The 72089-nt window shown below is 40.6% G+C and overlaps 1 pseudogene; it reads right to left on the bottom strand.

Moving 5' to 3' along the window:
* Positions 1-13264: 13264 nt before the first annotated feature.
* Positions 13265-20564, bottom strand: LOC148013016 (ubiquitin carboxyl-terminal hydrolase 23-like; annotated as a pseudogene).
* Between the last annotated feature and the right edge of the window lie 51525 nt (positions 20565-72089).

Below are 72089 nucleotides of genomic sequence, written 5' to 3'. Positions count from 1 at the left end.
AAATAAAAACAAGAAAACTACACAAATCAAAATATCCCACTAAAATTCCAATCCACATCTTCTCCGTTATTTTGGTCATGTGTATCATTATTTTTTATTAGTCAAGGTGTTAGTTAGTTTTCGTTTTTTTTCTATCCAACAGGACAACTATTGTTAGTCGACCTTTTGTTTGTTTTTGTGGATTTGCATGGATTGCACATTCCATTTTGGAGGACTTGGTTTCAGACCTTGTGTGTCCACCCACACATTGCCAGGTTCCTTTCTTTTTTCCCTCTCTCACTTGCACCATAACACACCATTAATTGTAAATAAAATCTATTGACCGTTGCACACACCCAATTAACATAATGCACCTCAAAAAATTATAATTAAAACCAACTAGACATTAATTATAAAAGGAACCCCACTGTTGCACATGCACCTTTGCAATCTAACTCATGTAATTCGTAAATTAAACTCCATTCACAAGTGCACCTGCACACGCATTATAGACACATTAAATTGTAATTAAAATAAACCCCCCAAAGTCACGCATGCATGCACTCAAGTGCCACACATCATGTAATTGTAACAATGAATCGCATCAATAGAGACCAAGTCAAGTCTGAGAGGGGCTGGCTATGTTTTCGACTCACAATGCATTAACGGATTAACTTAACAATGAATTGTGTTTAATGGATTATTTAATAAAAAATGAGTTGTTAGTTTCACCCACCCACTTCACCGCACTGTAGGACGCTGAACATTAGGTGGGATTTGACATTATTAATCTGATCTTGGTCCGTATGGTGTTTATTCTATTTTTAGTCGGAATATTTGGTTTAATCATGATTTTTTGAGTTCGTGTCTGGGCTACGGTATGTGTGCCATTTTTGTTTTATTTTTCATTCTTGATATGGGGATATAGGGTGCATATTTGTTGCATAGCATAAAGCTTTCAATTGCATATGTGCGTAGGTCATGTTAAATTTTTCGTAGGATGTGGTTTGTTTGGGGTGGTTTGGTCCAATCAGTCTGGTCCTCAGTCTATTTCCTATCGATGGCCTTAGTTGAGGTTTTGTTTGTGGGTTTTGTAGGTTTTCTCTTTGTCTTCCTAGTTTTGCGTGTGTGGGTTTTTTGCTATAGTCTGAATGGCACCTACTTCTACCCCTCTGATTGTAGTACAGCATGTTCCCCTCGCAATCCATGATTATTCCCTCCTTTTAGAGGTGGATTGCATCCGACGTGCAGGCCTTTGCCCATTTTGTTACCCTCACATTGCCATCTGTGGATGAGAAACTTTGTTACTCCTTCTTGGCTTCTTACAAAAACCAGTATGGTCTCGTTTATAACCGCACCTTTTTTTTATCTGTGGCTAATATCAATGAAGCAATGTGCTTGCCCATTTCTGCTTCATTTGTGCCCAACGATAACTAGTTACTCACTACTGAAGAGATTGTTAGGCTGATGAAGAAGGAAACTTCTACCCCCTTGCTCCTTAACCAGCTCATTAATAGTTTAGGGGTATCTATCTCCCATATCTCTTCTCCCATATGGAAGCAGCTATGTCAGTTCCTTTAAGATTGGTTTATGTCAAGCAAGTCTGTATCCAAGTATCTATCCAAAGAATTGTTCACAACTTCTGTGAAGATTCTAGAGGGTGCTAAGTTCAATTGGGCAGGCCTATTTCCAACCAATACGAAAGGGTCAAAATAGTAAGGTTTCCTATGGTGCCTTATTATAGAGAATCCTTACTTTTGCACCTCCTCATGGTGGTGTTCTAGTGCCCGATCCTACCCCTTTACCAGTGCAACTTGCATCTTCAATTCCTTCTCCTCAGCCTATGCAACCTAATTCAGAAGATGAAGAGTCCCCTATTGTGTTTTCTTGCAAGAAATGCCTTCGCACAAAGGGTCCTTCCAATCTTCCTGTACTAGATTCCCTGGTACACACATCCACTCTTGTTGTTTTTGGCAGTGCCCTTCCTTCATTCCTCTCCTATACCAATCTATTTGTAGCCCAAAAGGAAGGACAGTTAGATTTGTAGATTCCTTCATCTTTACAAACCATATTATCTGGACCTATGCTTCCACAGATGGTTTCAAATGTCCAGTCTACTCTGGAAACCTCCCTCACTTCTTGTCTTTAGACACTGTACACAAGTGTTTACACTTCCATGAAAGACAAGGTGGATTCCTTAACCAGTCAGTTGAGTAAGGCACTGGAGGATTTGTCTTCTGAAAGAGCTACACTCAGTGATATCCATAACCAAATGATTACTGCCACAGCCTTAATGGATTTACAAAAGGGAACTATTCAAGAGCTAGAATCTAAGATTGATAAATTAGAGGAGGAGAATGCATCTCTGATTATTGAGAAAAATTCTACCCTTGAGGAAATGGTCACTTTGGCTAGTAAACTTGCTACTAGTGAGGAACAGTTGTAGCACTCTCAGGAAATTGTAGAGTCCCAAAAGAAACTTATTGAAGAACTTAACCAAAGAGTGGTTGTTCTTTCTGTTTCTCCTCCCACTTATGTATCTTCTGCTTTGTTTTCCAAAGAGGAGCTTCTTTCTTATTCCCTCCTCTCTCTCTCACTCCAGTAGCTCCACGATCCTTCTAGCAAGCTCAAGCAAGATCAAGCAACCTCAATCCCTCTCCGTCAAGCTCCATCCTCCATAGCCATGCGAGACGAGAGGAGAGAAGAAGAGAAGGGAAGATGAAGAGAGAGGATGGGGAGCTTCTTCTCCACGATCCCTCACTCACATAGACTCACTCTCTCACTCCCTCACACTCCCTCAATCCCTCACTCAAACACAAGCAAGAAGGTAAGAAGTAAGAGAAGAAGAAGAAGAAGCTTTAGCCACACCCAAGAATAAGCTTCTCATTCACTTTTGAACTTTATATACATGCCCTACTTTTTGGGCGGTCATCCCCACTTTTTACATGGCCGACCATTAGCCTAGGCCCTCTTTTCCTATTTCCCACCTTTCTAACTTATCTCATTCCCACTAATCAATACAATTGGCATGAGAGTGAGCCCGACGCTCTTTTTACAAGGATTCGAGAGCGCCTTCCTATTTAATGGCGTGCTTTTACTCTTTTCTTTTCTCGAGGTGACACCGTTGTTCGGATTTTCAGAGGCTGACCTCCCTGCAGGACGCCTTTTCCTTTCTTTGTCATGTGCCTTCTTGGTTGTCTCCTTCTTCCATTTCTCCCGCACTTCTACTCCATTTTTCGTTCCTCTGTGCTACGGTAAACATTACCCCCTCCTAGCACAGTGCCAGTCCCATGGCACTAGGGTGGGGAGCAGTAGGGTAGTTGAGATTGGTGCCAAGTGAAGAAGGCGGGTAGATGACCACTTATCAAAAAGGCAGTGCTGTGATGAGAGATGGTGGGGTGTTGGTGCCTGGTGATTTGGAGAGAGTCTGGCTTGCTTTGATTTGCATGAAGATGCTTGGCCTTGTTGGCATAGATGGAATTTGTCATTGACGATGAATGCCAAAATCAAGCTTTGTTATCCGTTGAAGAACACATGTAGCCAATGGCAGCTCGACTGAGTTACGAATAGCCTGCAAGAGAAAATGGTGCACTCCTTAAGGGGGTATGTGTCTCACAGTGAGGTGTAAGTGCATGTGCAGTGGAACTGGGAGGTGGGTCTAACCTTGGGTAAGCCCTTGGTAATGTCTCACACTTACGGACCCAGTTCGTGTGTGGTTGGAGGTGTAGTGCAGTGCAGAGCTTAGGGTGACAGGTCTGAGAGTCCTGCCTTGGATGTGCCCTAAGTGTGGAGTGGGGGGAGGGGCTAGGGGTGATCCCTAGGTGCCAAGAGCAAAGTGTGTGCTTCTCTCTCTTTTTTTTTTGGAAGGCATTTGGATAATGCTGATCACCGTCAATTGAAGCGCGGGGAGGTCGCAGGCATTGGGATAGGAAGGCACGGCTTTGGAGATATTCTTTAATTGCAGCTCGGGCCTTCAAAGGGGTGGATGAAAAAAAAGGGTGGTTACATCTTGTGAATCGGGTGTCATACATGTTTTCTAAGAGCTCCAAGAAAAAGGAGGGGAGGAGGGATGCCCTCATCATTAATCAAGTCATGACTCTACTATCGATGCCTAGGTTGATGTCAAAAAAGAGGGGGGGGAGGTGAGCTTCTTCAACGGTAGGCTTTTGTTGTAATAGGAATTTGAGTAACCTAAGATAGTTGCAGGTGGTTAGGAAGGCAGGATCGGGGCAGGAGGAGAAGTTCATGAGGAAGCGAGTGATAGATGGAAGAATATATTGTTGTCTAAAGACTAAGCATTCCTCGGGAGTTTGGGCATTTACATTATATATTTTAGGAAAGTCAAAATCCCTATGAATGGCACGGTCATAGTCCACTCCATGTCGGCAAGGGTAGGGCATGTGGGAGGGGTCATTTTGCTCCTCGGGGAGTGAGCTGCAAAAGGCTGTCCAAGCGTCAAAATTGGTGTCCCAAATCCTCCGCCACCACTTTGGCTGCGCCTTGTAGCCTTGGACGGATTTGGGAATCCGGTTCACCTTGTCCTGCTAGTAGTCTGCAGGCTCCTGCCTCCACCAGGTCATAATTAGGCTCCTTTCTTCCATGCAACGGTTCGCTAGGTCATTGGCTAGCTCCCTGATTTTGGATAGGACGTTGAGCGGCAGTGCCCTGTCCAGCGATCGTGGGTAGGATAAGGACATCTCAAAAGGCCTCATCTGAAACTCCCGATCATGCCAGATGATCAATTCCTACGGCCAATCAATGGGGTTGGGGTCCCTTCGTAGTGGTATTGGCTCATCAGAGAATTGTCTTGGCAATGATCGGGCTCTGCGTTGTGCATCCTCTGCTAGCACATGTCTCCTTCTTGTGGGGCTGACACAATGCACTCCGGCATGTGTGCCTCTTCAGTGTCGCTTGGTGGATGGTCTGGTAGAGGGGGACTGGTGGTTCTTTCTGTAGTTCTTCGTCCGCCTCTTGGTCCGAATCCGAGCTTTCCTCGGTATCTTGTTCGGCCACGGCTGGGATTGTTTGCGATGGTGGTGCGGGTGGCTTCTGCTCTTCGAATCCTAGGTCCTTGAGCTCAACAATGGAGAGGCCGGCACTGTGCAGGTAGCTGAATTGTTGTTCCTTGGCGAGTCCCATGCTAGCGGGGAGCTCCCGTTCTTGAAGACCGTCCCTGAGCGCCCAGGTAGTCAATTCCAGTTTTCTTTGCACCCTCTCCACTGAGAGCGGAGTTTTGAGCCCGGGATGTGCCTAAAATTTTCCAAAAAATCTAAAATTTAGGGGAAAAATATTCAACATCGAAGGCGGCGGTTACAGCTAGGACGATTTTAAGCACCAAGTGAAAGATGACTTTTAAAAGCCGCTCGAGCGACACTTGTGGATTTTTGATAAATTTTCCGACTGCCGTGCGGGACTTTAGGAGCTGCTAGTCAATGCGGGATGTCAAGCCTGATGCCTAGGATTTTTCAGAGCTTGAATCGGAGTTCGGACGAGGAAGTGGCCACAAATTGGCAAGATATGAAAAGGTGGACATTTGAGAGGACCAAAGGGGGGGTGCCCTTTGGATCCTTGACCCCTCCCCCCCCCCCCCCCTCTAATTTTTTTATGAGGAGGCATGAAAAAATGTGGGATATGGCGGCATCTTCACGAACAGAATGGCGCCATTTTTTTCGCTCCTCCCCTCCCACATCAAGCATGGAGGCTGAATACAACCTATCTAATTGATGATACCCGACATATTCTCTCTCTTGGCTAATCATTTTGCCACCCTTTGCACGTGGAATGGCTGCCCGGATGAAGAGAACAGATTCTAGTCTTTCTCTCTCCTCCCTCTCTCTCTTCCCTATGGGTTGTTCATGTGTACCATCTTGATGGAAGAATCGGGGAAGGAGAATGAAGGAAGTGGTGATGGAAATTGATGGAGATGCTGAAGATTGATGAGCAATATTGGATTGAGAGCAATGGAGGCTCCATTTGCTGGTTATGCAGTCATTCAAGGCGTCTCGGGTTACGTAAAAACACGGTATGACCATTTTTATGAAGAAAATGAAGGATTTTTTATAGTTTATGATGATAATTATGTTCTTATTGGATGAAAATTTGTGAGTGCTGTTTGCATTATGAGTAATTTTGGTTTATCATAAAATCTTGTTTTTGCAATGATTTACATGCTTTATTTAATTTCCATAAATCCAAAATGCGATTTTTAAGTGGTAAAATGGTGGTTTTTCCATTTCGGGTAGGTAAAAAGTGTTCCCACGAGGGGAATATGGAAGATAAATTGAATGGTAGTATGATAAAGTGATTGGAATAAAAAAACCAGAAAATAGTATATTTTATTGCTAAATAAATCAAGAAAATGGGAAAAATAAGGGAAAAAATAGAGATACGTCTTGGAAAAATAAGAAATAATATAATGATTGTTTGTGGATGTATGGTAGTGGCAGAGCATGAGGTTTTCCCGAGGTTTTCCCTATCTCTTTGTCAAAGTTTGTGATTTATTGCTTTTTATACATCAAAATAGGACAAAATGAACCTCTACACCTATGCAACGAAAGCAATACCTAAACCTAGGGGGTTGGGAGGTTTGAATTGTGTGATTTGCATTCTGATTGCTGCTGATTTTTTTATGCACATCATGTCATAGAGTTCATGGCATGTTAGTTAAGAAGATAGTAGCACGAGTGGTATCTCAGTGCTATCATTTCATCGCTGCAACAGGTTAGTGAAATGCATTTTGAAAGCGTGGTTGTACACCACATGTTGCTGATTTGAAAATTATATTTGAGCACTTTAGAATCATTCCACTTTGCATGTGCATGACGATCATGGTATCAGAATTTAAAAAAAACTAGATGCATAGCACCTATTTTCAATGACAATGACCCACACTTGAGTGGGGAAAGGCATTCTAATCCGTAGGATAGACATTCGGTTCTTGGGGGATTTTTTGGTGAGGAAACATGGTATATCTCCTGGATTCGAAATGGAAGAGTGGAGTTTGTTCGTTTGTTTTAAATGTTGAGCAGCGCATCAAGGGGTTAATCCCTACGATGTAGGAGAGCTGCAATGGGGCTGCGGTGATTTCTACTGAGAGGTTGCCTCCCATATATGTGATTATCGTGGTATTTATTGCCAATGTGTAAGGGTTCTCCCTTTGAGGAGTTTATAGAAAGGGAAATGTTGGACTAAAAAACTGTAAAACTATAAACACATAGATTAGGATTTAGGGCAGTTTATCCTTTAGCAGCAGATTGACGTTCCTGGTCCATGAGGCCGTGAGGGTTTGTTTGTCTGTTATGAGCATGAGGTCCGGCTAGTGCCATAGCCAGTGCCGGCCCATTTCAGGTCCCATCATCCACTGAATCATCACCCTGTGCTTGGTTGATGTGTAGCACGGTGCTGAGGAAGGCTTGTTGTTGTGCATGGGTGCATACATTGGCTGCTTCAACTCTAGATTGGGCAAGCACTCTCTCGCACTCTGCGACCGCCAAGCGTTCTGTTAATTGCCTGATTCTGTCAAAGTTATTTTCTTCCCAAGCGTTGGCCCTTTCATCCATCTTTTGTTTTTCCTCTTTCATCGGATGACTGCAGGTCCAACATGAGATCGGGTCCTAGTTTGGTCCTCCAAAGCCTCTGCCTCTTCCTCTGCCCGGCGCCATCACCGGCACTAGTCGATAGTCCATTAGGATCAGATTTCCCTCCTCGTCATAGGAGATGTATGGGTTTATGTAGCTCTCTTCTTCACTAGGTTCCTCCACATAATGAATAGGAGCATCACTCAATGGTTGGGTCACGTAGGGTCCTGATGGTCTCTGGGTATGCCTGTTGGGTTCATCTCTAGCCTAGGGATTGCTAGTCTCGTGTCGTTTGGTGCTGGGAGGGCCAACTGGGCTCCTCTGCCAAGGAAGTTAGATGGCCTATTGCCTAGGCAAGGAGGGTTGTATTGCTGAGCGTATGCAAACCTCTTGGGCAATCTGCAGTGCAACGTGTCATGTCCGAACCTACCACAGTTTGAACACAGTCTAGATCTCGGATCTTGACACTCGGCTAGAAGGTGGTTTCCACCATAGTGTATGCTCTGCACGTGGGCTTGCATAGGCTTCCTTATATGTTCTTGCAAACATGCAAACTCCATTCTCACCTCCGCCAAGTCCTGTCCTTGGTCGACTCCCTTTCCCTTATACCGCACACTAGAGCTCTCTCTCTCACCCAATGTCATTGATGGCCCTGAAGCCCTCTCACCTGCACCATCCCAGACTGGTGTTCCTCATGCTTTGCTCCCTTAGCTGGTCGTCTACTCTTATTGCTTCATCAAAAACCCTTGCCAGCACATCTCTGTGTAGTGTGGAGTTACTAGCCAAGGCCTTGTAGAGTTCCTCGCTATGGATTCCATTTATGAACACTGTAGACATAGCCTTTTCATTAGGTTGCTCATTGGCCAGGATCCTCTTGAAGAGGCTATGTACATGTGTGACGTAGTCTCTTACGTCCTTGATGTTATTATGTTTCTAGTTAAGCTCCTTGTTACTAAAAATTGTCGTTAATCTTATCCACAACTTGTGCTTAGTGCTTTCTAGTGCTCGGTGTGGAAGCAAGATTTTCCTTTCCTTGTAGTGCACCCTAGGTGATGAAATCAGGAGGTGAGGTGAGGATGCACTAAATGCCTAATGCAAGCTCTGCCTCACTGCCTTCAGTTGTGGCCTAATGTGGCTTTAGGTGCAAGTCTTGGCCACTCTAAGCTCTTACAAAAAGACCCTCCTGCATTCCCTATCCTGCTTCAGGGTTGGTTAGTTGGGTGGCTGGTCGCCAAACATTGCATCCAATCCCAATTATGTCAGCTCGGTGTCTAGCTATTTGGGGTGAATCTTTAGTCACCTTGTATGATATCCAACTTCCAAGATCAAATTGGGTTCCTTGGGGGGGGTCAGAGATGTCACCAGGACACCGAGGACTGTAGCCAAGGTGAATCACCTTCTATTTAAGCTCTGGTGCTCTAGTCTGATTCTAGGAATCAGATGGGTTGGTCTGATTCGGGGAATCGGAGGGGATGGTCCGATTTTGGGAATTGGATGGGCTGGTCCGATTCTGGGAATCAGAGGGTCTAGTCCAATTCTGGGAATTGGACATGCAGGTTTAATCTTACTTTGGTTCGGCTTTCGTGAGTGGCGGGGGTGGTCCGACCACTATAATGGGTCGAGTGGCTCAAGTTTGGGACTCGGACACGTGGCCTGACTTGGTGGGCCGGTCCAATTCTGGGAATCGGATTCAATTGGTCCGATTATGGCAATCGGACAGTCCGTCTCTCGCAGTCGGACGGGGTCAGACTCTGGGAATCAGACTGGTCTGACTGCGTGGTCGACGGCCCGCAAGTTGCGCACGGCGCCTTTAGGTTAATGCCTACTCTATCAAATCATGCCGCACTTTCCAAATCAATGCAAGCAACAAAGTGGAACATCTGGCATACCTTATTGCAATGGGGCACTCGATCGGTCAGCACTTCGCGATCTCCCATAGCTCTCTCCCTCTCTCGCTCTCTCCCAGGCTCCTAGTCTCACAGTCGTCTCAAAAAACAGGGTGTCAAATGTGGGCACCCTAGTTTGCTGTGCCCCTTATTATCTCCCACAGTTTGTTGTGGACTCAGTGACTAATCTCATACACTCCACTAGCCAGATGTCTAAATCTGTGCCCCAACTTCCATGTCTCCAATAATAGCAAAACCCTTATGTTCCCTTCTTTTTCCTATCCTACCCTTAACCTATTGCAATAGAAAATAGAAATAGAAATAATGACAGATGGTCCTACTCTACATTCAACAGAAAATCAAAATACTTACTTGCTCCAGGGATTAAAACCTCCTAATCCTCCTAACTATCTCAAGCATCGGTTCAGGCTGCAAACCCTATTGCCATGCTCGATACGATGCGCATGGTGCTCAAGGCTCGATTCTGTCTCTCCCGGCAACAAAACTAAAATGTAGGGCAGCTATGGAACTCTACCCCAAGACCTACGGACCGCTTATTGATCAAGTGTTTCAAGCCGAGCAGCCAAAGCTACCTCTCACATAGCCGACGTGCAATGCCTACCTTGTGGGTGTAGTGAGCTTACCTTGATTCTCGATCAAGTTCCCTCCTCTCTCTCACACTCTGGTAGCTCCACGATCCTTGTAGTAAGCTCAAGCAACCTCAATCCCTCTCCGTCAAGCTCCATCCTCCATAGCCGCACGAGACGAGAGGAGAGAAGAAGAGAAGGGAAGATGAAGAGAGAAGATGGGGAGCTTCTTCTCCATGATCCCTCACTCACACACACTCACTCCCTCACTCCCTCACACTCCCTCAATCCCTCACTCAAACACAATCAAGAAGGTAAGAAGCAAGATAAGAAGAAGAAGAAGCTTTAGCCACACCCAAGAATGAGCTTCTCATTCCCACCATTCTAACTTATCCCGTTCCCACTAATGCATACAATTGGCACGAGAGTGAGCCCGGTGCTCTTTTTACAAGGATTTAGAAGTGCCTTCCTATTTAATGGTGTGCTTTTACTCTTTTCTTTTCTCGAGGCGACACCGTCGTTCGGATTTTCTGAGTAGACCTCCCTCCAGGATGCCTTTTCCTTTCTTTGTCCTATGCCTTCTTGGTTGTCTCCTTCTTCCATTTCTCCCACACTTTTGCTCCAATTTTCGTTCCTCTATGCTGTGGTAAACACCCTTTTATTCCATTGCCCTCTCCATCTGATTACATTAACCTTCCTCCTAAGACAGTGCTGGATACACCAGGGTATGATAGTGACATACTTCGTCGATGACAATGGACACTACATGATTCTATGACATGACCAGTGTTTAACTGGACTTTTATTCCAAGGTCCTAGAATACCTCTACAGCATGTTCAAACTCTTACCTCCATTTTGCTAGATTACATGTTACTTCTGGGGATACCATTGTTCACATTGTAGCTCATTTTTGCTAGTATCTTGCTTTCATGCATCAGCACTCCACCTTGAATACTTGAAAGAGTATCCCACAATTGCTGATTAATCCAAATGAGGATATAGCTGTTGCTCACATGGATGTTCTGTATTACTTTGCACACACCTTCCCTACCAGGTTTATAATTTTACTAGAAAGGATGTGTTGTCTACAGTTCCTCCAAAATGTACCTCATTACTTTGTAGATGAGAACAATGCCTTAGACCGTCTTAGATTTAGTATGCAATTTAAGAAGAAATACCTTCATCCTACTTAGTAGGAGGGTTTTCATGATTGTATCCTCTCTTTCTTAATGGAAACTTCCTCTTTCTCACCAATTTTTTGGAGATTTGTGTCATTCAGACTATATTTATATATGGGTATTTTTTTGTGTTGGTTTTTTTTTAAAAATATTGTGAGAAGATGATGAAGATGAAGCTATGAAGATTGTTGATTATGGTTATAACATGGTTGCAATGAGAATTTGGATACTAAACTCTTATATCCTTTAATAGTTCTAATTATTTTGGTTTTATGGTATTGGAATGGCTTTTTGTGTTATTGGTTTTCCTTTCATATGTGTTTTAGATACAGGTTCTATGAAGATGATATGTTGGGGTTGTGATATAGCTGGTGATTTGAGCAGGATTGAAGATTCTTTTTAGCCAATATTAGACCTTTAATTCTTCTTCTTTTTTTGAGGTCGCGAGGTCTCTTCCCTTTTAAGTGTGGGGATATGTTGAGTGCTAAAATGATATGTTGTTTGGGATGATTTTTTGTTGTTTTTATTGTTGAATGGTTGTTTTTTGTGATGGATTGTTTGAATTTGAAGATGTTTTGAAGTATTTGGAATGGTTTGAGTATGTTTGAAGGGTTTATGATGGTTTTTGATGAGGATATGTTGTTCTGTAGGGTTCTGTATTTTTTTCTATTTGGTTCTGTAAGGTTTGATTTTCTTCTGTTTTCTTCTATTTTCTTTTTGTTTTGGTAGTTGAGATGGTTGAATGAATGTTTTGAGAGATGATTAGGTTGTGTTAAAAGTTTTATGAAAGATTGAATTGGTTTTGGTTTGGTTTTTATGGTTTTTATGGTTTTTATGATCTTTGTTGATCTTCTGTAAGGTTCTATGGTTCTGTTGTTCTGTATTTCTATTGCTCTGTGGTCTGTTCTGTTCATTTCTATTGAGTGTTATGTTGGATGTATGGATTGTAAAGAATGGGATTAGAGGATCTTACATGGGATTAACACGGGGTTAGCACATGCAAATATCCGATTACACTGATGGGGTATTTAAGGTGCACAAGGACCTGATTAGGGTACCATTTGATATACAAATCTGTCTCCTCACCTTCACCTTTAGCTTCCATGGCTTCCTCTCTCTCTCTCCCCTCTTTCTCTCTCTTTCTCTCTCCTCTTCTCTCTCGTAGTTAGATTAGTTAGGTCTCCTTCATTACAGTTGGTATTAGAGCTTAGTTCTTGATCCTTCATTTCTCTCTCCTTTACCTCAAATCTAGTCTCATTTTCCAACAATAAACCCTAATTTTCAGGTACACAGGCAGAGATGCAGCTTTCTTGGAAGACACATAGGAGCTATGGTAGGAGGCTTGGCCAAATTTGGAGGCAAGGTGACAAAAATGGTAGCTCGTTTTCAACTTTGAGGTAAAATTTTAGGGGTTTTTGGGTTAAGGAGGTCACTACAGGACTTAGTAGAGGTCTACATTGGTTATTTTTTAGAAAGTGAGTCTTCTTCTTCCCTCAAGCTGCTTCTTCTTCCCTCAAGCTTCTTCAAGGCTCCATGGAAGAACTTCTCTTCTACCCTCCCTCTCAAGCTCGTATGGCATCACAAAGCATCAGATCTTGCTTCTCTTTGCAACTTCCGGGTTCCAAAGGTTGTTGCTTGATAGCAATAGCTCTTTTTCCATCTAGCACCTTATTTGTGGGTGAGTTTGCCTGCTTTACAGCTCCTTGAGCACTAGCAAGAAGAGCATGTCATCGAGCAGATGGCATATTGTTTAAGAGCTACATAAAGCTTTGATGTGTGCCATTCTGGAATGAGTTAGGAATGCCTTCGGACTTTCCTCCACTTGAAGGTCCTGACAGCTGGCTCGTATCAATTTTGGATACATGAGAACTTTGTTGAGCTCTTCTTGAATGGTTTGGTCAGTGCAACCACTTCAGTGTGCCTGTCATTAGGAGTAGTCTCCTTGGATGCTGGGAGGAGCTTTTGATATTGGTACCTGAGCAGGGAATGCAACTTCTACCTCAGGCGTTGAAGAGGGAGAAGGAGAAATAGAGTGGGCATCAACGTCTGTCTTGGTCTAAAGATCTTCACAAATAAGCTTCTTACAGGACTGTACAATTGTGGAGGAAATATTTGGAGGATCCTCTATTTCAAGTCTACATGTATTATCTATATCTACACGTATATAGAAAATGGCATATGCCTCCTGCCGAAGCATAGTCTTTTCACTCGCCCTTGATACCACAGAATCATTCATGCAATGCCATGTGGCTGGAGATGTCCTAACAAAGCAAAAATAATGGCCAGATGTTGTCGACCATCGGGAATGCACAAGTACATCGTACAAATTATACTTCAGCTTACTCTCCTGAATGTCTTTGGTATTTCCTCCCTTACTCATAAAAATTCTCAGGTCAAGTGAGGACTCATAGTCAATTTTCCTCTCAAATTTACTCAACAAGATTGAAGATGCTTTGAAACGCTTGAGATTGACTGCAAGAACTTGTGGAGCCTTTTCAAAAGTCAGCTGTTTTTTTCTGCTAGATGTATTTTTATAGTGCGAACATGAGACCTTGTTTTCTTCTTCCAAAGCCTCCATTGCTGTAAAATTATGCAGTTCCTCAAGAACAGTGTTGCAAGACTTGACCTCTAACCTGAGGCCCAAAAAAATCTTTGAATGAATAAGATCACTGAGAATACGCTTTGCATTGCACCTGGCTCCTTAGTCGACCAATAAATATGTCTGACACAAAGCTCTTTGGGCTTGTGTTAGCCATAGAACTAGCAGGCATGCAACATTTCTGCAAGACTTTCATGAGAAAGAAGAAATACTCATGTGCATCCTATTGCTCCCCTAAAACAAAGGAATTTGAAATGTAGCTCAAATTAGTGGCCAGATAGGAAGGTGAAACAATGCTACCAGAAGAAGAAAAAACATCTTTGATATTATCTTCCAAGGCACACAATGCACATTTGCAGAAGAAGAAAAAACATCTTTGATATGATCTTCCAAAGCACACATTGCACATTTGCAGAAATAGAGCTTAGCAAAAATACAGTTCTTTGGGATCCCATGGCATTCAGCAAAGCATGGTGTTTGTCATTCTTGTTGGCCATTGTCTTAGCCATTTCACAATGCAATTTGCTTGCCTATATTAACCACTTGTCTATCAAGGTTGACACTCGGTATTTGATCATGTTGGAACAGTTGACTACACAAGGAATGTGTCCGATGTAATGGCAGTCGATTTTTCATTTGTGCTGTTGGAACAATTGCATATTGCAATGTCTTACCAATTGTGTTGTGATTTTGGAACTCCATGGCATTTGTAGCCTCTTGATTTGCTATAAGTTGTTCAATTGTTGATGGTCAAATAGCCCCATATTTTCCAGTTGTAGTGGAGGGCCGGAATGCTACATAATGAGCCCTTGCTTTAGGGCTTGCTCGAAATACTCCACTATAATAGGTTGTAGCAGGAATATGGTGGAAATGAGCCTTGGGAATGCTGACTAGGGCACTTCTAGGATAAGGCCTCTTCAGCTGTCGTCTTTGATGAAATGGTGAGATAGGTGTGGCAGGAGACAAAGGGCCAAAATTAGGAAATTCATGACTTACAGAAGGAACAAAATTTGGATGTGATACTGGCGGTACAGGATTGATCACTAATGCATCCAACAGCAGATGATTGAGAGTTTCGACTCACTTGCAATGGCTAGAAAATTCACTGCAGTGACATCTGCTATGGAGAGCAGTGTTGAACCTTGATAGTCTAACTAGTCCAAAAATCCCAGCATTCGGTTCATGGAAGGAATACTTTTGATTGACAAAGATAATGCTTCTGCTTAACAAAGAGAATGCTTATGCTTGATTGACAGAGATCAACTTTAGTGTTTGTAGCTACATGAGCTTATACTAGCTTGATCTCTTGCTACAGACCAGTAAGCTATCAAACAAAGAAACAAATTGTAGCAATAACTTAGATTTGAAATTGCTCGAGACATACAATTATTGTAATTGGTATATTGATCTATATTAGGAGCCCTGCATTGGCAGAGGAATTGTTTGCTGCTTTAGAAAAACTACAAGTCAACAAGTGTTTAGCTTGGGGAGCTTGTTTGCTGCCACCAACGATGCAGATTTGCAAATGTTAAGTGGAGAAAGCATTGAATGATAAGTTTGATTAATTTTTAACACACAATGAACGGTGTGTTGTATAGAGTGAGCAACATACAATAGCAAACAACAGTGTGCAAATCTGATTTTCAATAGTAACACTAGGGATCTTTTGATGCTCTAATGTGGCAAACAATATAGGTTAGTTGCCGGTGCTAAGCGAAATCACATATGGGCAATTTTGATAACCAAAGTATTGTACAATACGAATTTGGGCAACACCTAGACTATGTACCTTATCATGGGGGTGGATCATACTCCAATGGATTTGATCAGTAGTATGGCTATCATGGGCAACATGATTATGGCCATTATGGACAGCATGATTATGCTTACAAGCACTCGGTTGCTTTTTGCTGCTCCATGTAACTACTGCACTACCAAGAGAAAACATGAATCCACTAGTAGATCTTCTATCTGACATGCTACCAGCCCAATCTGTGTCTGTGTATCCAAAGACCTGTACATCCTTATCTGCCTCATAAAAAAGTCCATAATGTAAAGTGGACTTCACATACCTCAATATACGTCTAACTGCATCCAAATGAGGCTTTCTAGGCATCTGCATAAACTGACTGACAAGGCCAATAGCATAGCTCAAGTTTGACCTTGTGATAATCATGTAAATCAAACTTCCTACTATCCTCTTGAACAAAGTAGGGTCTTATATCTCATCCCCAAAGTTGGCACTCAACTTCACATTTTGCTCCAATGATACTGAAAGAGGACATGCTGTCATACCATACTTGGATAACATATCCAAGCCATACTGCCTTCGGGATAGTCATATACCATCATCACATCTGATCATCTCAATACCAAGAAAGTATCTTAGCTCACCCAAATCTTTCATCTTAAACTTCTTCTTCAAGAAGTCCTTAACTTTAGCAATCCCATTGTCACTGTCACCTGTCATAATCAAGTCATCCACATAGATGACTATGATGACCAAACCTACATCTCCCTTTCTCACATAAAGTGAGATATCAGCATCAGAAATACAAAATCCAATATTGACAAGATACTCTCCAATCTTGTCAGACCATGCTCTAGGTGCTTGCTTCAGCTCATATAGCGCCTTTTTTAACCTGCACTATATGTGAGATGCTCTAAATCCTCATAACCTCTTGGCTTCTCCATATACACTTCTTCTTGCAATTCACCATGCACGAAGGCATTCTTAACATCCATTTGCTACAAACTCCAACCTTTGGTTGCTGCCAAGGCAATCACACATCTAATAGTTGCCATCCTAACAATTGGACTGAATGTATCTTTATAATCTATGCCATATGTTTGAGCATAGCCTTTTGCAACCATCCTAGCTTTATACCTACTAACTAAACCATCTGCATTATGCTTGATTTTGTAAACCAACTTACAGCCAATAGCTTTCTTACCCTTAGGTAAGGGTACCAAATCCCAAGTCTTATTGGCTTGTAATGCAGCCATCTCCTCATCCATTGTTGCATCCCAATGAGCATGACCAACAGCATCCTCAAAACAAGTGGGCTCAACATCCTCAACTAGTTTCACCATATAAGCATAATGGTAAGCTGCATAACCTTCAAAACCAAATCTTTTAACAGGGTATTTGACCCTGCTAGACCTGCATACCACAAGATCACTCAATGGAGCCTTTACATTACTATGAGCTCTTTGTACACCCGGTGTCCTGACTGAAGGAATACCAAGCTCATCATCCAAACTCTCTAAACCACTAGAATCTCCATCAAATCCCAAATGACTAGTAGATGCATCATTACCATCTAGCACTTTCTTATTTCCTTTGTCTTTGCCTACAACACTTATAAATACAGCGGAAGATGTGGGGCTACCCCTTAGTCTTCCAGACCAACGGCTCACTGTAGGTATAGTACTAGATAATGTTTTTGGTCTAGTAAGACTCTCTGATTCTTGTTTTTATTACTGCATATAGATGTCCTGATCATTATTATCATCTAATACATCACCAAGAGATGCATACTAACTGCCCATCTCATCAAAGATAACATCCCTGCTCACTCTGAACTCATCTGTTGACAGGGTTATAACAGCGATACCCTTTTGGCTCTAAAGAGTATCCAATAAAAATACATTTTTCTGCCTTTGGATCAAGCTTCTTCCATAGCGCATCTAGCACATGAACGTATGCAACACATCCAAATACCTTCAAGTGCAATGCATCGGGCTTCTTGCCTGTAAAGCATTCTTCAAGAGTCATCCCATGAACTGCAGTTGTGGGAGTTCTGTTCATAATGTAGATAGCAGTATGGACAGCCTCAGACCCAAAAAATTTTGGGCATATTCTTTTCAGCCATTAATGCACGTGTGACTTCTACAATATGCCTATTTTTTATTTCTGCAATCCCATTTTGCTATCATGTATACCTACAAGTAAATTGCCTCTTTATCCCATGAGTCCTCAAGAAGCCAATAAACTCATTAGAGAGGTACTCTCCCCCTCCATTTGATCTTAAGCACTTCACTTTTAAGCCTGTTTTTGTTTCAACAGTTGCCTTAAAAGATTTGAAGTGCTCAAACATATCACTCTTTTCCTTCATGAAGTATACCCATAACTTCCTTGAACAATCATCAATAAATGTGACAAAGTATTTGTTGCCACCAAGAGATACATTCTGTGTAGGTCCCCAAACATATGTATACACTACATCAAGTATTTTTCTACTCACTTCTCTGTCATGTGAGAAGGGTTGTCTTGCTTGCTTAACAAAATAGCATGCTTCATTGACTTTATGCAATTCTGCAACTCTAAAAGAAGGCAACCCTATAACCAATCCTCTAGACTGCATTAATTTCAGCCTTTGCACATTTGCATGCCCAATACATTTATGCTATATTTCAATATTTGCAACTACTCATTTTTCTTTAGCATACATAGGAGCATCCACTGCAAGAATTCCAACATCTAAAGTGAATATTGGGCCAACTCTACTTCCTTTTGCGACCAACCTGCACTTGTCATTAAAGTCTTCTACAAAATAATTTTTTGCATTGAATTAGACCTACAACCCCTGCTCTACCATTTGGTCAATAGACACTAGATTTTTTGTGATTGATGGCACATATAATACATCTATCAGACTCTTTGCATGGCCATCATACAAGGACAAGGGAACCTTTCCAATGTGTGAAATTGGGTGGTATGAATCATCACCCGTTTGCACATAACCTAGATTTTGTAGGTCCTACATCTCTCCAAACCATTCAACATGACTGGTCATATGATTAGATGCACCTAAATCAGCATAACATACATCATTATGTGTCCCCTTTCCTGTAAATGCATTCATCATATGCTGCATAACAAATGTCTTCCAAGTCAAACAATGCATAACCGACTACAGTAATCAACTGGAGTTATATCTTTGCTAGTTGTAGGTAGGTGTAACAAACTAAATATAATAAGTGATAAGTCAATGGCCATGTGAGTATCATAATGACCACTAATGTGCTAAGTGTACACGTGCGGACTCATCTAGCCAAGCGATCCATCATCAATGTCTACATGTGTTGAGCTTGCCATCTCAACAAGCTAGTGACTATGACAAGCATCATGCCGATACCTATGCTCATGGACTTGCCACTCATCATATTTATGGTCAGTCTAGGATGCAAGGACACCATTGTAGTCATGTTGGACAGACATCATGCAATCTTGGGTAGCATGTTTATGGGCAACATTATGGCCAAAGTTTTGGTAATAGTCAGCAGCAAATAGATGTACATGAGCAACAGGCCTATTATCACCATATGTAGTATGGACAACATGAGTATCATTATGAGCAATAGCCACATTGGTATGACCCTCCATATGGACAACATGAGCACTATGGTCATGGGCAGCCATCTGTTGTACATGAGCAACAAGATGACTATGAGCAGCATGTCAGAACTATTACTAAGCTGACCAATGGTAATGAGCATGTGTGTAGATTGCTATCTAAGGCTAAACGCATTAGACACCTTACTAGTGATATGATACGGAAATTTCATGCAACAAGCTTATGCTATCGATGTGCTAAGCCAATATCTTGTGATCATCTAGACAAATGTAGAACACATAATGCAAAACTCCTATTTATATTCGAATATCATTATGCCAAGGATAGGACAGATCTTGCTGAAGACCATTTTGATGTGGGTCCAAAGTAAGACAAACTTTCATTCAAGAAAGAAGATCATGTAGATCTTAAAGCTCATGCTCCTATTATGGATCAGGAAAACATGTTCTTTCAGGATACCCTTCAATCTGTACACATGTCACATATAAGGATTGATGGAGTACACTTTTTAGCTTATGCAATCCCATGTGTTATTGACAGCATCCAAGTGAATACCGAGCTTAATCATATGATGCTTACAGCAAACTCGATGCAATAGCTAGTGGTACTGATCATTCTAGCTTTACTTGTGGATGGTAACCCAATGCATGGAAAGGATAACCGCTTTCCATTTAACCCCAGTGGTAGTGCAGAGACCCACGCTTGCATGGATGACCTCTATGCTGGTGATACTTACCATGCAGGTTATCCATTTGATCCTGGGGGTTGAAAAAAGCTCTATCTACATCAGGACTCCCCCAGTGCAGTCCCCTTACCTTGAGGCAGCAACCTTAGTTGAAGGACAACTAAATTTGGGTTTGTTTTGTAGTAGTCAACTATATGTTTTCAAATATTTTGGGCTTGCATTAATTGCACCCATGCATGACCTACCTGGGCTGAAAGTATGCCCAACAAGCTCCATTTTGACATGCAAAACATCTCATTTGGAGTTGCCCATGGCAAGTTATGATTAGTTTTCCACTACATGCCTGTTCGGGACAGCATGCTATCCAGTGTTGTCCAGCCCTTCTTGTTTGGAATTAGTGTCTATCTTTGTACTAAGTTACCTTCTTCCCTCATGCTCACACTGCATACATGCTCATAGGCCACCATTTCACAAGATTTCACCCCCCACCTCCCCCCACCTAGCCATACCAATACGTTCTCTTTTTGTTTTTGAGGGCAAAAACCTTCCGATTTGGGATGGAATGTAAAGAATGGGATTAGAGGGTCTTACACGAGGTTAGCACATGCGAATACCTAGTTACACTAATGGGGTATTTAAGGTGTACAAGGACCTGATTAGGGTACCGTTTGATATACAAATCTGTCTCCTCACCTTCACCTTCAGTTCCCATGGCTTCCTCTCTCTCTCTCCCCTCTTTCTCTCTCTTTCTCTCTCTCTTCCTATATTTCTCTCTCTTCCCCTAGTATTTCTCTCTCCTCTACTCTCTTCTTCCCTCTTCTTTTGCAATCTTTCTCTCTCTTAGTTAGATTAGTTAGGTCTCCTTCATTACATGGATGTTTTGGGAAGTGTTTTTGTTTCAGGAAAGGATGAATGGAAGCTCTATTCAAGCTAATTGAAATGAAGAAGTATGTAATATCTCCCCCCTGTACCTACCCCCATGAGAACCCCCCTATTTTTTAAAATTTTTAATTTTAATTCAATTTTTTTCACCTCTCCCTCTCTCTCCCAGCCAACAACATGTCAGGGAGAGAGAGAGGGAGAGGGAGTTAAGAGAGTGAGAGGGGGCCGTGCAGGCCCCTAGGTGGAGGGGTGGCGGCCATTAAATGGCAGTCTCCCCCCCTCCCCACTATAAAGGAGAGCCCCCCCTCGTGGGGTTGAAACGCAGTGCACCTCCCCCCCTGCCTGACATCAAACCCCCTCTCCGGCTGGAACGCAACGACCCCCCCTCGTCGTCAGGAAACGTCGCCCCCTGCCAGAAAAAAAAACGGTTAAAGAAGCTTCTTCAAAGTGCCTTCTTAAGGGTGCTTCACCCGCGAATCGTGTAAAGGCGCACAGTTGTCTGTGAAGGGAGTCCCTTGCGGGAAGGGAAAGCTGCCAAGTTGTAGGGAATTTCAGAACACCCTCCACTTGCCCTAGCCTCGATTGCAATGGCCCCAAAGCGCCACACGAGAAGAGCACACGCGGGAGTAGGAGGGACACATGTAGGAATACCCACCTGAAGCACGAAAGTAGATAATACCCCTCCTACGGAAGTTCCGGTTCCATCCAATTCACCTTCTTCATTTTCGCATGATATGGGTGCAATAAGTATAAACTTGCATAGGGTAGTCTTATTCATATTGAAAATTTACTATGATTGAATGCTTTGTTTTAAAAAGATCAAAGGAATGTTCAGGAAAGTTTTAAATGGCATCACATGGTACTTATAATTCCCGCACCCTCTATGTGAAAGGTTGTGTATTTAGAAATAGTTTGATGGCACGAGTATTGATGGTTGTAGGAGAGGGTTTGAAAATGATAAACCCCTCCCTATTTGGCTAAATCACATAGAGTACATCTACATTGGTTGCTCTCACTTTTTTAAAAAATATTTTTAAAATTGAAATGGACTTTATACCTCCCCCTTCTTTGTGGATAGATATGAAATCAATTCCCCCATATAAACTTGATTACTAGGCTTGAGATAAGCCTTTGATTTTATGAATGTAAAGGATGTTTGTTTGTCTTGGGAAGAGGGGTGCAATCCCGAGTTAAATATGTGAGAGAAGTTTGAACCACAAAGTGAGGGATAAATACTTGAATTGGTAGATAAAAGAAGGAATTTTTTGTGATGATGATTATTATGCATGTATGGAACCCATGGACTAATAAAGATGACTCCACTAAAATTAAACCTCTACTCTAATATCAATGTTGTTGAATAGATCCTTAAACCACAAATTGATGACCCAATTGCACAAATTAAAATTGCACACAAGAGGAGAATAGAGAGGAGAGAGGAGAGGAGAAGAGTGAAGTAGTAGACTAGTTGTTGTTCACACTGAAGGAGGAAAATAAGACCTAGGAGAAGTCAATAACTAATTGAAGGGAGTTCATCTCTTCTGGGTACACAACCAACATGTATGCTCTCATATGATCTCTATTCTTCCTTATCCATATTTTTTTGGGACTATCTTGAAGGCACACTTTTCTTTTTGTAGTTCTTCTCACCATGTAGGCCTCTCGACTTGAAAGAAACTCCTCAATCAAGTAGGACACTATGGATTGTTTGCCCTTAGCTTAGACTACTTGAGATCTTGAACTACCTACAAACCCTAACCCAAAGAAAAAGGGGAACCAAGCAACCTAGCTTGCCAAGCCCTTGGAATCTCGCCAAGTTGCGAACGATCTAGGATCGAATGCTGGGAGCATTTGGGAAGAAGGAATCACACCTTAGCAATTGGTCGTACGAACGACCTCTGAAATGATCGTGATTGTACACATAGGTACATTGTTTAAACTTCTTTGCTCAAGGAACTAATTCAAGGCAAAACACTTAATGCTTTAGGTTAAAAGCCTAGAGGGAGAGGCAAGTTCACTTACCTCCAACTTCTTGCCTGGCCCTATCCAAGGGGGTTGATTAGCCGCGCCGAGTACATGGACCAAACCTGCTAGGAGAGGTCTCTCCATGGGTGCTGCTTGGACGCTTGGGTGCCAAGAGAGGCTCTGGCTGTAAATTCCTTGCCTCCGGATCCCGAACAAGAGGTCGACGTGACTCGAGATGGAATCTCAAGGCCTGTGTACTAGTCTATGAGTGAAACTTGGAGCAGTAATCATGTTGATTGCTAGGTTAGCCTTCGGGCATGATACTTGATGGATTCTGGGACTATGATAAATAAAGATCAGATATTTGAAAAAGGAACTTGCTTGATATTGTTTTTTTGTCAGTGCCTAAGTTACGTGAAGGAACTTGTGTTTAAATTGATTAACTAAGGAAGTTACCTTTGCATGTCAAACATAATGTGGTAGGTAATTAGATAACCAAGCAACTCGAGGAAAGTGCGGTGGATGTGACTTGGGTCCGTCCTACGTAAGGGTGGTCCCAGTTAGTTGGGAACTTTTCTCAAGAGACGTGATAATGAGACTGCGAAGACCTAGAGTCAGTAGAGTTATAATCCTGATTTATGTTGTTTTAGGGGAGTAGAATGGGAATATGCCTTATGGGGAGAGAGGTTGAGCTTCGCATCCCTCTCGTTTCCCATTCTCCATGAACCAAGTGTAGCATAAATCCACTTCAACTCTGTTGTTCCTACACAAAGTGGTTCATCTAGAGCTCGACACTAGCTACTACCTAAAGACTTGGCTGATAGGAAAGAAACCCTGACTTCAGGTCCTAAGTGGGAACAACAGGATGCTTCCGCTTTGAGGCAGACTCAAGAAGACCTAGATCGCAAACCCTATGACATTCCTTGTGAGTGCCAGGTGGCACTTTCTAGACTCCCCTCCCACTGGGCTGCTAAGATGTGTCCCACAAGTGGTCAAATGGACATGTTACAGTTGGGAACCAACGAGATCTAAAGATTACAAGGGAACTTAATGGAGGAAAATAAAGGGAATAAGGGGATAAATAGGGGAGGGTGAGTATAATAGAGTAGTGTTTTCTATTGAAAACATTTCTTTACTCACTTATGGATGTTGGGTTGCAGAGTCACGAAGCATGGAGCAAGTTCTTGGTGTTCTAGGTCATGTTCATGACTGCAATGCATGCTTTGAATTATCGTCAGAGGCTTGGCATGATGAATATTTTGGACCACATCTATAATAATTCGCCCCTGTATACGGAGTGGAGATGGACGAGAGACTCAGGAATATACTACATATCAGCCCACCGAATCAGGTACCTTTAGACCAACTTGAAGAGAATCAAGTGGATGGAGGATTTAAAGATCATGCAGCTGTTCATCTTTGTCGAAGCTCACGTAAATGCAACTTTGCACGTTAGCGGTCGGCAAGTCAAGCAGAATAAGTATGCCTATGAAGGAGTGACCCGGGTGATTTCTGCTAACAGAATCAAAGTGTTAGGGCGCTATGAGAAGAACAGGTATCAAAGGAAGGGATACCCCAAGCTTCCTATGACTTACCGTTTCCTGAAAATCCATGATCCCACTCCATATTATTATTTTGTCTGTGTAGCCAATTGTAGCACAATCCTATTTTTCCCAAACGGATGTATCAATCAGCCTGTCCTACTTATCCAAATAAATGTACTCAAAGGGTTATGCCCTCATGAATAAATAATACTTTTCACAATTGCCTATCTTGATCATAAATGTTAACTAAGGTGTTAAGTGATTAAATCACTTAGCTAAAAAGCTGTGCTAGTCATATTAACATAATATGGGAACGTATGATAAGATGTTAACATAAGAAATCTTATTGTTCAGACGCAACCCCAAGCGCAGGTTCCAAATCTGACTCCTATACTAAGTCCAGCTGTGGCTCAAGAGAAGAAATTCCTTCTCAAACAAATTAAGCCACCCGAGTTTAATGGCAAGGGAAGGACTGTTCAAGCCAACCCCAAGATCTGGATTGAGTCCATGGAGGACTATTTTGAGGCAGCAGGAACTGCACCTACTAATCAAGCCATGCTCGCCAAACTTAAGCTTACAGGTGAAGCAAGAGTTTGGTGGAAACAGTGGTGCAGAGACCAAGTAATCTCAGAGGGGACAATCACTTGGGGTAAGCTTAAGGAAGCTATGCGAGGGAGGTATCCATGGATGCTGACATTGAGAGGGCAACGATTCACGCCACTCTTCACAAGAAAGGTCCGAATCGCCAATTCTTGGTGATTCAAACTCCATCAGAATATCAAGGTAAAAGCTTCAAAACCTTGATTGACTGTGGTAGTACACATTCCTTCATTTCACCAATCTATGCAAAGAGATTAGGGATAGCCACAAGAGATGCACCTACTTTACTTGTGGAATTAGCAAATGGTCGTGAGGTCACTTGTACTAGGCAAACTGCTAAGGTGAAATTCCTACTGGGTAGGAAGCCAACTTCTATGAGATTTAGGGTAATGAACCTAGGTGTCCACGAATGTTTACTCGGAATGGATTGGATAATACCCAATGATGCCCACATCCACTATGGGAAGGGCCAAGTCTCCTTTCACAATTCTGAAGGGGAACTAGTCATGACTCAAGGTGAGGCTGGTGAGCCAAAAATACAATTGGCAAAAGCAACACGGATAATAAAAGGTGTTCAAAAGGGTCTACCTGTCCATCTGATTAAAGTGAATAAGCTAGATCAGAATCATGAATCTGGAGAAGAACCTTCATGGTTAAAGAAATACACAGACATATTCCCTGAAGATCTAACGAAGGATGTCGACCACGACATCAAACTTGTGCCAGGAGCTCCAGTGGTTGCAAAGAGACCGTATAAGATCTCCATTCTGAAACCTATCGAATTGAAAGAGCAACTCAAGCAACTGCTAGATCAAGGCCACATCTGACCTAGCAATTCTCCATGGGGAGCTCCAGTGCTATTCCAAAAGAAGAAAGATGGAATGCTTCACCTATGCAATGACTACAGAGGGTTGAATCAAGCAACCATAAAAAATAAATACCCCATTCCAAGAATAGATGAATTACTTGACCATCTTCAAGGTACAAAGATCTTCTCAAACATAGATCTTAGATCTAGATATTATCAAATAAGGATCAAAGAAGAAGATATCCTGAACACTGCATTCAGTACAAGGTATGAACACTTTGAAATCCTAGTGATGTCATTCGGGCTGACAAATGCACTTGCTACCTTCAACAAGTTAATGCAGGATATCTTTAGGCCCTATCTTGATGACTTCGTACTCGTTTTTTTTTATGATACCCTAGTCTACTCAAAATAGGGAAAGGATCATGAACCCCATCTTCACATTGTTCTTGAAACAATGAGAGCACACAAGCTTTATGCCAAGAAGAAGAAGTGCACATTTTTCAAGCGACAAATTGAATATCTGGGATGCATTGTATCAACAGAAGGAATTTTAGTAGATCCAGACGTTTTGGAATGGCCAACACCAACTTCTGTCAAAGAAATATGAAGTTTTCTTGGGTTGACAAGGTGGTACAAAATTTTCATCAAAGATTATGCTTTGATTGCAACACCTCTGATGTAACTGATCTACTAAAGAAGCAAGTAGCAATTGTATGGTCACATGTTGGACTGACTAGCTTTAAAAAACCAAAGCAAAGCTTAGTATCAGCAACCATCCTGAAACTTCCTTATCGTAATAAGGAGTTTGAAGTGGTAACTGATGCTAGCTCACTTGCTTTAGGATGTGTACTTATGCAAGAAGGTAATCCCGTAGCATATTCTTCAAGAAAATTGAAGAGCCATGAAAGGAATTATGCTACACATGACCTGGAGCTGTTGTGACTATTGTCCATGCTCTCAAAATTTGGAGACAGTACTTGCTAGGTAACAAATTTTCCTTAGTAATGGACCACAAGAGTCTTAAATGGATTTTCACTTAGAATGAGCTCAATATGAGGCGTTGTCCATGGATCAAAGTGCTGGAAGAATATGATTTTGAAATCAAATATAGGCCTAGAAAAGAGAATGTAGTTGCCCATGCACTTAGTTCGCAAGGCATTTCTAAATTCTCTCATTTTGCAAGATCCATCAATAGCAAGGTCTCTAGCCACAGAGCTATCAATGCCAAACAACCCGATTCTTGCTCTAGCAAAAGAAGGGGCATATCATGACCCAGTCTATAAAAAAATGCTAAGGGAGATCCCCATCAAGGATCAAGACTAGAAGCTAAAGATGAAGTATCAAGAATTCTCCATCAATAGTGGGCTTCTCTACTTTAGGACAAGATTATATATCCCTTCAAGCTAAACTCTCAAGCAGAAGATACTTTGAGAAGCCCATGACTCCCCTTTCTCAGGACATCCTGGTTATTCCAAGACCCTTAACACAGTCAGGAAGAGCTATTTTTGGAAAAGGCTCAAGGGAGACGTACTCAAATATGTCACGGAATGTTTGTCTTATCAACGCATTAAGACAGAACATGTTAAAATGCCTGGGAAATTGCAACCACTGGAAATTCCCCAAATGAAATGGGAGTTCATTAGTATGGACTTCATTATTGGCTTACCCCAAGTTCACGGGGGAGGATATAACTCTATTATGGTTGTAGTAAATATCCTCACCAAGGCTGCACATATCATCCCTGTCAAGATGAACTATAAAGCTTCAGACATCGCAAGATTATTCATCAAGAAAATATTCAAACTTCATGGGTTACCCAGAAGAATCATTAGTGATCGGGACTCTCTTTTCACATCACACTTCTGGAGGGCTATCTTTGAGGCTATTGGAACTCAACTCTGTTTCAACACAACTTAACATCACAAAATTGATGGTCAAACAAAACGAGTCAATCAAGTCATTGAAGATATGCTTAGGGCATACTATTATCGCGAACGCAAAAAGTGGATTCAATACTTACCCCTGGTTGAGTTTGCCTACAATGCTTCCTACCAACAGAGTATTCAGATGACCCCTTTCCAAGCATTTTATGGACATGATTTTCGTACCCCTTTGAACTTCTTGGATCCAACTTCGAGGGTAGAAGCTTCTAGACAGATGCTGGAAGACATGGATGATCAAATCAAATCAATAAGACAAGACATTCAAGCTACTAAGGATAGACAAAAGGCCTATGCTGACTTGAAAAGGCAAGAGAGATCCTTCGTCGAAGGTGATATGGTCTTCATCTGTGTACACCATAAAAAGAGTTTGCTATCCTTGGGAGAGTACAAGAAGCTAAGTCCAAGGTCTTGTGGACCTTATAAGATCATCCAGTGCTGCCTAGGGCCTAATGCTTACAGATTACAGTTGCCCGCAACTCTAAAGATTCATAATGTATTCCACGTTAGCCTATTGAAAAAGTATCTACCTAATCTGAATCATGTACTTGATGATCAGCAAATTGTAATGCCTAGCCAAGGAGTCCTTGAGCTACGGCTTGATAGAATCCTAGATGTTAGGGAGAGGCATTTGAAATCAAGGAACATGAGAGAATACCTCATCCAATGGAAAAATTATCCAGAAGAGGATGCCACCTAAATGGATGAAAATACCCTCAACCAACAATACCCCCATGTCGTCTCGAGATTAGGACATCTCAATTTCTCTGAGGGGGAGAGGATGTAATATCTCCCCCCTATACCTCCCCCCATGAGAACCTCCCCTTTTTTTCAAAATTTTTTACCTTTCCTTCTCTCTCCCCGCTGACAGCATGTCGGCTTCAATGGTCATCTCCCCCTCCTCATATACCACCCCTCCCCACTATAAAGGAGAGCCCCCCCCGTGGGGCTGAAATGCAGTGTCCCCCCCGTGATCAACAATGCCACCCCCCCACGCCTAGAATGCAGTGCCCCCCTTGTCGTCAGGAAACGCCCCCCCCCCTTCCCTGTCAGAAAAAAAAAGTTAAATAAGCTTCCTAGAAGCTTCTTCAAACTGCCTTCTTAAGGGTGCTTCACCCGCGGATCATGTAAAGGGGCACAATTGTTTGTGAAGGGAGTTACTTGTAGGAAGGGAAAGCTACCAAGTTGCAAGGAATTTCAGCACACCCTCCACCTGCCCTAGTCCTGATTGCGATGGGTCCAAAGCACCACACGAGAGGAGCACACACGAGAGTAAGAGGGGCACATGTAGGAGTCCCCACCCGAAGCACGAAAGCCGATAATACCCCTCCTGTGGAAGTTCACGTTTCATCAAATTCACCTTCATTTCCACATGATATGGGTGCAATAAGTATAAACTCACATAGGGTAGTCTTAGTCATATTGAAAATTTACTATGATTGAATGCTTTGTTTTAAAAAGATCATAGGAATGTTCGAGAAATTTTTAAATTGCATCACACAGTATTTATAATTCCGTCACCCTCTATGTGAAAGGTTATGTATTTAGAAATAGTTTGATGGCACGAGTATTGATGGTTGTAGGAGAGGGTTTGAAAATGATAAACCCCTCCCTATTTGGCTAAATCACATAGAGTACATCCACAGTGGTTGCTCTCACTTTTTTAAAAATTATTTTTAAAATTGAAAGGGACTTTATACCTCCCCCTTCTATGGATAGATATGAAATCAATTCCCCCATATAAACTTGATTACTAGGCTTGAGATAAGCCTTCGATTTTATGAATGTAAAGGATGTTTGTTTGTCTTGGGAAGAGGGGTGCAATCCCGAGTTAAATATGAGAGAGAAGTTTGGAACCACAAAGTGAGGGATAAAGACTTGAATTGGTAAATAAAAGAAGGAATTTTTTATGATGATGATTCTTATGCATGTATGGAACCCATGGACTAATAATGATGACTCCACCAATTAAACCTCTACTCTAATATCAATGTTGTTGAATAGATCCTTAAACCACAAATTGATGACCCAATTGCATAAATTAAAATGCGCACAAGAGGAGAATAAAGAGGAAAGAGAGGAGAGGAGAAGAGTGAAGTAGTAGGCTAGTTGTTCACACTGAAGGAGAAAAAGAAGACCTAGGAGGAGTCAATAACTAATTGAAGGGAGTTGATCTCTTCTGGGTACACAACCAACATGTATGCTCTCATATGATCTCTATTCTTCCTTACCCATATTTGTTTGGGACTATCTTGAAGGCACACTTTTCTTTTTGTGGTTCTTCTCACCATGTAGGCCTCTCGACTTGAAAGAGACTCCTCAATCAAGTAGGACACTATGGATTGTTTGCCCTTAGCTTAGACTACTTAAGATCTTGAACTACCTACAAACCCTAACCCAAAGAAAAAGGGGAAACAATCAACCCAACTTGCCAAGCCCTTGGAATCTCGCCAAGTTAGGAATGATCGAGGATCGAATGTAGGGAGCATTTGGGAAGAAGGAATCACACCTTAGCAGTTGGTTGTACGAACGACCTCTAAAATGATCGTGATTGTACATTTAGGTACATTGTTTGAACTTCTTTGCTCAATGAACTTATTCAAGGAAAAACACTTAATCCATCAGGTTAAAAGCCTGGAGGGAGAGGCAGGTTCAGTTACCTCCGACTGCCTACCTAGCCCTATCCAAGGGGGTTGCTTAGTCGTGCCGGGTACATGGATCGAACCCGCCACGAGAGGTCTCTTCGTGGGTGCTGCTTAGATGCTTGGGTGCCAGGGGTGGCTCTGGCTGTAAATTCCTTGCCTTTAGATCCTACACAAGAGGCTGACGTGACTCGAGATGGGATCTTGAGGCCCGTATACTAGTCTATGGGCGAAACTTGGAGCAGCTTCAAGGGACGAAGATCTTCTCAAAGATAGATCTTAGATCTGGATATTATCAGATAAGGATCAAACAAGAAGATATCCCAAAGACTGCATTCATCACAAGGTATGGACACTTCAAAGTCCTAGTGATGTCATTTGGGCTGACGAATGCTCCTGCTACCTTCAATATGTTGATGCATGATATCTTTAGGCCCTATCTTAATGACTTTGTACTCGTCTTTTTTTATGATATCCTAGTCTACTCAAAATATGAAAAGGATCATGAATCCCATCCTTGCATTGTTCTTGAAACACACAAGCTTTATGCCAAGAAGAAGAACTGCCCATTTTTCAAGTGACATATTGAATATTTGGGATTCATTGTATCAGCACAAGGAATTTCAATAGATCCAGATAAGGTCGGAGATGTTTTGGAATGGCCAACACCAACTTCTGTCAAAGAAATACGAAGCTTTCTTGGGTTGACAGGGTGGTACAGAATTTTCATCAAAGATTATGCTTTGATTGCAGCACCTCTGACTGATCTACTAAAAAAGCAAGTAGCAATTGTATGGTCACTTGTTGATCAAACCAGCTTTGACAAACTTAAGCAAAGCTTAGTATCAGCACCCATCCTGAAACTTCTTGATCGTAATAAGGAGTTTGAAGTGGTAACTAATGCTAGCTCACTTTCTTTAGGATGTGTACTTATGCAAGAATGTCATCCCATAGCATATTCTTCAAGAAAATTGAAGAGCCATGAAAGGAATTATATTGCTACCCATGACCTGAAGTTGTTGACTATCATCCATGCTCTCAAAATTTGGAGACAGTACTTGCTAGGTAACAAATTTTCCTTAGTAATGGACCACAAGAGTCTTAAATGGATTTTCACTCAGAATGAGCTCAATATGACGCAACGTCCATGGATTGAAGTGTTGGAATAATGTGATTTTGAAATCAAATATAGGCTTGGAAAAGTGAATGTAGTTGCCCATGCACTCAGTCGCAAGGAATTTCTAAATTCTCTCATTTTGCAAGATCCATCAATAGCAAGGTCTCTAGCCACAAAGATATCAATGCCAAACAACCCGATTCTTGAGCTAGCAAAAGAAGGGGCATATCATGACCCAGTCTATCAAAAAATGCTAAGGGAGATCCCCATCAAGGATTAAGACCAGAAGCTAAAGACGAATTATCAAGAATTCTCCATCAGTAGTGGGCTTGTCTACTTTAGGACAAGATTATGTATCCCTTCAAGCCAAACTCTCAAGCAAAAGATACTTCGGGAAGCCCATGACTCCCCTTTCTCAGGACATCCTAGTTATGCCAAGACCCTTAACACAGTCAGGAAGAGCTATTTTTGGGAAAGGCTCAAGGGAGACGTACTCAAATATGTCACGGAATGTCTGTCTTGTCAACGCATTAAGGCAAAACATGTTAAAATGCCTAGGAAATTGCAACCACTTGAAATTTCCCAAATGAAATGGGAGTTCATTAGTATGGACTTAATTATTGGCTTACCCCAAGTTCAGGGGGGAGGATATAACTCTATTATGGTTGTAGTAAATATCCTCACCAAGGCTGCACATATCATCCCTGTCAAGATGAACTATAAAGCTTCAGACATCGCAAGATTATTCATCAAGAAAATATTCAAACTTCATGGGTTACCCATAAGAATAATTAGTGATCGGGACTCTCTTTTCACATCACACTTCTGGAGGGCTATCTTTGAGGCTATTGGAACTCAACTCTATTTCAGCACAACTTACCATCCCCAAACTGATGGTGAAACAGAACGAGTCAATCAAATCATTGAAGATATGCTTAGGGCATACTACTGTAGCGAACCCAAAAAGTGGATTCAATACTTACCCCTGGTTGAGTTTGCCTACAATGCTTCCTACCAACAGAGTATTTAGATCCCTTTCCAAGCATTTTATGGCCATGTTTGTCATACCCCTTTGATCTTCTTGGATCCAACTTTGAGGGTAGAAGCTTCTAGGCAGATGCTGGAAGACATGGATGATCAAATCAAATCAATAAGACAAGACATTCAAGCTGCTGAGGATAGACAAAAGGCCTATGTTGACTTGAAAAGGCAAGACAGATCCTTCATCAAAGGTGATATGGTCTTCATCCGTGTATGCCCTAAAAAGAGTTCACTGTCCTTGGGAGAGTACAAGAAGCTAAGTCCAAGGTATTGTGAACCTTATAAGATCATCCAGTGCCTAGGGCCTAATGCTTACAGACTACAGTTGCCCGCAACTCTAAAGATTCATAATGTATTCCACGGTAGCCTATTGAAAAAGTATCTACCTAATCTGAATCATATACTTGATGATCAACAAATTGTAATTCCTAGCCAAGGAGTCCTTGAGCTATAGCCTGATAGAATCCTAGATGTTAGGGATAGGCATTTGAGATCAAGGACCTTGAGAGAATACCTCATCCAGTGGAAAGCTTATCCAGAGGAGGATGCCACCTGGATGGATGAAAATACCCTCAACCAACAATACTCCCATGTCTTCTTGAGATTAGGACATCTCGATTCCTCTGAGGAAGAGAGGATGTAATATCTCCCCCTCGTACCTCCCCCCATGAGAAACCCCCCTTTTTTTCAAATTTTTTTACCTCTCCCTCTCTCTCCCCACACTGACAACATGTCGGGGAGAGGGAGAGGGAGAGGGAGTTAAGACAGTGAGAGGGGGCTATGCAGCCCCCCTGGTGGAGGGGTGGCGGCTGTTGAACGGCGGTCTTTGCCCCTCATATACCACCCCTCCCCACTATAAAGGAGAGCTCCCCCTCGTGGGGTTGAGACATAGTGCCCCCCCCTTGATTAGCAACACCCCCCCCCCCTTGTCGTTAGGAAACTCCAGCCCCCCTCCCTGTCAGAAAAAAAAAAGTTAAAGAAGCTTCTTCAAAGTGCCTTCTTAAGGGTGCTTCACCCGCGGATCATGTAAAGGGGCACAGTTGTCTGTCAAGGGAGTTCCTTGCGGGAAGGGAAAGCTGCCAAGTTGCAGAGAATTTCAATACACGCTCCACTTGCCCTAGCCTCAATTGTGATGGCCCCAAAGCACCACACGAGAGGAGCACACGCGGAAGTAAGAGGGGCACATGTAGGAGTCCCCACCCGAAGCACGAAAGCCGATAATACCCCTCCTGCGGAAGTTCAAGTTCCATCAAATTCACCTTCTTCATTTTTGCATGATATGGGTGCAATAAGTATAAACTCGCATAGAGTATTCTTAATCGTATTGAAAATTTACTATGATTGAATGCTTTGTTTTAAAAGATCATAGGAATGTTCGGAAAAAAATTTAAATTGCATCACACGGTACTTATAATTCCTGCACCCTCTATGTGAAAGGTTGCTTATTTAGAAATAGTTTGATGGCACGAGTATTGATGGTTGTAGGAGAGGGTTTGAAAATGATAAACCCCTCCCTATTTGACTAAATCACATAGAGTACATCCACATTGGTTGCTCTCACTTTTTTAAAAAATATTTTTAAAATTGAAAGGGACTTTATACCTCCCCCTTCTATGGATAGATATGAAATCAATTCCCCCATATAAACTCGATTACTAGGCTTGAGATAAGCCTTTGATTTTATGAATGTAAAGGATGTTTGTTTGTCTTGGGAAGAGGGATGCAATCCCGAGTTAAATATGAGAGAGAAGTTTGGAACCACAATGTGAGGGGTAAAGACTTGAATTGGTAGATAAAAGAATGAATTTTTGATGATGATGATTCTTATGCATATATGGAACCCATGGACTAATAATGATAACTCCACTAATTAAACCTCTACTCTAATATCAATGTTGTTGAATAGATCCCTAAACCACAAATTGATGACCCAATTGCACAAATTAAAATTGCACACAAGAGGAGAATAGAGAGGAGAGAGAGGAGAGGAGAAGAGTGAAGTAGTAGGCTAGTTGTTGTTCACACTGAAGGAGGAAAAGAAGACCTAGGAGGAGTCAATAACTAATTGAAGGGAGTTCATCTCTTCTGGGTACACAACCAACATGTATGCTCTCATATGATCTCTATTATTGCTTTCCCATATTTGATTGGGACTATCTTGAAGGCACACTTTTCTTTTTTTGGTTCTTCTCACCATGTAGGCCTCTCGACTTGAACGAGACTGCTCAATCAAGTAGGACACTATGGATTTTTGGCCCTTAGCTTAGACTACTTGAGATCTTGAACTACCTACAAACCCTAACCTATCAAGAATCGCGTGGTAGGGGGAACTTGCTCAAGATGCTGCGCCAAATACACACAAAATGCACAAGGAGAAGCTCACTCAAGAGACAAGAAGAGAGATGGAGGCCAAAACGTTTTCTTGCTGGTTTCTTCTTCTTATTTCACACACTTTACAATGTACACAACGTATAGATAAGATACAACATAAAGGAAAGTGGCCTACTAATTCAAACAATGCATAACCGACTACACTAGTCAACTGGCGCTATAACTATGCCAGCTATAAATAGGTGTAACAACTTGAATATAATAAGTAATGAGTCAGTGGCCATGTGAGAGTCATAATGACCATCGGTGTGCTAAGTGTAGATGTGTGAACCCATCTAACTAGGTGGTCCATCATCAATTTCCGCATGTGTTGAGCTTGTCATCTCAACACTCCCTCTCAAGCTCAACTGCATCTCTACAACTCCAAGTAAGCTTTGAAACATTTGCTAAGTGTAGACGTGTGGACCCATCTACCCAGATGGTCCATCATCAATGTCCACATGTGTTGAGCTTGTCATCTCAACACTCCCCCTCAAGCTCAACTGCATCTCTGCAACTCCAAGTAAGCTTTGAAACTTTCGAAGCTTCTCTGTACTCAATGCCTTTGTGAAGATGTCGGCTATCTGATTCTATTTGCTAACATACACCAAGTCAATCTCACCTGCTAGTACCTTCTCTCTCACAAAGTGGTAGTGTACCTCAATATGTTTTGTCTTGGCATGAAACACAGGGTTCCTAGCCAACTTTATACTACTCATGTTGTCACAATAAATGACAACTGGACCTTCCACCTGCACATCTAAATTAGCCAATAACTTTTGCAACCATACTACCTCACATGCTGCAACAACAGCACCTCTATACTCACCCTCTGTACTCGACAAAGCAAGTGTAGATTGCTTTTTGTTGGTCCAAGTAATTGCTACACTACCAAGAGAGAACATGTATCCACTGGTAGATCTTCTATCAGACATACTACTAGCCCAATCTACATCTGTGTATCCAAACACCTGTGTATCTGTACCTACCTCATAGAAAAGTCCATAATGTAATGTGGACTTTACATATCTCAATATGTGTTTGATTGCATCCAAATGTGGCTTTCTAGGTACTTGCATAAACGAACTCACAAGACCAACAACGTAGCTCAAGTCTAGCCTTGTAATGGTCATGTAGATCAAACTCCCCACTATCCTCCTGAATATAGTAGGGTCTTCTATCTCATCCCCAACATCAGCACTCAACTTTATATTCTGCTCCAACGGGACTGAAAGTGGTTTGCATGCTGTCATACCATATTTGGACAACATATCCAAGCCATACTGTCTTTGGGACAACCATATACCATCATCACATCTTATCACCTCAATGCCAAGGAAGTACCTTAGCTCACCTAAATCCTTCATCTCAAACTTCTTCTTCAAAAAGTCCTTGACTTTAGCAATCCCACTATCACTATCACCTATAATAATCAAGTCATCCACATAGATGACTATGATGACCAAACCTGCATCTTCCTTCTCACATAAAGTGAGTGATCAACACCAGAAACATAAAATCCAATATTGACAAGATACTCTTTGATCTTGTCAGACCATTCTCTAGGTAACACCATATTGGGGAATATGGAAATTTTCCATAAGTTTGGGACACATGGTCAAATCTTTGGATTTGTCATAACTTGAATATTATAACTCCAAATCGAGTGCTCTATAGCCCAATAGATTCAATTCTTCAAGCGCTTTCCAATGATAGGTCACATCATATGGTTTTGAGAAACTTATGGGCATGTTACCCGTGTGCCACCTTTTTAGTATTCAAAAAATAGAAATTGGGAGATTCCCAAACTCACTAATATTGTATTAGGTGCTTGCTTGAGCCCATAGAGCGTCTTCTTCAACATGCACACATACATGGGATGCTCTAAATCTTCATAACCTGCTGGCTGATCCATATACACTTCTTCCTGCAAATCACCATGCAAGAAGGCATTCTTCACATCCATTTGCTACAACCTCCAACCTTTGGCTGCTGCCAAAGCAATCACACATCTGACAGTTTCCATCCTAGCAACTGGACTAAAGGTTTCTTCATAATCTATGCCATATGTTTGCGCATAGCCTTTTGCAACTAGCCTAGCTTTGTACCTACTAATAGAACCATCTGCATTGTGCTTAATCTTATAAACCCACTTACATCCAATAGTTTTCTTGCCCTTCGGCAATGATACTAGATCCCAAGTCTTATTGGCCTCTAATGTAGCCATCTCCTCATCCATTGCTGCATCCCAATGAGTATGACCAACAGCATCCTCAAAACAAGTGGGCTCAACATCCTCAACTAGTTTCACCATATAAGCATAATGGTGAGCTGCGTAACCTTCAAAACCAAATCTTTTAATAGGATATCTGACCCTTCTAGATCTGCGTACCACCGGATCACTCAATGGAGCCTTTACGTTACTATGAGCTCTCTCTACACCTAGTGTCTTGACAGAAGGAATACCAAGCTTATCATCCAAGATCTTTGAGTCACTGGAGTCTCCATCAAGAACTGCATCAATGCCATCTGACACTTTATTCTTTCCTTTTTCTTTACATGTAGTACTACTAGATGCACTTGAAGATGTAGAGCTACTCCTTAGTCTCCCAGAACAAGGACTACCAAATGATATCTCTGGTCCACTAAGAGTCCTTGATTATTGCTTTTTAGCCTGCACATGAGTGTCATGATCATCATCATCATCCAATGCATCACCAGTGGATGCATACCAACTGCTCATTTCATCAAAGATGACATCCCTGCTCACTTTGAACTTACATGTGATAGGGTTATAATAGCAATACCCTTTCTACTCTAAAGAGTATCCAATAAAGACACATTTTTCTGCCTTTGGATCAAGCTTCTTCCGTAGCTCATCTGGCACATGAACATATGCAACACAGCCAAATACCTTCAAGTGCGATACATTAGGCTTCTTGCCAGTAAAGCATTCTTCAGGAGTCATCCCATGAATTGAAGATGTGGGAGTTCTATTCATAATGTAGACAGCAGTATGGACAGCCTCCTCAGACCAAAAATGTTTGGGCATATTCTTTTCAGCCATTAATGCCCATGCAACTTCTGCAATATGCCTGTTTTTTCTTTCTGCAACACCATTTTGCTGTGGGGTATACCTACATGTGAACTGTCTCTTTATCCCATGAGACCTCAGAAAATGATCATTGAACTCATTCGAGAGGTACTCTCCCCCTCCATCTGACCTCAAGCACTTTACTTTCAAGCATGTTTCTCTTTCAACTGTAGCCTTGAAAGTTCTAAAGTGCTCAAACGCTTCACTCTTTTCCTTCATAAAATATACCCACAGCTTTCTAGAATAATCATCAATAAATGTGACAAAGTATGAACTGCCTCTAAGAGATACATTTTGTGTAGGCCCCCAAATATTTGTATGCACAATATCAAAGATATTTCTGCTTACATCTCTGTCATGTGAAAAGGGTTGTCTTGCCTACTTACCAAACTAACATGCTTCACATACCTTATGAAATTATGCAACTCTAAATGTAAACCCTTTGGACTGCATTAATTTCAGCCTTTGTACATTTGCATGTCCAATGCATTTGTGCCAAATTTCAATATCCGCAACAATATCTTTTCCTTTAGCATACATAGCAGCATTCATAGTAGGAATTCTAGTATCCAGAGTAAACATACGTCCAACTCTACTTTCCTTTGCAACCAACCTGCACTTGTCATTGAAGTCTTCTACAAAGCAACCCTTTGCATTAAATCTAACTTGTAGCCCTTGCTCTACCATCTAACCAACTAACACTAAGTTCTTTGTAATAGATGGCACATGTAATACATCCGAAAGACTCTTTGTCTTACCATCATGCAAGGACAAGGGAACTTTTCCAATGTGTGAAATTGGGTGGCATGAATCATCACATGTCTGCACATAATTTGCATTTTGCAAATCTTGCATCTCTCCAAACCATTCTGCATGGCTGGTCATATGATTGGATGCACCTGAATCAACATACCAAACATCATCATGTGTTTCCTTTCCTGTAACAGCATTCAACATATGCTTCATAACAAACAGATGTTCATTTTTATCTTCATTCTATCGTGAAGACGATATATAGTTTCCTTGCTACAACTTACCACTGCGAATATCATCTTTCTTAGCATAACATTGGGCTACAATATGACTTGGTTTGCCATAGTAGTTACACACAATACCAGAGTTAGAACCTTTGTTCTGCCATCCACCTCTTCCTCTAAATCTCCCTCTGCCTCTAAAGTTACCATGACCTCCTGAAACCTGCATATAGCCAAATTGCTGATTCAATCTGTTTTGCTAGTTTTCACTACCATGTCTTGTACCACGGCCTCTTGAAGAGAACCTACCACATCCCCTTCCTGAACTGGAGTAGAAATCTTGGACCTGTTCACCACTTTTTTCAGATTTCTCACTCTACATATTGATCTCTTCAGTGATCATAAGGGAGACCAACTCATCGAAATCTGGAAATGGCTTTCTGACATATACGGAAGTTACAAAAGACTTTCAAGCCTTTTCATTGTTAAGTCCACCCAAGGTAGACGACACCAAATCATCATCATCGGGCATTGCATCAATTGCTGCCAAGGCATCTGCAATGCTCCTTACCTTCAGTGCATACTCATTGATAGACATCTTCCCTTTCTTCAATGTATTCAACTCTTGCTTGAGTTGAATCTTTCCTGCCTTTGTATTTACGAAAAACATACTTTCAAGTATGGTCCAAGCTGCATATGAATTCCTTGCATTTCTAATATGTCCCAGCATATTATTGTCAATTACTACAGACAGCCAATACATGACCTTTTCGTCTTTTTCATTCCATTCCTTTCGTGTCTTTGTCTCTTCTGCAGTTGAAGAATCACTCACCTCTGGCTCCTTTTCTTCACCTGAAACAAACTCATAGAGGCCTTTTTAAATAAGGAAGTTTGTGACACGGAACTTCCATGAAGGGTAGTTGTTCTTGTCGAGCTTCTCAATGATGGGGTTTCCACTATTCTCTGCCATTATCACAAAACTAATACCAAACAACAAGCAAATCTTCTGCAACCCTCGACCTATAGTGCACAGCAATATACCAGACAGCCTTTTTCATTGTTTGCTCAAAAATACATGCAATTTGCAACCAAATTGCAGATAAACCTTGTGTTTATTCACTGGTAAACACCTTTGAACTTACAAATCTGAAATCTGTAACCTGTGCACCTGTATACAACAGACACAACTGAAATTGCAGGATACCTCGAACTGTTGTCTGCAACCTTGTGAGTCTAAAATGGGGCCTGAAATGACCTCGGATGGTCAAAGTAGCAGTGCTCTTCACGCACACCAAATCTCACTACAATCCGAGATTTTTGCTCTGCCCTGCTTTTGGTGCCTCCACAGGCATTGTCCAAGAGAAAAAGTAGAGAATGGAAGAGCTTCTTACCCATTGCTTGCTTGCTCAAATCCTAGCTTTTTCTCCTTCACTTTAGCCTTCAAAAATCAGCCTCTCTCAGTGGCGCAGCTCTGATACCATGTCAAGAATCGTGTGGTGGGGGGACTTGCTCAAGATGTTGCGCCGAACACACATAGAATGCACAAGGAGAAGCTCACTCAAGAGACAAGAAGAGAGATGGAGGCCAAAACGTTTTCTTGTCGGTTTCTTCTTCTTCTTCCATACACTTTACAATGTACACAAAGTATAGATAAGATATAACATAAAGAAAAGTGGCCTACTAAGTCAAACAATGCATAACTGACTACACTAGTTGACTGGTGCTATAACTATGCTAGCTGTAAATAGGTATAACAACCTGAATATAATAAGTAATGAGTCAGTGGCCATGTGAGAGTCATAATGACCACCAACATGCTAAGTGTAGACGTGTGGACCCATCTAACCAGGTGGTCTATCATCAATGTTCGCATGTGTTGAGCTTGTCATCTCAACATAACCGAAAGAAAAAGGGGGAAACAAGCAATCTAGCTTGCAAAGCCCTTGGAATCTTGCCAAGTCGCGAACGATCCATGATCGAATGCTGGGAGCATTCGAAAAGAAGGAATCACACCTTAGCAATTGGTTGTACAAACGATCCCTGAAATAATCGTGATTGTACACTTAGGTACATTGTTTGAACTTCTTTGCTCAAGGAACTAATTCAAGGCAAAATACTTAATGCTTTAGGTTAAAAGCCTGGAGGGAGAGACGGGTTCAATTACCTTCGATTGCCTACCTGGCCCTATCCAAGGGGGTTGATTAGCTGCACTAGGTACATGGATCGAACCCGTCGCGAGAGGTCTCTGTGGGTGCTCATTGGAGTGGAAGGACACTAGGGTCTCAAGGCCCGTATACTAGTCTATGGGCAAAACTTGGAGCAACAATCCTGTTGATTGCTGGATTAGCCTTCGGGCATGATACTTGATGTATTCCAAGACTATGATAAATAAAGATCAGATATTTGAAAAAGGAACTTGCTTGACATTGTTTAAATTGATTAATTAAGAAAGCTGCCTTTGCATGTCAAACATAATGTGGTAGGTAATTAGATAACTAAGAAACCCGAGGAAAGTGCGGTGGATGTGACTTGGATCCGTCCTATGGAAGGTGGTCTCGGTTAGCTGGGAACTTTTCTCAAGAGATGTAATAATGAGACTGCAAAGACCTAGAGTCAGTAGAGTTAGAATCCCGATTTATGTTATCTTAGAGGAGGGGAATGGGACTATGCCTTATGGGCAAAGAGATTGAGCTTCTCATCCCTCTCGTTTCCCATTCTCCATGAATCAAGTGCAACATAAATCTGCTTCCATTCTATTGTTCCTACGCAAAGTGGTTCATCTGACACTAGCTACTGTCTAGTGACTTGGATGATAGGAAAGAAACCTTGACTTCAAGTCGGCCGGTCCTAAGTGGGAACGGCCGGATACTTTTGCTTCGGGGCAAGCTCAGGAAGACCTAGATCGCAAACCCTATGACATTCCTTGCGAGTGCTAGGTGGTGCTTTCTAGACTCCCCTCCCAATGGGCTGCTAATACGAGTCCCACAAGTGGTCAAACGGACACGTTACAAAGTAGCTAATGAAGATTCATAGAAGGTTACAGAAGATTAGTGAGACAGAAGCCAGATCTCTCACATGACACTATGATGTCTCTGCTACCTCTTCGCATCAAACATACCTTTTGGGAGGTGTATCCACGACCAAAAGAGGAGAATTGAGTGCCATTCTTGAGTATTGTAGTGAGGCTATAATGTATTATTGAGAGAGAAAGAGTATGTGAGAGAGAGAAGTGAGAGAAACTCAGTCCTATGCCTAAAAACAATCTATCTACTATGAGAGATAGAGAGAGAACTATAAAGACAATGAAGATGAATACTATGTGATTATTTCCATTCAAAAATTGTGTATTCTTTTGTGTTCCTTGTTCTATTGATGGATTCTATGAATATGTTGAAGATTATCGTTGATTCTATTAAATCTGTGGGAGATATCTACTATGATGTTGCGTGAAGATTTGTTCTTTTCCTTGTTGTGGTTCTATAAAGAATGAAACAAAAGCTTGTTGATGATACAAGATAGATTTTATTGCATTAGAAACCCCTTTTCCTTGGTGTCTTTCTTGGGTCTCCAGTAGGCAATGCATCCAAATACTTTTAGGTGACTAATGTTGGCCCTCGGCTCGTGCCCATACAGTTTCTCATACAGAGTCAAATCATGAACCCCAACTGTAGTGTTCTGTTCAGCACATAAACTGCACTAACCATTTCTTCAGCCCAATAAGCATTTGAAAAAAAAAAATCATTAAGCATTGCCCTGGCAACTTCTAATGCCAGGAGGCATATTACACGGTGGATTACGTGCCACGGTGGATTCCGTGAGGTTTGACAGTGGATTCCGTAAACTTTTATTACCAGGCTCATACACAAAGTGGATTCTTTGTGCGAGAAGTTGATGGGGACGCCTATCCTTTTTGTGCGTTTTCTTAATTTTATGTGTACATGGGTGATTCCACAGCGGGTGATTCCGCAAAATACATATTTAATTAATCAATATTTATGAGTTTAGAGTGCGCACTTGTGATAAATTAAGGTTAGGATTGATTTCTAACCAATTTATTTATGTAGCTGAAGAGTGCTAGGTATTCACTTTTGTCGGTTTAATTTTATTATTTTACTAACGATTGTGAATGCTTCAGTTGATGTGTAGAGATAGCAGCGGTGGCAGTGAAAAGCATTGGAGGATAGCATGTATTCAAATTATTGTCAATATTTTGATGGGCGGATACCTTAGGCATGGCGCCTATATTTGTCGCGCTTATTAAGGCACTTGATATTTATTTATTATTATTGTATGCGCATGGGTGCATGATTTATATATTTGTATTTGGAAATTGTATTTGGGTATGCCTGACTTCTTGGGCACCCATTAGAATTATTTCTATTTGGCACAAAAGCAAACTCAAAAGCTAAAGCATGCTATTTTGTAATTTGGGCTGTTATTTGAGCTTGAAGATGATTAATATATTAAAATACATGCTTTGTGAAGCACTCACACAAAGCATGGGGGGAGATTGCACCCAATTGGTCTCTTGTTCATGACGTGCAAGCTTTCTACATTGATTTGTGTGCAAAAAGAAGAGTTATTTTGTTCTTGGGGACCTTCTGACACTCACTACGCATGCTTACGGCATCCGATCTATGCACCACTCGTATCAGAGCGAAGTAGAGATCAAGAACTTCCAATCGCTTACCATCTTGCGCGAAGATGGAGCTCTTGGAACGATCGAGCTCTATAGTCAGTTTCATCGCAAACGGTCTATACCGGTGACTTCCTGGCAGTCAAAAACCCCTATCTGCATCCTCTGATCGCGAAGGACCAGCCTGAGGAGGCGGAGGACCACTTACACATCTCCTTCTTCAAGTTGTTCTGAACAGACAAAGAGTAAGCTCTTCTTCCATATTCAAAAGCTTTAAAGCTTAAAGGTAAAGCTTAGCAAGCTTAGCAATAAGCTTATAAAAAGCTTCAAATCAACGAATTCACAATCGGCGGCAAGAGGATCTACTGGGCAGCGTCGAATCAGTCGAGGACATATTCATGTCCTAAAAATCCACGACAGATCACGAAGCTTAAAGCTTCCTAGTCTTCAAAGTCTACTAAGAAATCCCCCAAGCTCTCTTACTTTTGCAAGTCACCTAAGTTCATAGTAGTCATAAAAGACTTACTTCAATCACTCCCATAAAGGACATTCATGTGACACAGAAGCACAAAAACCGTTTATTGCTCTCTAGAAGACCGTGTTCCTATTTGCAGACTTGCTAAACCAGTTTCAGCAAAAACGCAGAGAGTCATACGCAGGTCATACGAAAATTATACGCAACTTCTACGAAGACAACAAATATCGCAATTGCAAAAGAGGAAGACTATAAAAGCCAAACAAAATATATAAGCCTTGTATACCCAACTTTGAGCTACGCTCATCCCGCTAATTAGATTTCGAGAGTGTGAGGTCTTTTGAATTTTACAGGATGACGGAACAAAACATGGACGATCTTATGGCTGAAGGTGATTTACCCGAACCAACAATGGAACAAAAATTGGATTTGATTATGATGTAGCTTGATGAAGAATGAAGAGCCCGACAAGCTTTGCAAGTTCAATTGGCCAATTTGCAACGAACTACCACCGACAAAGATGGACCGCAACCCGAAGCTCTTATACGACGTACCATCGATGCGACGCTTGAAGCCCAATCCATCCGCAAAGAAACAAAGATAAGTAAAAGAAACTTCAAATTTCATACTTTCAATGGATCTCAAAATGGAAAGACTGTACTTGCATTTATTAGTTAGTTTGATGATTACTTTCATGAAGAGACATATGCTGAAAAAGAAAAAATTAAATGTGTCACTAATCATTTAGTCGATCGAGCATCCTTGTGGTGGACTGTGGTCTGCAAGAGCGCTGATTGCCCTACTACATCGGAGAGTTTCCAAAAGAAGTTTTTGCAAAATTTCCTTCCTCCTCAATTCCATGAAAAAGCCATAAAGCAATGGGATCTTCTACAGCAAAGAGATCGCGAACCTATTTCCCAATACACTGAACGTTTTTTGAATGCCCTACTGCAACTATGCATGCTCGAAGATGTACCTGAAGCGACTCACAAACGCAAGTTTATGTTTGGCCTACTTGGACATTACTATGCTGAAGTCAATATGTTCAAGCCTACAACCCTTGAAGATGCAATTTCCTTGGCTCATGACACTAAAGACAAGATTCGAGGAAGAGACAAGCGTCCACAACAATTTCAAACTAATGGTAACTATGGTTCCAAGCAATTCAATTCAAATTTTTGAAGATTCAATCAAAGTTGTTTTCTTCCATCTTCATTTCATAAGTCTTGGACATGACCACCTACTTTGCCATCAAATACCAATCCAAACCCTAAGCCATCCTCACAGCCAAATCCTAATATTCCTAAACTTCCTGTCATTACCAACAATGTATCTAAAGCCAAACCTATAGTTTGTTACAAATGCCATCAACCTAGACATCTAGCAACTAATCGTCAATCGAAAAAGCCACCTGTCCATATCAATTATCTTGGAGCAATGGAAGATGAAGAACGTGAGGAAATGCCTGACTTTATGAAAGATGATGACAATATTGGTACTACTTCGGATACTTTGCCAAGTATGCCAACTCCACATTCTTTGTTGACAATGAAATGTTTAGTGCATGGTAAAGAAAAGATTATTTTACATGATGATGGTCGCACACATGATTTTATTTCTGCAAAGTTAGTGAAAGAATTGAATTTACAAACTGTTTCTACACATTATCGCATTAAACCAGCATTCCTAGGCACAAGATATAATGGAACACAAGAGGTGCATAACTTAGAAATTAAAATTGGTGAATATACTGAACGTAGAAATTTTCTAGTTGTACCTTTGCAGTCTAGTGATATTATCTTAGGTATGCCTTGGCGTCATCAGTATAACCCTAATATAGATTATTCTACGCATTCAATTAAAATTTATTTTCAAGGAAAACAAATTACATTGCATGGTATGTATGCTTCTAATAATTTTCCACTGCTTACTCATACTCAAGCTAAATGTGCATTACGTAAAAGTAGCAAATCCTATTTAATATGGGTAAATAAACTTCAAGCTAAAGAAAAACATATGCATCCTAGGCATACACAATTTCTTTCTCAATTTAAAGATTGTTTTGCTGATGATTTACCACTTGGATTACCACCATCATGTCCTGAAGATCACAAAATAGATTTAATTCCTGGTACACAACCACCATGTAAAGCACCATATAGGCATAACCAAATTGAACAAAAAGAAATTCAAAATCAAATAGAAGAATTGCTAAACAGAGGATTAATTAGACCTATTAGTTCTCCATTTGGTGCACATGTTTTATTAGTAAAGAAGAAGAATAATACTTATCGCATGTGCATTGCTTATCGTGCCTTGAATAAAATTAATGTTAAGAATAGATATCCGATTCCTAGGGTAGATGATCTTATGGATAAGCTACAAGGTTCTGCCATATTCAGTAAGATATATCTTAAATCTGGTTATCATCGAGTAAGATTGGATACCTCTGATATATTCAAAATTGCATTTAGAACACAATTTGGACACTATGAATTTCTAGTGATGCCTTTTGGTCTAACTAATGCACCAACTACATTTAGTCGCATGATGAATTGCATATTTCTGAAATATCAGCATTGTGTTATAGTATTCTTTGATGATATATTGGTATTCAGTAAAAATGAGAATGAGCATTATGAGCATCTGTCTTTAGTTTTCAAGTTGTTAAAAGATAATCAATTTTATGCTAATCTAGAAAAGAGTGAATTCTTTCAAATAGAAATTGAATATCTAGGACACATTGTTTCATCAGAAGGTATTAAGGTTGACCCTAAAAATATAGAAGCAATTTTGAATTGGCCCATGCCCAAAAATGTGCATGAGTTACGTATTTTTCTAGGTCTTGCTAGTTTCTACAAAAAGTTTTGCGAAATTTTTCATTACTTGCATTACCTTTGACTAAACTTTTAAAGAAGGGTATTGTGTATCACTGGTCTGATAATCAACAAAAATCTTTTGATTTATTAAAACATGCATTAACGCATGCTCCTGTATTATAACTACCTGATTTCAATAGACCATTCTTTTTAGTAGTTACTGATGCTAGTGGATCTGGAATAGGAGCCGTCCTTATGCAAGATAATCATCCCATAGCCGATTATAGCTGTAAACTGAAACCATATGAACTTAAATACTCTACCTATGATAAAGAATTGCTAGCTGTAGTACAAGCCTTACGTCAATGGAAACATTACTTAATGGGTTCTGAATTTATGATTAAGACTGACCAAAAAAGCATTAGACATCTCCTTAGTCAACCCCAAATATATGACTGACATATTAAATGGGCAGCTTTCATTCAAAGTTTTCATCCCCTTATACAATATCAACCAGGAAAAGAGAATGTTGTAGCCGACACTTTAAGTAGAAGACCGACAATTCATAATATTTCTATGATATCATTTGATTCTCTTATCCCTATGAAAGATACTTATCATCAAGATATTACTTTTCATGCTGATTGGAATAAATTAGTTGCAAATAATTGGATTCCTATTGATTCACTGTCTTATAATAATGAATTCATGTTTTATGAAAAGAGATTATGTGTGACAGTTCCATTTAGATCTTTTGTTTTGCATGAGATTCATTGTCCTCCATATCAAGGTCATAGAGGTATTATATCTACTTTGCGTACATTGACTGAAGATTTTTATTGGCCACATATGGACACTGATGTATCTAACTTTGTATCTGAATGTTTAATTTGTCAATGAGTAAAGAGACACCATGGTAAACAGTATGGTTTACTGATGCCATTATCTATTCCATCACGACCATGGGAACAAATTTCAATGGATTTTATTACTGGTTTACCTAACACTAAAGCTAACCATGATATGATTTGGATTGTTGTAGATAGGTTTAGTAAACAAGCATATTTTATTCCATGCAAGAAAACTTTAACTGCATCTCAGGCAACTCAATTGTTTTTGAAAACTATGTTTACTAATCATGGTTTACCAAAAGTTATTATTTCTTATTGTGATTCTAGATTTTGTAATAATTTTTGGATTACTTTGTTTGCTAACTTAGGCACAAATATTGATTTTTCATTTGCATTTCATCCTGAAACAAATGGTCAAACAAAAGCTACTAATAGTACTATTTTAGATCTTTTACGTGCTTACACTATTTCAAAACCACACACATGGGATACATATCTACATTTACTTCAGCTTTCATATAACAATATACCACATACACCTACATAGAAAGCACCATTTGAAGTTATTTATGGATATAGATTGCCTACACCTGTTGCATCATTATCAAATAAAATTCAGACTGCTAAGGATATTGCTAACATGCACGCTACTATTTTTGATGAAGTTAAAGATATGATTGCTAAAGCCCAACAATCATATACAAAACAAGCCAATAAGAAAAGACAGGCCATGAATTTTAAAGTTGATGATTATGTTTGGTTACGAAAAGAAAAACATAGATTACAAAGTGTAGATAAACACCTAGTAGTAAAATTAGCACCTAGATTCTATGGACCGTTCAAGATCATACACAAAATCAATGATAATGCATTTAAACTGGAACTACCACAACATTGGAAAATCCACAACACCTTCCATATCAGTTTATTACGACCCTTTAGAGGCAAATTATCTGTACACCCTGTCTATGAAAACCCACCTTTGTTAGACGAAGAGACTGAAATTCTTGAGCCTGAAACTATTATAGATATTGATTTTATGACCACTAGAACTGGCCGTAGATATTCTAGATATTTGGTCAAGTTTAAAAACCATCATGTTGAAGAGGCCCAATGGATGCACGCTAGAGACTTAAATGCTTTCCCCACTCTATTAGCTCCACATTGAGCTAATAGCAATTGAGGACAATTGCTATCCCACCCCGAGGATATGATGCCAGGAGGCATATTACACGGTGGATTCCGTGCCACGGTGGATTCTGTGAGGTTTTACGGTGGATTCCGTAAACTTTTATTACTGGGGCTCATACACAAAGTGGATTCTTTGTGCGAGAAGTCGATGGGGATGCCTATCCTTTTCGGACATTTTGTTAATTTTATGTGTACATGGGTGATTCCATAGCAGGTGATTCTGCAAAATACATATTTAATTAATAAACGTTTATGAGTTTAGAGTGCGCACTCGTGATAAATTAAGGTTAGGATTGATTTCTAACCAATTTATTTATGTAGCTGAAGACTGCTAGGTATTCACTTTTGCCGATTTAATTGTATTATTTTACTAATGATTGTGAATGCTTCAGTTGATGTGTAGAGATAGCAGTGGTGGTAGTGGAAAGCATTGGAGGATAGCGTGTATTCAAATTATCATCAATATTTTGATGGGCGCATACCTTAGGCATGGCGCCTATATTTTGTTGTGCTTATTAAGGCGCTTAATATTTATTTATTATTGTTGTATGTGCATGGACGCACGATCTATATATTTGTATTTGGACATTGTATTTGGGTACGCCTGACTTCTTGGGCGTCCATTAGCTTTATTTCTATTTGGTACAAAAGCAAACTCAAAAGCTAAAGCGTGCTATTTTGTAATTTGGGCTATTATTTGAGCTTGAAGATGATTAATATATTAAAATACATGCTTTGTGGAGCGCTCACACAAGGCATGGGGGGAGATTGCACCCAATTGGTCTCTTGTTCATGACGTGCAAGCTTTCTACATTGATTTGTGTGCAAAAAGTAGAGTTCTTTTGTTCTTGGGGACCTTCTGACGCTCACTATGCACGCTTGCGGCATCCGATCTGTGCACCAGCTTCCATAAGCACACGATTTTTTCTCTCTACCGCACTGTTCTATTGAGGTGTGTAACTACATGTGAGCTGCCTTTTTATGCCATATTTAGCAAGGTACCCGTCATACTCTCTGAATACATATTCTCCGCTTCCATCAGATCTCAGACATGAGATATAATAGCCAAGTTCATTTTCACCATGCTTCTTAAAGTCATTAAAGACATCGAGCACCTCATCCTTGTGCTTCAAAATGTACAGCCATGTGTATCGACTAAAATCATCAATGAAGGATATATAATGCCTGGCACCACCAAAAGATGCATTATGGGCACGACTCCATACATTTGATTGTATCAACTGCAAAGGCCAATAACTGTTTCTGACATGTCTCATGAATGGGAATCTCGCTTATTTCCCAAACTGACAAAAACAGAGCATACATGTCCATGCTCAGTGTACTTCAACATCGGCAAGCCAAGTACAACCTCTTTTTGCATATTTTTTAGCTTCTATACATTAACATGACCGATGCATTTGTGCCAGATTTCTACATCCCAAATTGCTCTATTATCATGGGCAAATATGGTTTCCTTCAATTCCGGGATAGATGCATCCAAGGTAAACATTCTACCATCTCTCTTGCCTTTGGAAATCAATTTACATCCATTGCCATATTCTTCACTAAAACAATCATCCCTATTGAATCTAACTTGCAAATTCTATTTTACCATCTGTCCAACTGATAGTAAATTCTTGGTAATAGAAGGTACATGTAGTACATCATGTAGGCTCTTCTTTCTACCATCAGAGGAATGAGCAACGGAACCACACCTTTATGCTAAATATCATGCTATGTATCATCACCAATTTATATACAAATCCATGATACCCTACTACTAACTCATGAATCCATTCACCATGAGGAGTCATATGATTGGATGCTCCTAAGTCTATGTACCATTTCTCATCTTTGCCTTGCTTAGGCGTATTCTTTGATACATGTTGCATAGCAAACAGTCTATCTCCCTAGTCATCCTGAGTACCACTAGAAGATGCATAATGTTCATGGTCCTACCTTTTGCCTTCATATGAGCTTGCTTTTTATGGAAATCCTTCGTGATATGCTCGTATCTTCCACAATAATGACAATCTTTATCCCTGTTAGATTGCTCATGTGACTACTAGAAGCCACCTCTTCCTTTAGGTGATCTCCCCTGCCTCTAAAGGCTCCAAATCCTCATTGTCCTTGCGTATTTGAGCTATGCCAAGCATTTTGCTATTGATGTCCATGTGTGTTTTGAGTGTCTCCTCAACCCCGAAAAGCTCCATGAGCTCTAACACATCTAGCTCATTGCGGACTAGAGTAAAAGACAATGTCTCTGCACCCTAAGATGTGCTTGAGAACCTATATTCAAGCCAAGCTTTACTTTTTCATGTAGCAGTAGTGCAAGTAACTCATCCCAATCAGGGGGTTCTACTCTCACTGAATGGACATATCAAATGCCTTATACTCCTTGCCTAACCCATTTAATGTCACTACAATCATATCATCCTCTAAAACACAAGATCCAATAGTATTCAGTTTGTCAGTTATGGTCTTTATTTCCATCGTGTATGCTTGAATGCTCCCGCCATTCCTAAACATGTTATTGAACTGCTATTCTTTAGATGTATCTTTCTTGCATGCGGGAATGGCAACTGGTATTTTGCATAGCTATCGCATTAGAAATGCACAAAGAAAAACAATGCAATACTTTACTAGCTCTTTTTGACCACTCTCAGTGAGCTCTCTCTGTTGTTCCTATGTCGGATTCCGTTCAGGAAATTTGGGTTTGGCTTTAGCCCCCATACACAAATCCCAATAACCTCTGCCAAATCAAAAAATTCTGCATCCTAAACTCCCATAGAGCGAAGTTTTTGTTGTCAGGCTTCTCATCGACAATTTGAGTGATGCTTTCAGTGCCTTGATCATTTGCCATAGCTGCAAATTTAGTGCTCACTAAATGCTTCACTCCTTGCACACCCCTCATGTGTTTATGATAGTTTCCATCCAATAAGCTGTCACAATAAAAACCAGTAGTAAACAATGTATTTTAGCTCATAATTATGTCAAATACATCCCCAATCATGTGGCAAAACATCTAGATACAGTGGCATTCCAAATAAACAACATGTGTTTGTATAGTGGACATGTAGGCGTTCATGACAATCAATGATAGACAACAGTCTCTCTGTAATAGTAGTCTGTGTATAACCGGTAATGTTTTTTCTGCTAAGACAAGAGTATTCAAACCTCAAAACATCCCCAAAACATCTCATATAGTTGCCACTCTATGCAAGAGTTGATACATGTCCAATCGGTCATAATAGATTGCATGTATGTAAAGTGAAGATGATAGGTATCCTTCATGCAGATAATAACCAGTAAATACCCTAGTATAACTAGCAACAAATCAATCCAAACTTTGGGCTTTCATCACTCACAGTATCCCAGAAATTATCTACCACTCAAGTGGTATGATCCAAGCATTTGTCAGTAGCAAATAAGCATCACATATACTTCAACCCTATAGGTATATTGTTTCCAAATTCAGGACATCAACCAATTCACTATTTCCAATTTTCAAATAAGCTCTAAAATCGAGCCTTTAATACTCCAATACCATGCCCATGTATATATAAGTGTTGCTACAACACTTGCCAAGAATCCAAGATGATTGTCTTCATCATTCTCAAGCATTTCTTGATCAAACAATGCCCTGTTTTAGTGCTGGAAATTGTAGGATAGATTTCAACCTATCAAATCTTTCCAGAGTTGAGCATTTGACATTCCAGACCAATGCTTAAATGCATGAGAGATAGCCCATATACTTTGCCAAGCATCCCTAAAGATCAAGTGTGACATTCATGAAGCATTCATTGCTATAGTAAACTGGTCTAAGAGTGCAATGAGAGCTAGATTTTAGAAGCTGCTTCTAAGCCGTGCTTGAAGCATTTGAGGCTGTTTTTAGGGCAAGAAGTGCCTAGGAAGCGCCAAAGACCAAATTTTCATGAAAAATCAAACAATGGTGGATGGCCAAGCTAGAGTTTTCCTAAATGCATTTCGACATCAAGAATCCAATGCAAGTTTCAGTTTGTCGATCGGAGGTCATTTGATCCCCCATTTAATCCCCGCAAGGTTTGGCATTATAAAGTAGCTACTAGATTCGAGAGCCAAAAAAGTATGTGGTGGATCCTAGATTTATAGATTTCAATGTCACAAAGACACCTCTCTAGAAAGATCTCGAATCGGAGTCCGTTTGCCCGCCCAAAATCAAAATATCCACTTGTGGGACAGTGTGAACACAAATGAACCGATTATTTTAAAGATTAATAACCTTAGGCTTGAAAGAAGCCCAAACTAATGAAAAAAAATGATGAACAAAGGGGGGGCACAAATTTTTTGTGCCCCTTCCAAATCTACTTGGTACCACTCCAATCTTGATCCATTTGGAGAGAGAGGGGGAGATTCTCGATCAGGACATAAAGAGGAACAAGATTACTAAAATTTGTGCCCCTTCCAAATCTGCTCGATACCGCTCCAATCTTGACCCGTTTGGAGAGAGAGATGGAGATTCTCGATGAGGACAAAAAGAGGAATGAGATGGCTCTAAGCTTGCCCATTTTAATGGAGGATTTCAAAATCTAATATTTTAGTATTTCTCTATCCTCTCTCCTCTTAGTGGTTGTTCATATGCATCGGTTCAAGAGAGAAGGGGGAGGGTTGTGATGAAGAATTTGGACCAAATGATGATGCTGGAGTGATGGAGGATGTAGATCGATAGGATGACAAAGCACATCAGCGGCAAAGAAGGAGCATCAGCAACCTCCCATCTACGAGATACGAGTCTCAAAGTCACAGTTTCTATTTGTAAGTGAGCAGTTCTTTTGTTTTAGGGAAAATGGTTGGAGAAAGTGTTTGATTTTGTTGGTTCTTGATTTTCCATGTTGTATTCTTTCTGAAATATGAAAGAAAATCAGAAAATACAATGATATAATAATTTCCCACAAAACATGCAAAACCTACAAGTTGCGGCTTTTATGATAATAATGGAATTTGGGATTTTTATTGAGTGTTTGGGGTTATATAAAAATACTTCAAAGAGGTAAGGCTATTGTAGAGGAGTTGCCTAGTTGCAGTAGAGTTAGCTTCATTGAGGCTATACAGGTTAATGGCATTGAAGCTTCTAACTTGTGGGCCAATATGAGAGGTCAAAAGGATAGAGAAGGCGACAAGAATAATGTAAAACCTGTCAATGGAAACCCTAAGCAAGACAACAAAGGGAGGCAAGTCCTTAACCCCGAAATGGAAGGCGGACCTTTAAAACCCATAGAGAGTAAAGCTCATGCCAAGAAGGATAAATAATTACCAAGGAGAAAGGTGAAAGCTAAGAAGGAAGCACCAAATGCAGCACAACGACCAAAAGAGAGAATGGTCTGGTGAGAGAAAAGAGCTTTAGTGAATTATCACAAATTCGATTTGGCAAGCTCTCTTTATAAAGTTAAACCAGATGCGAATCTCTTGTAGTTGATTAAGCTTTCTCCAGGAGTGCGCAATGAATTTAAAAATATCCTATGTATCAGGTATATCGTGGAACCTTTGGGCATAGCGCAAGTAGGAGGTGATTGTTGGTGGGAGCATGCTGAAAAGCATTGCCCAAGGGTTGCAGCCTATGTTGATGAAATACTAGTGGATCATGCTATCGTAGATACATGATCATCTATTAACATCATGAATTCAGAATTTATGGAGAGACTGGGTCTAGAAATCTAGAAGGATGCCTCCACAATTCTGCGAATGGCTTATGACAATTTGACAGAACCTGAAGCTTGTATTACCAAAGTCCTTATGACCCTTGCGAGTGTGGATTGCACGGTGGACTTTGGGGTTATTAGGTTCGTAGGATGGCCAAGCTATCAAGCATTGTTAGAAAGGCCATGGTTCTTGCAATCCGACTGTCAAGTGGATATACTTGCTAGTCATTTGATCTTTGGTAGAGGTGCCAATCGTGTGGTAGTAGATGCATACCCTAAGTCTCCTCAAAGCGAGAGAGTTCCTCTATCCTCTACGGAATTAGAGACATTAGAAGATGTATCTGCCAATAAGACTTTATCAAGTGATGAATCAAAGAAGGGTCCACTATAGAGGACATCTATACAATAACTTTAAATGAGCCAATAGAGCCTCAAGATCGAATAAGAAACATGGATGTAATTGATTTGAAACTTGGTACGCCAAATGATATGTTGCCAATTAAATTAGGGTTCATGCTCAATCTTGAAGAAAGGGAGGACTATGTGTCCCTTGTCCAAGAGTTCCGCAACATCCTTGCCTAGAGTTATGATGAGCTGAGAGGTATTCCTCCTAGCCTGGTTTTTCATACCATTCCTCTAAAGGTAGGTAGTGGTCCTATGTGTTAGAAAGTAAGGCATATGCCTTTCAAACTAAGAGACCGGTTGTTCAAGGAGTTACAAAAATTGCGACAAGTTAGTTTGATCTTCCCTATTCAGAACACTGAATGGTGTTTACCTGTTGTTATCAGGAAGAAGAAAAATAATCAAATCTAGCTTTGCATAGACTTTAGAGAGTTGAATAAGTAGACAGTTAAGAATACTACCCATTTCCATTTATTGACCATATTTTGGACCAATTAGTGGGTAGGGAAATATATTCGTTCATGGATTTATTTGCATGTTGAGAATCTTCCAATCACACCCTATGTATGCCCCTTTGTATGGAACAGCTAGGCTAGGGAGATGCAGTTCATTCTAGGAAGAGAGACAGATCCCATAGGCACAGTGGATGTAGTGTGCTACCAAGAAATCCTATATAATGATGTACTTGACTATCACTTTCATATGATGATAATGCAATAGCACTTGTCTCTTTCTGTCAAGTGTCTGTGTCATTATCAGTCCTACACAAGATTATGTTTATGAGTTCAAGTCTCAATCTTGAAACCTAATTCACTTGTGTAATAGTTGTCTACATTGTCATGTCAACATGAGTAGTATCTTTATCTTCCATCCTCCATAGCTTCTGCCTTTTCCATGCTCTAGATCCCGCATGTTTTACATGGTATCAGAGTCTAGACAGGCATGGCACAACTCCTTCAGCTCCATTTCACTTTCATCTAGCTCAGCTTGAGCTCAGTCCAGCTCAAGACTTCATCTTCTACTCTTTTTTCTCGCTGTCCTGCTTGGCAGCCATAGCCAAACCTGCACCCTGCCTCCTTGGAGCTTCTTGATCTCCCTCCACAGTCAATATCTTAACCCTCTTTCTTCTGGAGATACATTCCTTGGCTCAGGGCATTGTCTCCTGCCACTTCAAACACCATTGACATAGGCTATCTAACCACCAAGTTTCAGCACCAATGATTGTGCCTATCTCCTGCTTCAGATGAAAACACAGGCGTTGCCTCAGAAACCCCAACAGAGACTCCATAGCTACTTTGTGTCAAACTTCTCTTCCACTTCATTTCTCTCTCCTGCCACTTAAAGCAAGTCTAAGCCACTTTGATCAGAATCCTCCAGCAAGATTTCAACATCCAACAAGCAATCTTTGAAGATCTTGAAGACTTGGAAGGTTCGAAGCATTCAAGGACAAGCATTGTGAGATCCCACTACTTGTGTCTCTTAGCACATTTCATTGATGATCAATCTCAGTCATCAAGTGAAGCCATTGTGAAACTCAGAAGATTTGGAAGATTCTTGAAGTTTTGAAAATACCTCAAGATCAAGTTAAGATTGAAGGACACGCATCAAGAACCATCATCATGTTCAACCATAGTATCTTTTGATACTACATAGTGTGTTTTCACACTAACATTGGTTGTGTCTTTTGACACATTGAAGATCAACTTGGTTTCCATTTACTCACAGATTTGAAGCAGATTCTTGGTCATATCTATGATAACCAAGAAGATTTCCATGTGGATACACTTCATGAAAAGTAACATGACCTGTGTTGCTTATCTACACTACATAGAAGATTTTTGTGATCTACTTGCAAAGAGACATGGAGTTGCTCACACTCAAGTGCAATCAATGATTCCATCTGAAGATTTTGAAGATACTCCAACTACCTTGGCCATCATGCAAAGCCTAAATAAGAATGAGATGTCTTTGCTTGAGGGGGACATAGACATAGACATAGACATGAAGACTGAAGCAGCAAGCAAAGTCCATGGGGAACAAGACCAAGAAGACCATAAGATCAAAGAGCAAAGGAATAAGGACAAGAAGAAGATCAGCCATGAAGACCAAAAGACCACATCATTCAAAGCTGAAGAACCAAAGATTAAAGACAAGAAGATTTTCCATGCTGACAAAGAGAAAGCATATGCTGAAAAAGACCACAAGGGCCTATCGGTCCTTGTCTCTCATTTTTTGTTTTAAAAGCATTGTACCTGCCTTAATGTTCCTTTCATAAGCTTGTAAAAACTCCTCATGTAGCCTTGTACTATAGCCTCTGTACACTTTGTGAGGCCCATGTTACATCCTCTCGATGTTCACCATGTTTATGGTACCCACACTTAGCCTTTTGTACGACAGCCACTAGTGTTTTGCCATGTTTGTGGTATGCCTACACTTTGCAAGTGTTTCTCTCACTAAAGCCTCTACACACTTTGTACTTTCAGGTTGTGATTGAGGAGGGGTGTTGAGAATCTGCCAATCACACCCTATGTATGCCCCATTGTATGGAACAGCTAGGCTAGGGAGATGCAGTTCATTCTAGGAAGAGAGACAGATCCCATAGGCACAGTGGATGTAGTGTGCTACCAAGCAATCCTATATAATGATGTACTTGGCTATCACTTTCATATGATGATAATGCAATAGTACTTGTCTCTTTCTGTCAAGTGTCTATGTCATTGCCAATCCTACACAATATTGTGTTTATGAGTTCAAGTCTCAATCTTAAAACCTAATTCACTTGTGTAATAGTTGTCTACATTGCCATGTCAACATTAGTAGTATCTTTATCTTCCATCCTCCATAGCTTTCGCCTTTGCCATGCTCTAGATCCCGCATCTTTGACATTGCAAGGTACAACCAGATGGCAATTGCAGAAGAAGATAAGCTGAAAACAGCTTTCATTACTATCTTAGGTACCTTTGTGTACCATGTGATGGCCTTTGGTTGATGCAATGCACCTGGTTCATCGCAACGAACAGCAGAGAAGACCTTTGATGGCATCTCCTTAGAGGACTTGAAAGTGTTTATCGATGACTTAGGGGAAGCCACCATAAGAGAAAGGTAGTTGATTATTTTAAGGAAGTGTTTTGAGTGCTGCATTCAATTTTGCATAGCTATTAACCCACGGAAGTGCATCTTTGGGGTACCTTATGGGCTATTGCTAGGACATGTGGTCAATTCAGTAGGAATCTCGACTAACCCTCAAAAGATCAAGGTCATAGTCTCCATGAGTTTGCTACGCACTCCGAAAGCAGTACACAGCTTTCTGTCATTTGTAGGGTACTATCAGAGGTTCATAAATGCCCTTATAGAAAGAACATTGCCACTAATGAATCTATTATCCTTTAGTTGTCAATTCGAATGGAGTGACCCTTGTAAGGTAGCTTTTGATTATGTGAAACAGGAGCTCGTAAAAGCACCAATTTTAAAAGAACCTAAAAAGGGTGAAGTGTTCTACATATTTTCAGTAGCCACCATACATAGTATTAGCTCTATTGTTTATCCCAAATCAAGGAGGGAAAATGGTATCATCCGATCGCTTTTGCCAATCAAAAGTTGGGCATATCAAATATCAACTACACCTACATGGAGAAGTTCTGCCTTGCAATGGTATTTGCGACTAAAAAGTTCAGGCTTAGATTGCTGATGAATAAGTTATAGCCGCCTGATCATTTGGCAAAGTTGTTTATCACTTTGCAGGAGTTCAATTATGAGTAAGAGTAAGCCACTGAGGTTGCAGGGTATTGTGGAATGTCTTGTGGATTTCAAGGAGCCCAAAGAGACTTTGGTTGAAGGAAGTGACATTGAGGAAATGTTTAAAATTGATACAACTTCGATCCCATCTTGGTATCCTGCTATAATGCATTATCTATCAATGGGATAGGCTAGAGCCGATTTATTAAAATCAGAAAAGAGAAAAATCAGATAGCAGCCTTTGAAATTTTTCTTAATCATAGGAACATTATACCGGTAGGGAGTTGATGATATATATCACCGATGTGTGATGCCTAACAAGGTTCCATTCATTTTGGAAGAGTGCCATGACTCCACTTGTGGAGGGCATTTTGCTGGACAGCTGACTACCCAAAAAGCTTTAAGAGCCGGATATTGGTGGCCGTCCATTTTCCAAGATGCATTCGAGTATGTTAAAAGATGTGATACTTGTGAACGACATGAAAGTAGGGAGAATAAGAAGCAGCCACTTACTCCAATTATGGCTATACTTCAATTTGAGAAGTAGAGCATAGATTTTGTGGGTCCTATTACCCCGTTGTCTTCTACATAGAAGAGATATATCATAGTGGCGACTAACTATTGTACAAAGTGGTCAAAAGCACAAGCGACGAGAAAGGACGATGCAAAAGAGACTGCCAGTTTCCTATAAGAATAGATTATATGCCTATTTGGTTTGCCAAGAGAATTAGTATTGAACCGTGGAACCCATTTCTTAAACAAGGTTATCAAAAGCCTAACTAAAGCGTGGCAAATTAAGCACAATAAGATGACTCCTTATAACCCACAGGCAAAAGGGCAAGTTGAAAGTACTAACAAGCAGCTTGTGAATATTTTATCAAAAATAGTGTCCGAAAAGATGTGAGACTGGGATAAGAAATTATATGTGGTGGTGTGGGTGTATAACACAATGTTTAAATGATTCACCGACCACACCCCATTCAAGCTAGTCTATGGGGAGGAGTATGTTTTGCCCTTAGATATTGAGTTGCCAACTATAAGATTCGCAATCACTCATTCTTTGGGTGACGAGGATGCCCTTTTAAAGCGCTTTACGACTCTGGCCCACTTGGATGAGCTCAAATTGTAAACTATGTTGAACCTGGAAGTGGCTATGCATCGAATGAAGCAGCTGCATGATTTAAAAGTGAAAAAATATACCTTTAAGAAGGGATAGTAAGTTCTATATTATGATGCACATAGAGAGCTGTTTCTAGAAAACTTGAGCTCAAATGGGATGGTCCCTACAAGATCATAAGAATAGGGAAGAATAAGTCCACGACATTATTGGCTGATCTTGAGGGAGTGGAATTTAAAAATAAGGTTAATCTTAATAAGATTAAACCTTATTATCTCTAAATGCACTAATGAAACAAATACCTTGCAGGTCAATGCGGGGTTGATTAGGAACCTGCAAGAGGAAATATTGATTGATGGGGCGGCTTATTCCTTACTTGGAACACCCATACTTAGAGCAGTGATATCATCAAGGAAAGCTTATTTGGTGGAGTAAAGGATATAAAGTGATTGAGAAAAAGGACAGATCATTTGTCTGGGAAATCAAAGTCTTATGTCATCACTGCTTATGAAATCTAATAAGCATCCTTGTTATATTCAATGAAGAAGTTGGGATGGAGCCTTCAGTACATCCTCTGAATATGCTAAATTTTGACTATCATAATTATGAGTAGAGGTGATGATGGCTAGCTGTGTGAACCCATTGTGGAAGTACACATTGTATTTTGATGGAGCATCCAGGGGTCCCAACAAGAAAGGGAGTATAGGGGTATTTATTAGAGATCCTCGATGTAGAGTCATGATTAAATTAGCTTGCAGACTCGTTAGCAAACTTTGCTTATGAAGAAGACGTTTTCTTCAAATGTGGTCCTAGTTTAAATATATCTATTAATGATAAGATAGGACCTGGTTGATTATGGGGCCTTTTATCAGAACATGCCCTATATGGCATGCAATGGTTAGTATGGGTGATGCAAAGAGTGGTCGAGACCCATTTTCCTTTGTTATCTTGGACCCATAGATTGGTCAGATGACGCATTATGTGTACACCTCTTGCTATTTATACAAGAGGCATGGGTCACAATCTGATGCATTTAGTTTAGGGAAGGAGCCATGTTTCCTCCTTGGGATGGAGCATCTTGTCATATATTAGCAAAATTCCAAGGGGGAATATATACAAGCTATTTTGTTTTATTCCATTAGGCCAAGAGGGCCAGTTCTTTTTGGGTTTTTAATGCTTGATTTCCTTAGGTTAAAAGGGCCGATTTCTTATCGAGTTTACATGCTTTATTTCTTTAGGTGAAGAGAGCCAATTTTGTTAGGTGTGAAATGTGATATTTCTTTAGGCCAAGAGGGCCATATGTATGTTTGGTGCAGGTATGTTTAATGGTTTTCTATTTTAGTGATTGCATCACACAAGTTGATGAAGTCACTAGAGGGAGCCTTTGCTATGGAGGAGCTTTTTGTGGCCACTCCAGGTGGTATCGTCCCCTTTCCGAGTTTTTTCCTTAAGTAGATAATGTTATACGTGTATGTATGTGTTAATTTCTTTTCATTTGTTGGGGACTAGCAATCAAGGCATGAAGTCCTAAGGTTTGGTTAGGTATATCTAGGGGAGATTTGAGTAGTTGTCTACCTCTTGTTAGAACATTGTCAGGTGATAAAGACCTATGCTAGAGGGTAGTCCTTGTGACCCTGTCCTACCTGCTTGCTAGAAAGCTATCCTAGGAGTCCTTGCTAGTGTGAGGCAGTTAGAGAAGCCTACCAACATATCAAAAGACAAGAAAGTTCTAAATCTATCTCAAATAAAAAGTACAAAGGTGTGTAAAAAGGGGTTCTAACCCCTCAATCAAAAAAGAAAAGAAGAAGAAAAAGAAAGAAAATTCCTACAAGTAGTTGATTATCACCTTGCGGAGATTTGGTAGGTTTCTGGACCCGAGGGGACACAGGGGCTCATGCCTTGTCTTCCTAGGGGTAGCAACTAGCAAAAAAGAAAGGAAAGGAAGGTTGGAGCGACAATAAAAGTGAGCGACAGAAAATGATTAAGTGTGTCACCTCATGAGTGCTTGGTAGGTTCTTGGGTACCAAGTCAGGACGACCTAAGACCAATGCCCTATTCTCCCTGGGTCACTCTATGCTCAGATCCCTCCTTTTTACATGCTCGATTATGAAACCTTGAATGAATGTGCTACAAGAAGAATATGATGACCAAGCTATAGGAGTCCTCACTTAGTTGGAAGTCCTGGTCCCAGATGTCCTAAGTTAGGTAGGTAGTTCAGACCACCACTAGGATAACCTCTTTGATAGGCTTTTTAGCATGTCCATGTTCAAGTAATTGGTTAGAGACTCGCTTTGTATTTCTATCATATTATGTTGGGTCTATCCCTTGTGGATTTTCAAACCTTGATTTTGTCAGGGGTAGGGTGAGAGCTGTTCTTGTGCTTTGTAATCACATGTTTTGTATCAGCTTGATGTTATTTGTGGTTATGCATGTGTAGATCTATTTGTGGGATTTGACAGGCTGAGTCTCCCTATCCCATGGTCATCAACGAGAGCTGGATTTTAGGAGCCGCTTCTGAGCCATGCTTAAAGCATTTGAGGTCGTTTTTGGAGCAAGAAGTGCTTGGAAAGCGCCAAAGACCAAATTTTCATGAAAAAACAAATGGTGGCAGATGGCCAAGTTGCAGTTTCACTAGATGCATTTTGACGTTAGGAATCCAATGCAAGTCTCGGTTTGTTGATTGGAGGTCATTTGACCCCCCATTTAATCCCCGCAAGGTTTAACATTATAAAGAAACTACTAGATCTAGGAGCCAAAAAGTGTGTGGCATGTCCCAATTTATAGATTTCTACGTCACAAAGTCACCTATCCAAACGGATCTCGAATCCGAGTCCGCTTGCCCACCCGAAATGAAAATATCCACTTGCGAGATACTGTGAACACAAAAAGATGAACCTGTTATTTTAAAGATTAATAATCTTAGGCTTAAAAGAAGCCCAAACTAATGGAAAAAAATGATGAATAGAGAGGGGGGCGCAAATTTTTTTGTACCCCTTCCAAATCTGCTCAGTAGTACCGCTCCAATCTTGACCCGTTTGGAGAGAGAGGGGGGGAGATTCTCGATCAGGATAGAGAGAGGAACGAGATGGATGTAAGCTTGCCCATTTGAATGGAGGATTTCAAAATCTAATAATTAGTATTTCCCTCTCCTCACTCCTCTCTTCTCATAGTGATTGTCCATATGCATCAATTCAAGAGAGAAGGGAAGGGTTGTGATGAAGAATCCAGACCAAATGATGATGTTGGAGCAATAGAGGACATAGATTGGGCTGAGAGAGCACATCAGCAACAAAGAAGAAGCGTCAACGGCCTCACGTCTATGAGATACGAGCCTCGAAATTGTGGTTTCCATGTGTAAGTGAGAGTTCTTTTGTTTTAGGGAAAATGGTTGGAGAAAGTGTTTAATTTTGTTTGTTCTTTATTTTCCATGTTGCATTCTCTTTGAAATATGAAAGAAAATAAAAAAATACAATGATACAATAATTTCTCACAAAACACGCAAAACTTGTAAGTTGTGATTTTATGAAAATAATAAAATTTGGGATTTTTGTTGAGCGTTTTGGGATCATATGGGATGAATATGGATATCAAAATGATACTAAGTATCCTTGATTAGTAAGAACTCATAATCCTAAAATATCCCATTTTTTAAAAAGAAATAAATGGAGAAAAATATGAGAAAATAAGAAAAATGTAGTTTTTTGCCTAAAAAATTAGGAAAAAATACATTTTATGTTTGTGAGCGTATAACAAGGCTCAAGCATGAGGATCAACAAGCCTCAGTCAAGCTTGGTTTCCATGTTATAGTGTGTTTTTATTGTTTTTTATATGAAAATTACATAGAAAATGAACCCTAAACCTACTCCACAAATGCAAAATCTAAACAATAGGGGGAATGAGGGTTTGTGAGAGTTGTTAATTGCTGGAAATGATTCAAATTTTGATTTATTTGTTTATGCACAACATATGGGACGGATTATTATTTGAATTAAAGAGACTACTAGTACGAAGAAAATTGGTGCTAGTCTCTAGTAACATCGCACATACGATTAGTTGGAAAATCATTGAAGGGTTGTTTTTGCACTTGACCTAGCTGGTTTCAAATGATAAAAACTTGAGCACAATGGTCATCCACATTTGCATTGAGCATGACATAGTATCAAACCTGGACGTATTGCAGTTGCTTTTCAAATATTGACCTACATGGAGTGTGTAAGGAAACCTGAGCTATATGATAGATGAACAGTTACTTGGGGCAAGCTTAGTAATGAAATATCAAATCCCCTGGATCATTCGAAGTATATAAGAGTGGAGACTATGTTCTTTATGTTAGAGGAGGGCATCAAGGGGCCAATCCTCTCGGTGTAGGAGAGCTCTGCAGTGGGGCCATGGAATTCAGCCGGAGGGATGCCTCCTTTATGTTTGTGATAGATGATATATTATACCAAGATGTGTGGGATCTCCTTCTAAGGAGTATGGAAGGGTAATCGTTGGACTACAATTCCATTAAAAATGCAATATCTCTAGTAGCAGTTAGGGTAGTGTGCCCTTGGATGCTCCTAGTCGCGAGTCTATGTGGCGTTGTCTTGTGTGAGCATTATAGAGGCCCATCGGCTAGTGCTTATAACCAATGTCAGGCCGGTTTTTTGTCCCGACATGCAGGTACCAGGTACATTTTTTTTTCCACAAACATGTCAAATCACAAATGAATATACTGATATAGATGGAGGCTAAGGTGATTAATCATGGGTAGATCTACTAACTTTTGTGCTTCAAGAAAGCGGGCGCAAACTGATAGATCACGTTTTTATATATGTTGCCTATGTTGAATACATGAGTGCTTGCTAATGCAAGTTCTAAGGCTTGATAATATTCCCCAATACTTCAAGTATCGCATCTGTGATGGTATTCAACCATACTTGGTGCTCAAGCCTTCATAAACCAGGCATATTTTAGTAGGTCACGTTTTTGCATCTAGGGCACGTTTTTTTTTCAGATCTACTACTATTTTGATCAACAATGAGCTCATCAATAATGGCATGTGCCTACCTAGCTAGCAGCATGTTTTAGTGGTCCATCGGGGAACTATCCTAGACGGCTTCACCTAGCACTCGTGAGAATGCATGGGGTCTATCATCTAGGTTTCCCAGAGTTCCACCCCATAATGGAAGGTACCGACCATCCCCACAAGGATCAACCTGCAAGCTTGGGGTCCTAATTTGACAATTGAGATCTCAATGCATCAATTAGCTCCATTGGAGATGTCCCACAAGGGTTTCTTGTCCGACTAGAGCAATCATATTTACCCTTGGTTCATGGAGTGCAACACTTTTTTCCAATAACTAGTTAGGATTGAGGGAACCTTAACGGAGTTCTGGCACAGTTGCCACACCTTTTCCCTATGATAATTACTGATCAAGGTTTTAAGACCTAACCGTAAGTAAGTCAACTGGGCTCTACCTAATTTTTCCTAATTAAATTTTTGTTCAATCTCTTGAGAAAAGCTCCCAGCTTACCAGGACCACCCATCCACAGGACAAATCTGCCATCAGGGATCTCGTCCACCCGCTTCCCACAAATGGTTTTCTTTAGTTTTCTAATTACCTATCACATTAAGTTATGACATATGAAAGAAACTTTGTTAATTAACCTATTGTCATGAGATTATTTTCTCATGGTCAAAACATAAAACTTTTAATATTTACATATATTACTTAGTCACTTGAAATGTAGACATACTACAAGAGACTTGCCTAGTGCAATAAAACATAAAACCTAAGTCCACCAGCATATGGCATGGTGAAACAAAGATGAGGGATCTCTATCTTAAAATGCAATAAATTTACCATGGTCCCTTGACAAGATGATTGAATTTGGTCACTTGCTCTTAACTGTCCTTGCATTGCTTACATGAAGTTGCTACAGGTTGGTACATTAAGTAAGAAGAAATATGGTCATGAGCAAATGGCTTGGTAGACTTCCTTGATTTTCATTTTTTCAGAAGCCAATGATGTGGTTGTGTACTTCTGATACTCAAAAATGTTAATTATATTTACAAGCCAAGTCACAAGGGAAATGGAGTTATTTAAGTTGACTATGCATATGACATTGTATATGTCTTGTATCTTGCCTATGTGACTAATGAAATAGTCAAGAGAGAGATCAAAGGGGCAGCGTGAACTGCGTCGCATTTTGCAGGTAGAACTTAGGACTGATAAGGGCGCATCTTGGAAGGGAAAGAAAAGAGCTCCATCCTTGTTACAATAAAGGGATAGAAAGCCATGCAACCACAAGCAACTACAGATGACTCCACTTGACATGTAAGTGCTATTCTTCACATGCACTAACAAAAATGAAAAGCCACTCTTGGTTTTGTAAAACAGGGATGAACTTTGTATTTAAGGGCACCAGCCCATACTCATGGGGACACTCCTATGATTCGGGAAAAAGGTTTACTCTTGAACTGTATATTCCTCTATGCTGATTCTGATCTCCCATGTCAAGAGAACATGACTTACTTGACATTGATATGCTTAATGCAAGTTGACATTGCATAAGCATTGTGGAAGGGGAAGAAAGAGAGCATCTTGATTGCTATATGTACATGCTTGGGACTGATATGGGTAGCCAATAACAAGGCTGAAAAGGGCATCAGGAACTCCTTCTCTCCTACTTCTATATGCTTATTTCAAGCTACCTATTGCTTACTACATGCTCTTGAATATAGGGGATGTTTTTGTACTTCATCAAAGTGTCTTCTTGGGAGGTAGATGCCATGAATATGGGCTGAAATAGGCAGTCCACATAGTGATTTATGGATAGTAGATCCTTTTACTTCTTTATTGCTTCACATGGTATGATTTACACTTGTATTTGGTTGATCTATACACTCTATGTTAGGAAAAGTTCATGCTAACATCAAAGGTGAATTCTGAAAGTTTTATGGGCTGATTTGGGGCTGATATCTTCAGCCATATTCAAAGAATTAGCTACAAGAGTGATGTTTTACTTCATTTCTTGCTCTACAGTTGACATCTTGTCAAATTAAGTATTATGTGCCCCTATGGCAGGGCAATGCTTGAAGTCCATTCATAGATGCTATGAATTGAATTAAGAGGAGCTTTTCCTCTTTATTTATTGGCTATGGTAACTTAACCTTATTAGGTTCTTTATTTGGACCTCTCTTGAAGCAAAGATCTTTATCCATCAAGCCTTGTAATTGACTCACAAGCTTCATCCGTTACAGTTTACATTTAATGTAATTATGAAAAGTTGAATGATGGGATGAAGAGTTGTTTATGATACATGTACTTAAATTCATAATCCATGATTGCTCTTACAAGGAAACAAGCTTGATTTAGAGCTTATGAGGTAATACGCTTGTGATCTTTGCTAAGAACTTACAATTGGAAACCCTGGATTCGAACTTGGAACCTCCAACTCTTCTCTTATCTCTACCATCTCTGGAGTCTAAACTCTTGAACTCCAATCATTCTTGTTTCTCAAACCCCACTACTAGTGAATCCACCGTGTTGGAGCCCAAGAAAACCTAAAGGACACAGAGCCCCTATTAGAAGACAAGATCAATGATCTCTCTAATGTAAGCATGCCACTCTCACCCATATGACTGAGGGACACATCTATACAGAGAGCACTTTGTGTTGCCTAGATGGAGCTTGAACACTAAGGGCCAGCAAACCAATCAAAGATATTGGCCAAGGAGTGAAGAATTAGGAGAGAAGAAAGCGGCTAGTAATCTTCTCACAATACAAGTGACCACCCTTGTAACTCTAAGCTTAGGAGACATGCTTATATATCATTTGACACTATGTAGGAGCTAAAGCAATGGGTGAAAGGATCAATATGTAAATGACTATGAAGTACCTCTTAAACCTTTAAGTATTCACTACAATCTACTTATCTCTTGAAGCCACATCTCCAATTATCTTGTCTAGTTTTCTTGCCAAACCCGTGTGCTAACCTTCAACCCTATGCGTTGTGACATTGGTGAACCAGACGTGAAGGTCCGTGAAAGAAAACTTCAAGATGGGGGATTCTTTGGGAGAAACTCCACAATAGTTGGTGCACATACTTCAACAAACCTAGCAATAACAAATCCAAATGTTACAACAACAACAACAAAGGCAAGATGAAGAGAAGATTGATTCCACAGCTATCAAGGCCTTAGAAGAAGTTGGGAAGGAATTAAAATAATTTAATGGTCAAAATGTCTCTGTATTCATTCGTTTGTATGTTAAGAAAACACTCTTCTTTGGTGTACCGCAACATGCATGGAGCCGTTATTTTGCTAGGCTAGCCAAGCATGGTCTTCAAGAAAGAATCCATGGTCTTTTTCGGCGAGATGCAGATTGAGATACATTTTAAAAATCCGTACGCAAAGAATTCTTCTTATAAGACTTTGGCCTAGTGACGAAGAAAAGTTTCACAAATTGGGTTGAGAAACCCAACAAAGGTTTAGCTGTAATAGCTTTATACCATGAGTTTGAAAGTAAATTTGGACAACTTGATACTGAAGACCAACAAAGTATGGAAGGTCAGAAGATTGAATTATTTCTTAAGGCTGCATATCCCATTCTACAAGAGAAGCTTGTTGATCGGTTAGAGGATGCTACCTCTGAATCAGGAGTCAAGACTGCATGGATAGATGTTACTCATGTAGTTAACATGATTGCTCAAAGAGCTTATGCAGCAATTGACATAGCTACCTATGGGCTGCAATCTAAGCCAACTAAATCAAATTTGAAAGCATGTAAAGCTAATGTGCAATCTAAAGTATGGAAGCAGGCATTAGATCAAATGGAACATGGTAAAGTAGCCAAACATGATTTAACTAATGCCACTCAGTGCATTCAAGAATAACCGGTTGGAAAGAATCGGTAGATTCTTTTTCTACCTTTGCACATTTGGCTAATGTCAATCATAAAGAAGTCTTGATTGAAGAAAAGAGAAGAAGAGAAGATGAACCAGGGCCTTCTTCTTCTGGCCCTCCGAAACGGTGTCGTGTTGCTGCGCATCCGAGTCGTATTTACCTCCATTTTTTTTGTTGTGCATTTGTGTTAATTTCTGCGTGTGATTCATTGTTTGTGTGATGCATTTTGATAATCCGCATCCAATGTATATATTCCCTTAGTGCATGCGTATGATTTTGTTTGGATGCATGATGTGCGTGTATTAGAAAAATATGAAAAACTGATGCCAAAGGACATTAACCAGCTGATAATTTTAATGATGAACTCGAAGAAAAGTGCAGGATACCGTGGAATCAAAGGAAGCTTTATAGAAATTGACATTTAAGCTATGAAGACAAAGGTGTAAATTCAGGAATATCATGTTTAATGGGAAAAGCTTAAGGAGTGCTGAACGGGTTCCCTTGTCGAGATGTAGACTCTTGGAATGCACTTATTGCTGGGTATGTACAGTACTTGGGACTGCTGTGGTGGATATGTATGCTGAAAGTGATGCATTTGGCATCATCTTTGTTATCTTTTCATTTGGGCACATATCTGGAGCATAAGTCAACCCAGCAGTGACAATAGGATTTGCAAGTGTAGGGAAGTTCCCTTGGCTTGATGTTCGTTGGTATATTCTGGGGCAGTTTGCTGGTGGGATCCTTGGATGTGGCATAGGAACATCACTTTATGGAGTGAGTTTAAAGGTTGCTTTGGTAATAACAAATGCTTGGGGATCCCTTGGCTTTCTGCACCGTTTCAGAGAAAAGAAAAGGGGAAAGAATAGCAAAAGATATTCTTAGATTTGTCCAAGAATATCGAGCGGTGGCGGCAAAAACTGATGGGGGGGAGAATTCGAATGGGGAGAGCAGAGGAGGCTACGTGCTGCAGAAAAAGCGGAGGCCAGTATTTCTCGCACACCATCCATTACGGTGGCGGCAGCTGTAAATGTGGAATCTGCGGAGACCGAATTTCTGAAAGAACAGATTGCATCTTATTTCACTGATAAGCTTTTGAGAATTGTCCGTGATGTGTTGCGTCACATGAGTGTCAGGAAAAGAGATGTTACTGACACAGAGACTACATCACAAGAGTTTCCCAATTTGACTGGCTCTCACTTAAAGATGGGTGATGCTGCTCTGGAGTTCATCAATTACGTCCATCGTGTTTTCTCTTTGGGGATCAAGGAGTTCAGCATGAAGTGCTGGTAATGCGGAGGAATCTTCTTAAATTGGTTCGGGTGAAAGAGTTCTCTCCAGAAGCCGCTCCAGCTGTGATTGGATCACTGATTCGGATCTTAAAGGCACGCAACAAGAACGACGAAGAGAAGGAGATCTCCATCCCACCGCAGGCACGCACGCAGGCACACAGGAGAAGGGCATGATCGGTGGTGGCGTTTCTGCGTGCAATGCAGAATCGGAGCTGATTATCTTGGGGTCCGGTTGCTCCTCTGGAGTCCCTAGCCTCAGATGCTTGCTGCATCCGGAAGACCCCTTGTAAGGGCTGCCACGACTGCTCAACAAGCATAATCGTTGATAGAACAGGAGCAAGCTCGTTGATCAAGTTAATCTGACTGTAGTCGATTGCAGTTGATAGAAGGAGGATTGTACAAACTTGAGGATGAAGGCGAGCTTCTGAAGTGGCACAACGTGAATATTGACATGGAACAGCAACCAGACTTTAAAAGCAACTTGCTCCGAGGTTATGTCGTAGCAACAAAAATGGCTACCGTGCTCCGACTGTCATGGGTGTATCTCCTGTTAGAGTAACACATGACCAAAAACTTATATAGGTTTGCTGATTATAGCGTGAATCATAGAAGGTGGACGTGCCAGAGTAGTTATTGGGCATGACGGAAACTGCAGGTTCTTGAGTGCCTGAATGTGGGCCACCATCAGAACAGGATGGAGAGAAATGCTTGAATGTAAGGGCCTCAGGATGAAACTGACAGTGAAGACGATTAAGCCAACTACTGAAATCACCTTGATGGAAACCAGTCTCAAAATTGTTGCTTATGTGGAACAGAAAATCACAGCTTTTGGAAAGCTACCAATCCTTTTGTGTCATTATATATAGAAGAGTCTGCCAGGTTTGCTGCTGAAAACTTATTTGAAGTTTCCAAACTGAAGCTTGTTGATGTAAAGCTACATTCTTCAGAAAACTATGCTCTTGTAAGAGAATGTATTAGTGTGAAGAATGATTGGGAGTTCTCTGGTTTATGCATTAGAGGGAAAAATGAAGCAATCAATGACCAAATTGATGTTTGGCCAATGGCTCAGTTGTACTAGTTGAACTTTGGTATCACAGTTTTGCAATGAATGCTGTTTTGTATGTTATACCAGCTGCCCTACAGACTTTGAACCTTGGAGTAAGGCAAAAAGATACATGCTGAAGGACTTGAACAAAATTTGCTTATTGCTCAGTTTCTTTGTTGTAACTCTACGATTTTGACAAGTAATATAGTGATCTTTGACACCAAAAATTTGAGTTCTTCTTGTTAGCCTCTTCCCTTGTTGAATCTTGAACCCTGTGTTCAGCAGCTCTTACACAAACTCTACGACATTTCTGGTGAACCCGACGTGAAAGTGCTGCAGCACTTTTCAGCAAGATGGGAGACTCGCAAGAAGAGATGACAGATGATAATGTTATGAAGAACCTGTTTCAGTCATTTACCATGTATATGCAGCAGCAAGCGCATGCAAAACGAGACAGTGATGCTATGGATGCCTTGAAAGCTGTCCAACAGGAGATGAAGCAGTTTAATGGCCAGCAAGTGTCAACTTACCTGCATTTGTATGAAGAAAAGATGAAGTTTTTTGGGGTTTCTCAAGATGTTTGGAGCCGCTACTTCTTGCGGATCGTGGTTCGAGCTCTTGAAGGTCGAATTGCAGAAATTCAAGAAGCACATGCAGGTTGGGCTGAATTTAAAAAGGCATTAAAAGATGAATATTTCCTGGAGGATACAGGTCTTATGAATCGCAGGAATTTTTTAGCATGGGTTTCTATGCCTAATAAGGGACTTTCTGTTACCGCTCTTCTGCGAGAGTTTGAAAGCCGTTATGATCAGTTGGATGGGACTGAACAGCAAGCTTTGGAGATGCAGAAAGTGGAGTTATTTTTGCAAGCTACAGATGCTGATTTACAGGAAAAGTTGGATGATCTTTTGGAAGATCAAGCTACTGATTCAGGTTTAAAGACTGAGTGGAGACATGTCATTGATGCTGTGAATGCTCTTGTCAAGAAACAGCACAGGAGAGTCAGATTGCATCGAAATACAGGATCAGTTCCTGAGAAATCTTTGGAGACTTCTTCTTCTATCCCTGCAGCAACTTCTTTGCCTAAGCCTACTCCTCCTGTTGTGAATCCACCAGTTCCTGCTGCTCC

Source organism: Lygodium microphyllum, chromosome 26, assembly GCF_053477565.2.
Source record: "Lygodium microphyllum isolate KBCC chromosome 26, Lygodium_microphyllum_v1.1.10, whole genome shotgun sequence".
NCBI classification, from domain to species: Eukaryota; Viridiplantae; Streptophyta; class Polypodiopsida; order Schizaeales; family Lygodiaceae; genus Lygodium; species Lygodium microphyllum.
This window is presented reverse-complemented; position numbering and strand designations above follow the sequence as displayed.